Below are 72,089 nucleotides of genomic sequence, written 5' to 3'. Positions count from 1 at the left end.
AGTGACCTCGACTCACTTCCTTGGTGATGGAACTCTTTGAACTTGGGATACAGGAAGCCAGGCACCCAGAGCCAGTCCCAGTCCAACTCCCAGTGGTCAAACTTGTTTGGATTTTCCAAGGACAGAGACAGTCTTTCTTGGTACCTACTGATGTGAGGATGGCCAAATGCCAGGAAGGTCTGAAGAGGGGCCTTTCCTGAGAAAGAAGGTAGTGGCTCACCACTGGCTCCTGACAGCTTCATAGAGTTGGACACGGAGACCAGATCTGAGACAGGACAGCCCATTATGGGCGAATATATTAAGGCCCACCAGTCAAAGGACACTCCGTATTTTCACAGATCTACTTGGGGGTCTGTGTGGGTGTGGGTGTAGGTTTTTGGTTTTGTCTCATGTTCTGAGTATAGGTAGGAAAGTTGTTTGGTTTGGTTTGGTGTGAATTGTTTCTAGTAAGTGTTTTGACAAGGTGAGTGTTTCTATGTCTGTGTATCCCACTGTGTCCGTGGTTGTAGACATTAGAAAGAGAGCGCATCAATACATATGTCCTGTCTAGTAGAAAAATTTCCAGGATTTATCCTGCCCTATTTATGAATGGTCTGCGGCTTGCCTTATGGATTGTCCAATCCTAATATCTACATAAGTTGCTGTTTTCTTTCTGAATTCTGGCCAATCTCCAGAATAGGCTCATGGTTTTGTGTCCAAGATATGTACCACCTCCAAGCTCTGTGACACGGCTATGTACTGGATAGCTGATGGAAATGGTGAGCATCTCAGAAAACTCAGATATCAGTGTGACCAGGAAAGTCTCAGTAGAGAAACTCTGCTTTGGGCCTTTTGCTTACCGATTGTACTGTTGCCCTGAACGACAGGAAGGTCTTTGCTTCAGGCCACCCCTTTGTAAAGACTGAAGAGTTTTCAAATGGAAATGTATGGGCATCAGCTGTGGCTCTTTGCTTAATTGCTTTAGAAAGGGATGTGTCTGAATCAGCTTTTGGCCCTGTGTGAGGTTGTGGCTTAGATTATCAGCAACTGATGGATCTAAAAAAATCCCATGTGTGCATCTAAAACCAAAATAGCCAAAAGAGCAGTCATTGTGGATGAAGTCTCTCGCCTTGCTCTGTAAGGTTCCTGACCTCCATCTTTGAGAATAGGAATCCTTTGGGTCAAATGAGTTATTCAAATCACTTCAGAGGCTAGGCCATAGGATCTTGGGTTTTCTCATGACTCCAATTAACAAAAAGAATCTAAACCCCACAGTCATTAGGCCACAAAATGGAGAATCAGAGCAGTATTAACGGCAGGCCTCTTTGATCACACCTGGTTCACATGTAGAGTGTACCTGCCACACTGACTTTAGGCAAATGGGGGCAAGGGACCTTAATTTGGATACTGTCTTTGTCTGTGGCCCTCATGGAAACCTACAGCCTGAGGTTATGATGAGTGTCTATATGGAAGAAGATGAGGGCCATGTGGAAGTGTTCTGGTTTTTATTGTCGTCATTTTTGTGGCCGTTGGAAGAGATGACTGGGTCCACCTGGGCTTGAACACTGCTGTGATTCCCCTTAGAGACTGAGTTCTGGAACTAACCTCAAAGAAGTATTGCCATGTATTGTGTTGGGATTTTAGGAGGCCACGCATGAGAGTCGCCCTTGGAAACTGAGATCTAGGCCCAGGGTAGCTTTTCACAGAGCACTGGCAATCTCAGGAAGGATAGCACACGATTTTATTCTTAAAGAATTGGCAGCCATAGTTGCAAGTCAAAACACACATGGAACACACATTGTAGACCTCAAACGCCTGGCTTAATGTGACCTTTTAGCCTGTCTTTGAGAAGCCTTGCCTGTTAGAATTCTCCTGAGCTTTCATTGAAATGAGCTTCCTCTCCATTTAATGGTTCCTGAATGAATTGAAACCCACAGTGCCTCAAACTTCATCCTTGAAAAATGGATAGATAAATACCATTGAGTTTTTGAAATTCCCATGACCAGGTGTCACTGGAGAACCTTTGGATGTCCTATAGATAATCATGAGTGTACCAGACAGTGCCTTGATTGACTGGGTTTCATGAAAATGGTGTAGAACAGAGATGCCAGTAATTTGGAGCCTGCTGAGTAGTCGGCCTAGAACAGTGGTGTGCAGGTGTTTGTTAAAACATCTGTGGTATGGTGATGTGGATCTGCCATTGGCTTCCAAATGGTTTGTGACTGACATGGCGCAGCCCCCATACCCTTTGATGTAAAGGCATCTTGTTATATGGAGAGGTTTCAGGGCAATGTTTAGAATCAGACTGCTATAGTCAAGGGGGCAAGCTATGTGGGACAGAAGCCTGGTTGGTGCACTCTCCTGCAGATCCTTAACCACCACACGTGACAGAACTCCCTCCAGGACTCTGTTCCAGTTGACCTCCTCATATTTCATGAAGCAAATACCAAACTCCAAGTGCAGCTGCAAGAAACACCACAAAAAGTAGAGAAAGACCAAATGGCTTCACAGTCCACACTGGGAGACACTTAGCCCCCAAATGGCAACAGTTTACCTGCAAAGAGAGAATTCAGCCCTGCTGCCTCATGTTCATTGGAAAAAAAAAGAATCCATGTGCTCTAGGTCACATAGATGCAAACACAGCTTTGATGGTCTCACTACAAAGGAAGGAAAAGCTCCTAACAACAACATATATTTCAAGTGCCCAACCTCAGAGGCAGTTTCTAAAGAAGTCTTTAGGCCAACAAAGCTACATGTTTGTGGAGTTTTCACCATGTACCTTACTTTTGGAAACACCTCTACCACCTCCAAGGTTGTTAACTCCTGAGCATTTTCCATTCCAGATGTGTATTCAGAGATTTTCTAACTCTTTTCCTGTTATTGTGTCTTACTTGGGGTGAAGGTAATGTCAAGGCATTGTTCTGAATGAGAGTGGGAAGACTTTTGGGTAGCACATATTTGCATACACATTGGATTCATTTTCCAATTTTCCATTCGAAATACTGAATCCCTGACTGTGAGAGGTAGAAGGAATTCTCCTTCAAAGAATAGCCAGACACTTACAAGAAACAGCCACCAGGAGACATCCTGTCTGGGAGACATCCTGTAGCCATCTGTCTCCCTGAGACATCCTGCGGCCATCTGTCTTCCTGAAACTTCCAGAGGTTATCTCACCTTGTGAAGACATCTAGAAATAAGAGAGATTTCCCACATCCAGCATATAAATACCCCTGTGTGAACAATAAAAATTTGCAGCTTGATCAGAACTCCTGTCTTGCTGTTATCTCTCGTGTCTCTTGTCCCTTCATTCCTCCCTATCTAGGTTTACTGCCCACGTTGATGTGTCCTGCCGGCCGGGACATCTGGCGCCGACCGACTGGGTCTCGAGCCTTTGACTGAGGGGGACCCCGACCTCCTGGAAGACTTTGTCAAGCGGAGCTCGGGATCGCAGCACAAGACACCACCGAGATACAGATGCAGGAGGAGGGTGGGGATGACGCACGGTGAGTGACCCACCATGGGACAAGCAGTTTTGTCACATGATTTGTTTTTGTCAGCCCTCAAGGAGTCCTTCAAGACATGGGGGCGTGTGTTAAGAAAAAAGACTTAATTTTTTTCTTTTCACACAAAGGAGAACTGTGTCCATGGTTTCCCCTTGAAAGGATCATTGATGATAAAAGATGGCTTAGAGTAGGAGACTGTTTAAAAGATTATTATGAATCCTTTGCCCAGAAAATATGCCTGTTCCCACCTTTTCTTACTGGAACTTAATTAATGAAATTCTTAAAAGTTCACCCTTTGACAATGGTACCTTAAAACTTTTCAGGATTGGGGAAGAGACTATGCAACTACCTCTCATAATCCCTAGGCATGCTCCTCAGTTAGTATAGACATAGACCCTTCTCAGGCTCCCCAGGACCGTGGGACCCTTCCTGATCCCCCTAAAAATACCACCCTAATGAATAAGGCTCCAATAGTTACCAACTGCCTTTATCCAGTTTTAAATCCCGGAGACACATTGACCCCTGTGGAGGAGGCTACCTGGGAGAAGGAAGCAGCTCGCTACCATTCAGAAGACCCTCCACCTCTCAGGACCCTGCCACTGCCTATAGGACTTACACATCCACCTCCCTCCTATATCTCTACTGCCTTTTGTGCTCTGACCCTTCAGGGTACAAATGCCCCCCCCCCCCAGATATTTTTTTTCCCACTTCCCTTGCCTAACCTGGCTCCCTTGGGAGCATCCTTCCAATATAGAAGGGAACAGATCCAACCATTAAAAGAATTAAGATCCCTTCAATCTGAGCTATGTTCATGAGTCTTAGGTATGGAGTCAGCGCAACTGTCCCACAGCAGTCTAATACAAAGGCGAAGCCACTCCATCGGCCTGTGCTCGCATTCCCAGTCACCACCAGTCAGATAGATAAGCCTGCCCAGGCTGAGGTCAAAAACTTAGACGAGGATCAAGAGGAGGAAGCAAGGAAGTGAATCAAGGAGATCAAGACTCAGAGGATGAGGAGTTCACCCCTAGTCAGGAAGGAACCCAGAGTCTACAAAAAATTAAGCCTGCATTTTCTTGAAAAACTTAAAAAGGCTTGTGCTCACTATGGCCCCACTGCGCGCTACATGTTGCCTTTATTAGAAATCCACAGCACACAATGGCTTACTCTCAATTATTGGAAATTTTTAGACCAAGCTACCCTCTGTGCCGGAGACTTCCTGTTATGGAATGCAGATTTCAAAGAGCACTGTCGGGAAACTGCTCAAAAAATTTTAACTAAGGCCTCTGCTAAATCCGGGACTTATGTTAAGCTAGTGGGCAATGAGCCTTTTGACACTAAAACTAAACAGGCACATTTCCCTGCTGGACTTTTGATGCAGATTCAGATGGCTGCCTTATATGCTTCGAGACACCTCCCTCAAAAGGCCTTGGCAACCACTTCCCTGGCAAAAATTTGACAAGGCCCCGGAGAGCCTTATAGCTACTTTGTTCCCTGGCTTAACCTAGCTGCGGAATGCTTGCTTGGACCAAGCGAAAGCGAAAGCACCTTTGTAAAACATCTTGCCTTTGAAAACTCCAACCCGGCATGTCAGGATGTTTTTTGACCACATAAGGATAAAGGGAAACTTTCTGACTTTATTAGACTCTGTGCAGGGGTGGGTGCAGCCCATGCCATGGATCTTGCCCTAGGTGCCACCTTTACCAAGACCTTTCACAATCCTGGCCCAAATAATTGCTTTACTTGTAAGCAACCTGGCCATTTTGAACGCAAGTGTCTGACAGGCAAACAAAGCCTATGAATAGTGTCTCCTCAAACTGGGGCTAAACCTCCCCAAGCTACCCTTTGCCCTAGATGTGGTAAAGGTCATCACTGGGCCAGTGAGTGTAGATCTAGACAAATGCCCTCATACAGCCTATTTCTTTCCTCTTCTTGGGAAACCCTCTGCGGGGCCAGCCCCTGGCCACAACATCTCCCAGGACAAACCCAGGGGCAATAAAATTTGTTCCCTCCCAAACTCCCAACCTACCTCAAAATCCTTCTCCAAAATTGCCTCCCTCAAACTAGCCACCCCTGGCAGTGCAGGATTGGACTTCTGTGCCACCACCAATACTATATTAGACTCAATGCAAGGGCCCCAGATAATACCCACTGGAATTATGGGTCCCCCTCCATCTCATATGTGTGCCTTTATTCTTGGAAGAGCCTCTACTAACTTACAAGGTGTTCAGGTCTTCCCTGGCATTAATGATAATGATTTCACTGGAGAAATAAAAATACTGGCCACAGCTATTAATGGAGTTGTGGCCATCCCAGCAGGAACAAGACTTGCACAATTAATACTCCTTCCCTTTTATTCAGGAGGCACTTCCACCGCACAAACCTACCGAGGGGGACTGACTCCTTGGGCTCCTCTGATGTATATTTGGTTCAACCCATTTCTCACAATAGACCCACCATTTCCTTACTTATTGAAGGAAAGGAATTCCAAGGAATTCTAGGTACTGGAGCTGTTGCCACAATTATTTCTCCAAAATACTGGCCACCAGCTCGGCCCCTCACCCCATCCTTGACTGACCTTAAAAGGATAGGACAGTCAAAAAATCCTCTTGTCAGCTCTAGGGCTCTTCGCTGGACTGATAAAGAGGGTAATAAAGGAATTGTGACTACTTTTGTTGTTCCTGACCTCCCTGTTAACCTAAGGGGCTGAGATATTTTGAGTCAAATGGAAGTTATTCTTACCAGTCCAAATTCCATAGTGACTCATCAAATGCTTCATATGAATTCTGTCCCTGGTACAGGCCTTGGGAGACTGAGACAAGGACTGGTTGAGCCTATACAACCCATACAAAAAACAAATACATAGGGACTTGGGTATTCGGATTTTTAGTGTCGGTCCCTGACTCTCCTGTACCCCATGGAGATAAAATTATTTGGGAGACTCAGACTCTTGTGTGGGTGGATCAGTGGCCCCTTACCCAAGAAAATTTGGAGGCTGCCTCCATGTTAGTGCAGGAAGAGCTGGCAGCCGGCCATGTAGAGCCCTCAACCTCACCATCAAATACTCCTATTTTTGTTATCAAGTAAAAATTAGGCAAGTGGTGCCTTTTACAATATTTGTGTGCCATTAATAAAGTTATGCACCCGATGGGAGCACTACAGCCAGGCATTCACACACCAGTGGCTATTTCCAAAAACTATTGTAAAATGGTTATTGACTTCAAAAATTGTTTTGTTTTTTTTTACCATTTCTTTACATCCTGAGGATAGACCCTATTTTGCCTTTACTCTCCCTTGCATTAATTTTTAGGGCCCTATGCAGAGATTTCAGTGGAAGGTTCTTCCCCAAGGTATGGCCAACAGCCCTAGTCTTTGCCAAAAATACGTTGCTCAAGCAGTACACCTTGTGAGAGAGCGATGGCCACAAATTTATATTTTACATTATATGGATGATTTGTTAATTGCTGCACCTAATACACATGACCATAATAATTGTTACTTTGACCTTTACTAAATCCTCACTAGATTGGGACTACCGATAGCTCCTGATAAGGTTCAAACACAGGACCGTTATAGCTATTTGGGTCTTAAACGTCAAGATAATCAGATCCAAATTCCTAAGATACAACTACGGTTGGACCATCTTCACATCCTTAATGATTTTCAAAGATTACTGGGGGATATTCAATGGCTAAGAATATATTTAAAATTACCCATTTGTGTACATTTGCCCCTTAATGATATTTTGAGAGGTGATTCCCACCCCTCCTCCCCTCAAAAGCTTACTCCTGAGGCATGGCAGGCATTAAATGAAGTCACAGAAGCCATTGCCCAAAAGTTTGTTAAACAAAATTCTTATAACCTTCCTCTGGTTCTGGTTATTTTACACACTCCTCATACACCCACAGGAATATTTCGGCAGTGAAATACACATTTTAAAAATAAAGGCTACCCCTTGCTTTGGGTCCATTTACCCACCAAATCTTCCAATGTTATTAATGTTTATCTTGCTCAGGTAGCTTCTATTATTTTTAAAGGTCGTTTGCTAACTCGACAATATTTTGGCAAAGACCCTGATAATATTTTAATTCCATTTACTAAGGACCAAAACCAATTTTTACTACAGACAGAGGATGAATGGGGTATTGTCCTATCAGGCTTTTTGGGAACAATTGATAACCACCTCCCCAAAGACCCCCTTTTACATTTTGTCCAGTTACATCCATTGATTTTTCCCAAAATTACTCAAAAGGCTCCCATTCCTCAATCCCTTACTGTCTTTACAGACGGTTTCAGTAATGGCCGAGCAGTCTTTGTTGTCAATAACCAGCCTACCACCTATGATACTGTCTATCATTCAGCACAGTTTGTGGAATTGTTTGCCATAACACAAGTTTTTAAAACATTTTTTGAAAATTCTGTTAATATTTATACATACAGTGCCTGCATTGCTCAGTCTGTGCCCCTGCTGGAGATTTCACCCACCATTAAGCCTTCTTCCAATGTGGGCTTTCTGTTTCACCAGCTTCCGCAGCTAATTCAGGCCAGACAACATCCATTTTTCTTAGGACACATCAGGGAACACTCTGATCTTCCCAGCCCTCTAACAAAAGGTAATGCCAAAGCTGATGCAGCAACTCGTTTCATCTTTCCAATTTTTGATGGCTCCATTCAAAAGGCCACGGAGTTACACAATCTTCACCATCTAAATTCTCAGAGCCTTCAATAACTATGTAAAATTACCAGGCAACAGGCACAAGAAATAGTAAAAGTATGCCCTAGTTGCCCTGTCTTTCTCCCCATTCAACACTTGGGAGTTAACCCCAGAGGATTACTGTCCAATCAGTTTTGGCAAATGGATGTTACTCATTTTTCTGAATTTGGAAAAACCAAATATATACACGTTTCTATAGATACCTTCAGCGGCTTTATTTCTGCATCACCACATTCTGGAGAGGCTATCAAAGATGTCAATTCTCATCTTGTTTCAGCCTTTTCCGTAATGGGTAAAAAAATACATATTAAAAAAAAATAATTGTCTTGCATATACCAGTGCCAAGTTTAAACAGTTTTGTGGTACCTTGCACCTTACCTTAAAGACTTGGCTAACCCGCTTGAAGGCTTCTGCACTTGTATTTACCACTCCAAGGCATCGCCTTAATTATGCATTATTTGCCCTTATTTTTCTTTCCCTAGACAATGAAGGCCATTCGGCCGCAGACTGACACTGGCCTCTCTCGTCCAATTCTTTTCGCCCACCTGTTATGTGGCACAATCCCCTTAGAAATAAATGGAAAGGCCCAGATCCTGTCCTCCTCTGGGGACGAGGCTCAGCTTGTGTTTTGGACCAAGAGCAAGCAGCCCCTAGATGGTTACCAGAACGCCTGGTTAAACAGGATAATGACTTACCTCAACATAGGGACGGAGGTCCTCCCCTTGAGCACAAATTTTCCTCTTTTTAGGATGCAGCCAACAATCTGTGTGAGCATCCTGTTTAAGGCACTTCTGCTGAACAGGTTTGTACACGGAGGCCTTGGCCCTCCACCTTCCAACATCATGGAGTACCTTTTTGGCCCTCCCTGTGAATGCAAGTTAGGATCTTGGACTCAGGCTCCCACTAGTTGGACCCAGACTGCTGACTGCGTGACTAAGGTGGCTTACCTCCGTGCTGAGTTTGACCATAAGCTCGGAGGAGTTCATCAGCCTAAATGGGTATGTGTTAACAATCCAAAGATTATTCCCCCTAGTACAAGTAAAGCTCTCCAAAATTGTTTTGAAACTTGAATGCATACCCAAGGGATGCATGTCTCTTCTTATGCGTCAGCCTCAATTTGTGTTAACAAGCAGGGAGAACAATTTTTGGAAGCCTCCATAACTAAAACTCATGCAGCAGGGGGGACCACTATTCATTATACCCCCGTTCTTTTTGACCGGGGAGGAGATGGCAAATACACCAAGCTACAGTCACCTGGGTGCCAAGGCCCTGTCGGTAAACCCTCCTGCTGCCCCATTAAAGCACCTACAGGGGTCTCTGATTGTGGAGGATTCACTGATGCTGTCAAGCATCCTCAAATAATCAAACTTTGAAACCCCAAATCCCTGAGCTCACATATCATCCCTTAATATAGCCTAAATCCCAGCTCCCAGGTTTAGATACCAACACATTAGATATTTTGGAAACTACCTTCTTCTTCCTTAATAATTCCAAGCCCACCCTTGCTGGTGATTGCTGGCTCTCCATGACAACAGGGGCAATCATGCCTATGGCAGTTCCTATTAATTCTATCATAGACGATGATAATACATGCCAACCCAAATTTCCTTTTAAAGTACAGCCTATAGGCACTTTTACAATATGTCTTTTAGGTGCGATGCAGAATAATACGTATGTTATTGATGTTGGAGTTACTTCTTTTGAAAATTGCTCAACAGTACAAAACTATTCCTCACACACCCCATCTTTGTCCCCCCCCAATGGCACAGTTTTTATGTGTGGAGGAAACTCGGCCTTCCCCAGGCTTCCCGCAAATTGTACCATTGGCTGTGTTCTTGCCTTATTACTCCCTCATTGTCCTAGGAGACAAAACTCTATGCATTACTAGTCTAGACACCTTAGTGAAAAGACACAGGCGGGCAATACAGGCCTTACAACTCCTTGCCAGCCTTGGAATAACAGCTGCTGTGGGCACAGGTACAGCTGGCTTAGTCAGGCTATACACTCTTACCTTGCCTGTCTCAACAACTTATAAATGATGTACAAACTCTATCAGGAACCATTAAAGATTTGCAGGACCTAGTAGACTCCCTGGCAGAAGTGTTTCTTCAAAATAGACGAGGCTTAGATTTGCTGACAGCTAACCAGGGAGGTATTTGCTTGGCCTTAGGAGAACGATACTGCTTTTATGCCAATAAATCAGGCATAGTATGCTCTAAAATTATCAGCTTCTAGAAGATCTAGAAAAGAGACGAAGGAAACTTTTTGAAAATCCCCTCTGGACAGGGTTTAATGGATTTCTACCCTACCTTCTACCCCTATTAGGCCCTTTGTTGGGTTTACTTTTAATGGTGTCCATAGGCCCCTGCATTATAAACAGGCTGGTACACTTTATTAAAGAACAGATTAATATTTTGGCCTCTAAGCCCATACAGGTCCACTCTCATCGTCTGGAGATGGAAGACCATGCTGCCAACATTTAAAAGGATGTTCTACCCTTCTCACAGGCTTATTTCTTAAGTTTACATCCCCACAGATCTCTTTTTCTTACAAAAAACTGTAAGTAACAGCTCTAACCAACCATCTTCTGCCATTGCCACAAGGATTTGTCCTCCATGGGCCCCTCCGCTTGGGGGAGGATGCACCCATGGAGTGAGGATGTTAGGCCCTAATAACAGAGGGTGCAGGATGGACTGCAGGAGGATGGATCCACGATCCCAAAACACAAGACCTCTTAGTGACACGCTCTGGTGCTTGGCGGTCGGCATGCTTCCCCCTCAAAGCCGTCTCCTCCAAAAACATGCCAAGGCCACCAAGAAATCTCCTAGTAAACATGCTCTCTCAGATCAGGAGTTATTCTAAGGCCTCCTTGAGAAACAGAGCCTCTATCACCCCCTAAAACATTGGCCAGAAAGGTATAGTCATATATTTTATATAAAAAAGGGGGAGATGTCAGGGGCTAGAAGGAAGTTCTCCTTCAAAGAATAGCCTGACACTGACAAGAAGCAGCCCCCTGGGAGATATCCTGCCTGGGAGACATCCCGCAGCCATCTATCTCCCTGAGAAATCCTGCGGCCATCTGTCTTCCTGAAACATCCTGAGGTTATCTCACTTTCTGAAGACATCCAACAACTGCCGATAAGAGAGCTTTTCAATCTGCAGCATATGAATTCGAATGTGAGAACAATAAAAGTTTGCAGATGATCAGAACTCCTATCTTGCTGTCATCTCCCGTGTCTCTTGTCCCTTGATTCCTCCCCAACTAGGTTCGTTACCCACGTTGATGTGTCTGGCCGACGGGGACAACTGACACTAACCCATACCCTACTAGACTCTGACTACTAATCCTAATATGGTGGAGAAAAATAACCCAAACAGAATAGAAATACAAGCAGTTCGGAGGAGGCATGGTGTATAGTTGGACTTGCCTTTTGCATGATATAGGGTAGGTGTAATAAATCTAGTTAATTTTTAATTGAAATAGTTCTCCATGTGTTTTTAAAGTTAACAAACATGTGAATTCCTGTCTCCATTTCTTTGTAGCCTATTCAGCACATGTGTTTTTATCTGCACATATCGAATCCTACTTGGAATCAAACGTACATTCTTGTGAGGAGGTTGACTTGGCAGATACAAATTGCGAGAAGAGATCACTCTTCATAAACGCTGTTGGAACTGAAAATTCAACCTTGGGTGAGCTTCCTAGTAGATCAACATTATACATAAATCCATGTTCAGTAGAATAAATATTTTTGCATTTATGGATGATATATATTTCATGATGAATTTTGTTTGGCATATATATTGCTACTTATTTTTTGTCTGTGGGTGTGTTTTGTATATATATATATATATATATATATATATATATATATATATATATATATATATACTCTCCAGATTTTTCAAAATATGAAATATATGTGTCTTATATACACTCCCTAAATTCATTCATGTTCATGTATGTGAATTTATAATCAACTTTTCACAAGATTATTCTCAGAACTATACATCCACCTGAAATACTTATTTGTTTCCTAGTACTGAAAAGTAACTTAAGTGAATGGTGCATACAATCCTAATATTTCTACAGTGACTGACACAGTTTAACATCAATGCAAGAAGATTTCTATCGGACATGATGTGTATTTTGAATTTCATTTTATTCAACACTGGTATATTAAATTTTCTTCAGTTTATTCACATCTTAGGATATATATTTCATCCACAAGTTCACAAATTTTTGGCCATTTGATTCACTTTCAATCATTTCCGGCTTCAGAACACATGTATTCCTCCTGGTTTCCTGAATGGTCTTTTCATGACAGGTCTTTCCAAATACATTCATTTTGATTTCCATAATCATTTTGAAGCAAAACTCACAAATTCTTCATGATATACCATAACTCTAATATTACCATTACATGTGTAACTGGTTGGAATGAATGATTGTATATCAATATAAGATTCCCTGTATATTTTCCAATATCAATTCAATACATTATTTAAAGTTTGAACCACTTATACTATTTATTCACAGTATGGTCTATTCATGCATTATCTCTATATTTATAGACACATGGTACATCTATTTGCATCCCCAATACTAATTTATTCATCTTCAAAATGTAGCTCCCAGAAATGTTGGAAGAAATACTCATGTCACCAGTTCTACATATACATTTTATCACAGTAATATTCTGGACACAAAAAGAAAATGTCACACTTATGATTGTACCAAAGCCTAAATTGAAGTGAGCATGCATTACTAAAAAATCCATGTCCAGGTTGCCTAATGCTCTCAAATGTCAATCCTATTGGTGACTACATATTTGTTTCTTCCTAAGATTATATATTCAAACTCAACCATGTTAAAATGTCTAATCCTATCACTCACTTTATACTTTGCCTGATTTCCTACTGTCTGTATTGATATCTGCTTCCCTACATAGTATCGCTGATCATTATTGTGACTGACTCTTCACATGTGCTGACATTTACTTTCACTCTCTACCCGAAAGCCTATTGCTAAAGAACTTTTGTTCCCACTCCTATACTCACTCTTCTTACTAAACCTATGGACTTACGTCCTAATCCTACTGACTATCCATTTTTGACTGGATGTTCTCTTCGACATTCAATTATCCAAGGTACAAGGTCCTATGCCATTGTATATTGATTCATCTGAGACAACTGTGCAGAATATAATTCAAAACGAAGTATCCCACTCAAGGGCCTAATGCCTTTCTGGGCTTCAAATCTTACCTAGATTTCTGTTTTCAAACTTATATTTCACCTGTATATTCTTGTAAATATCGCAGGTTTCCAATACCATTAATCAACTCGCAGAATGAATCCTAACCCAAATAGAACCTGTTATTAACCCTAACCATACACTGTTCCCTCAATCTCACTTTACAGAAGAGCAGGTACAGAGTTCGTCTTACAATACAGGAATGTAGGGGATCTTCCACCTGCTGAGAACCTGAAAGGTCCATGCAGAAATGATCCCTTGATAAGAAGTAGGCAGCTATTGAGGAACTAAGAGAGCAAAAGTCATCTTCCATGCCATAAACCCTGGTCAGATTGAATGGATGTGTCTGAATCAGCCTCTCTCTTCTTAATGTAAAGATGGACCAAACCAGGCCTGTGTGGAGAGCTGTTCCTGGGTGTCTATGTTTGATATACCATTCTAACTTGTGACAGTGTCACAGGAAGTAGAGGCAGGCTCCATCTCATGGGACTCTTGGAAGCAACTGTTAGGACAAAGTGGTTTTCACGGCAGTGACCTCATTCAGTTGCTGAAGGAATTGACCTACTTAACTTCCTTGTTCATGGAACTCTCTGAACGTGGTTTCCAGGAATCCAGGCACCCAGAGCCAGTCCCAGTCCCAGTCCCAGTGGACTCAATTGTTTGGATTTACCAAGGACATGGTCAGCCTTTCTTGGTACCTACTAATGTGAGGATGGCAAAATGACAAGAGAGCTATGAAGAGGGTTCTTTCCTGGGAAAGTAGGTAGTTGCTCACCACTGACTTCTGGCAACTTCACAGAGTTGGAAAAGGAGACAAGATCTGAGACTGTACAGGCCATTTCAGGGGAACATAGTATGGCTCACCAGGCGGAAGACACTCCATATAGTCACAGACCTACTTGGGGGAAGGAGGTACCTTTTCGAGTGTGGGTGTGAGAATGTGGTTTTGTCACATTTTCAGAGAATAGGTAGAAAAGTCGGTTTGTTTGGTTTGGAGTGTACTGTTTCTTGTTTTTCGTTTGACAAGGTGAGTGTTTCTATGTCTGTGTATTTTACTGTGTCTGTGGTTGTAGACAATAGTAAAGAGGATGCATCAATGGATGTGTTGTGTCTAGTAGAAAGCTCCCAGTATTCATCCTGCCCAATTTATGAATATAGAGTGGCTAGCCTTATTGATGTGCAACACCTATTATCTTTCAAAGTTCCAGTTTTCTTCCTGAATTCTGTCATCTCTCCAGAATAGGCTCATGGTTTTGTGTCCAAGATATGTACCACCTCCAAGTTCTTTGAAATGGCCATCCCTTGGGTCAAATTAGTACTTCAAAGCCCTGCAGTGGTGCTTGGGTTTCCTCATGACTCCAAATCACATGAAGAATCTATACCTGACTGTCAGTAGGCCTCAAATTGGAGAAGCAGAGCAGTATTATGAGCATGCCTATTTGATCACTCCTGGTTCACAGGAAAGGTGTCCCGGCCACAATGACTTTAGGCAAATGAGGGGAAAAGGAGTTTATTTTGGACCCTGTTTTTAGATGTGCCCCTCATGGAAACCTCCAGCCAGAGGTTATGATGAGTGTCTATATGGAAGAATATGAGGGCTATGTGGAAGTGTTTTGGTTTTAATTGTGGTCATTTGTGTGGCAATTGGAAAAGATGACTGCGTCCACCGGGGTTTAGAGTCTGGTGTGATTCCCCTTTTAGACTGCGTTGTGGAACTGACCTCAAAAAAGTATTGCCATGATTTGTGTTGGCATTTTTGGATACCATGCATGAGAGTCGCCCTTGGAAACTGAGATGTAGACCAAGGGTGGCTTTCCACAGAACACAGGGAATCTCAGCCATGATATCATATGATTTTATTCTGAAAGCCTTGGCATTCATAGTTGAGAGTCAAAACACACAAGGACCTCTCATTGTAGACCTCTATGGGCCTGGCTTCATGTAACCTTTTGCCCACTCTTTGGGAAGCCTTGCCTGTGAGATTTCTCCAGAGTTTTCATTGAAATGATCTTCCTCAACATTTAATGTTTCCTGAATGAATTGAAACCCACAGTGCCTCCAACTTCATCCCTGAAAAATGCCTAGATAAATACCATGAAATTTTTGAAATTCCCATGACCAGGTGGCACTGGAAAATCTTGGATGTCCTGTTGCTATTTTGAGTGTACCAGACAGTGCCTTGATTGACTGGGTTTTATGATAATGGTGTAGAAAAGAGATGTCAGTAAGTTGGAGCCTCCTAATTAGTGGTCATAGAGCAGTGTTGTGCAGGTGTGTGATAAAACATCTGTGGTGGGGCCATGTGGATCTGCTATTTACTTCCAAATGGGTTGTGACTGACATGGTGCAGACAGCAGAACCTTGTATGTAAAGGCATATTGTTATATAGAGAAATTTCAGGGCAATGCTCAGAATCAGGTTGCTATGGTCAAGGGGGCAGGCTCTGTGGGATAGAAGCCTGGTTGGTGCATTCTCCTGCAGACTCTGACCCACCACACGTGACAGAACTCCCTCCAGCACTGGGTCCCAGTTGAACTCCTTGTATTTCATGAAGCAAATACCAAAATCCCAGTGCAGCAGCAAGAAACACCACTAAAAGTGGAGGATGACAAAATGTCTTCACAGTCCACACGGGGAGATAATTAGCACCCAGTGGCCACAGTTTACCTACAAAGAGAGAATTTAGCACTGCTGCCTCATGTTCATTGGAATATAAGAAACCATGTCCTCCAGGTCACATAGATGCAGACCCAGCTTTGATGGTCCCACTAGAAAGGATGCTAAAGCTCCTTAAAACAACACATATTTCAAGTGCCCAATCTCAAGGGAAGTGTCTCAAGAAGTCTTTAGGCCAGCAGAGCTGCAAGTTTTTGGAGTGTTTACCTGTTAGATCAGGACACAAGAAAAGTCCACTGACTCCAATAGAAATCAAATTAAATTAAACTTATTATTTCCACTGGCCATGCTGCCTCTCCCTCCCAAAATGGCAGGAACAAGACAGCAACCCCAGCTTTCCAACAGCACAGCTTTATAGCCCAGAAAGTTACACAAAATGGGGTTTAGAGATAACAGAACTCTGACAAGCATCACACTAATGGTAGTTTACATTTTTTTACTGTAAAATGGAGCCTCAGAGAGGGTTGCTGTCTGGCCAGGGAAGGCAAATATTTATGATATGTCACTAAATATTCAGAAAGGGTTGCTATCAGGTCAGAGAGCAAGACATGCGTCAGTTCAAGTCACTGGCAGGCATTCCAAACAGGTTCAGAATTTTCAGTAATTTATGGTAAAGCCAAAATTATCTTTTCATGCTTTGTGGCAAGATGGCTCCCAATTTTAATAAAAGATCAGGTTGGGTCTATCATTTTCCCCTTTTCTCTGTGTCCCTTTCAAATCTTTGATAGATTGGGGGAAGAGCACTGAGGAAATTTTAATCCCTCAGGTAAAAGTCTCCAAATTTTTAGAACTCACCCAAAACCAGTCTCCCTGATTTTACCTGACTTAATTAATTACTTGTATTGATAGTCTATTTATATTTTGCTCCATTGTTGTAATAAGAGAAGCGTCACACATTTTGGATTCTTCTGAGCTGAGAGAGGGTGACGTGAGTAGGCATGGTGTGAGGGACATGAGTTGTCTTTTAGAAGTAGTTGAGGGACATGAGTTGCCTTTTAGAAATCAGTTCGTTTTGAAGTCTGGTTAAGGAAGAACAGCTTGTAAAGTCATCTGGGGATGGGTTATTCTATGAGAGAAACAAAAACCATGAGTACTGAATAAATGTTGCAGCAGCTGGAACATGTCACTGTATAGAATTTCCCTCACCAGTCTTTAATATTCCCAGTTATCAAGACTGTCAACTTAATATTTAACTTTTAGGATTACAGTTGTCCCTCCCCATAAGATACAGTTTAATAATTTAATGTCATCTGATCTTGCAAAATCCTTTTACCAGTATGACCTCTGTGTCTAATAGAGAAACCTTTAATTCTGATACTCATTGCTGGATAATCGTACTAGCAAACACCAAACTTACCGGTGTAGGTTAGGAATATCTTTAGGCCTTAAACTGAAAATTTCTGCCTCTGGCAGCTCTTCTTGATAGTCTCTTTTAATAAGTATCAGGCATTCCTCTCTGAGAATCCTTCTTTGTAGCCTCCAGTCTTACTTATTTTGGGAGGCTAACATAAAGTGCATACCTTAAAATATTATTATTATTATTATTATTATTATTATTATTATTATTATTATTATTATTTAAAATGCCCAGGAATGGCTGTATTTTGGTTTTCATTGTCTTTGCTAAGTGTTTAAGATGAAGCAGTAAAACTGACTTTTGTTTCTATCTATTGTTAACAGTCAGCTGAGCTTTCATGGGAGTCATTCCTAGGGAAACTTGAGAGCACTTTCTCAGTTCTTCTAGAGCCATTTGTGCTAGGTGGGTCCAGGTCGTGCTTGACCATGTGGCTTCCCTGGGAAGCATCAGGGATTTCTCCCGTCTCTGATGACTCTCCTCTTCATAGCAAATGCACTGATTGGCTTTCTGTTCTCCAGTGGTCTCATTAATCTCCCTGATGTGGAGTTTATTTGGCCCAGAGTTGCAAAACTCTTTAGTGAAGTCCCCTGTTCCCTGGATTCAGACTGACTCAGAGGGCAAGAGACAAATATTGGTTTTTTTTGGCCGTTTTCATTTAAATTTAATTTTAAATCCTAATCTTAAACATACACCAAATAAATTTTAACAGCCTTATATTAACAGCACTGGGCTTTAATGTCTATAACTTTATAATTATTTATCTTTTTATTAATTGGGATCTGTATTATTCTGTCTGTCTTGTAGGTGATAACTTACTCTCTGAAATTAACCCATGTTTTGTTCTTAAAGCAACACTTCTGTAAAACACTAACAGAGAATCTAAATCACATATAAGGAAATTACAAAATAAAATTTTTTAACAAGAGTAAAAGTACTTAGTTCGTGTAATAGCTACAGTGAATTTTTTGGCTGAGTTATACATTATATCCCCTGTTTGAGATCCTATATATCTTGACATAAAAAAAGAACTTTTAACATAACTTTAAAGAAATAAATTCTGACCTACTACTTTTGTAGTCATTCTCACATGTAGTAAGATGGGACACACAGCCCTATCTCAGGTAAGGCAGGGCTCTTTATAAATCTTAAGTGTTTTAGTTCTAAAGCTGATCTTTATTTTTTAAATATTATTTTACTAAGTTTACATAAATTGTTTGAGGTCACATGAACATTAGCTAACACCATATAATATCACTTTTAAAACATGAATTAAAGAAATGATGAAAGTTTTTAACCTTTACATAGATTAGGCTCTCATTAACATAAAATACATTTAAATTGTTCCCCAATGTAAAAAGTAACATAAAACTTTGCATATCTTATTGATAACAGGTGAATACATCCCCAATACATTTTTTACCGTACAACTTCAGAACACTACCTTGATATAATCCTCTTTTAAAATTTTTACCTTTCAGACTTGCATACCTGATATGAGCACATTAGTAGCATCACAATTACATTGATGTTTCTACATTAACCAAGTTTAGCTTTTAAAGAAATGGCAATACAGTGCTCTAAATTAACAGTTCTAATTTAATCAGTTGTTTAATTTCTATGGTTGCTTGCTCTAGAAAAAATAAAACTTAATAAACACAATGCTATGGGTAAACTTATGTTTTAAGAAATTTTTGTCTCTTTAACCCATGATTGATTTTTACTATACATTACAGACTTTAGTCAAACTTATACAGACATTAGGAAGTCAATCAGATATCTAACAAAAGTACTCATGAATGAGTAATCCCATATCAAATTTACTTTCCTTATTTATCAAAATATTAGACAAATGTATTGAAGAGTGTAAACCATTTTTATGTTGAAGGAAAAGTCCTAGAACCAAGGCATATTAGACATTTTGTAGATATTAATATTTTATTAGATTTTTGAATACCTAGAAAAACTTGAAAGCTTAAATTTAAAGACATTTATTTTTATCTGTTTATCCAATTTAATTGAACCATTTAAATCACGTGAATTAAAGATCTTTGGATCCACTTTTTAAAATTTGTTTATATGAGCGCTTTTTTTATGAGTGCTCCTTATATATGTTAATTTGTGTATCATATATATGATATACGGACATATGTATATATAGACAAACAACACATAACAAAATTGAGCACACATAATAATAGTAAAGGCCTTTTAGCTTTTCGCAGGTGAAATCTCCATTGCAATGTTTCAAAAATTCCAAAGTTGGTCAAAGATAGTACTGATCAGAAAAACATTAACCTAGGTCTGTATGATCAAAATCATGAGCTCAAAAAAAAAAATAAAGTATCTAAGGAAAAAAATAAGAGTCCTAGAAAAATGACTGGCCAGTAATTAGTAAATACCATACAATTTACCTTTTTTTCCTTAGGCCTCAGATCAGTCTCCTACTAATCTTGCAGGCTTCTTTCATTTGCCTTTCAAAATAAATCATGGCTGAGGTCTGGAAGGAGGAAGAAAAAACTGCTATTCTGAGCAGACACCTCAGGCCTAAGGCATTTTAACCATAATTGTCAGGTTCGGATGTTGAAAATTATGGTACAAGTTTAAGATACAATTCACAAAATTTTATATCTTTACATCTTGTTTTGTCAACAGATATCATACTATGATTTACATCCGTGTCCAGATTAAAGCTCTGTTGCACAAAGTGACATTTTCCCAGGCTACCCAATTCAAAATTGGTGAAAAAAAAAAGACTGAATGATTGGGAAGTTACTTGCCAACTTGGAAGTAGAGTTCTTTAGTTTGCCATCCTTAGTATTTAAGTTCTCTGGCATGAATTATCTGAAATCATAAACTAAACAATTACCTAAACCCGACTTTTAACTGCAAGATTGTGCAATGCTTCAAAAACCCATTCAGATACCAGATTGTTACAATAAAACATCATCATTTAGACACACATTCAGCTAAGATCATTCCCCAAAAACAATTTATAATATCAACACATTATTGCACATGTCTTAAAGGGCCAGAAACAAAGACAAAAGACAGACAGAAAGGAGGTCCAGACTGTGGCTGTCAGACAGAACCCTTTAAACCAGAGCAGATAAGAGAAAAATCTCCTACACCAGTGGCACCATAGATGTCCACAGGGGGGGAACCAGATGTTTTAAAAGAGGGGCAACCTGAAATGTACAATCAAGGGTCTCCATGGTGACTTTAATGCATTTAGTGTCCTCTTTTTCTTTTTCTCTTTTTTAGAAGACAGATGTGGCATAATCCTTACAGTGCAGGGAAGAAAGGAGGGAATTCCCTGAAGCAACAGGGCTTTGGCAGCTGCTGAGAGTCCCTCAGTCCCTCCTTTTACTTACAGGATCAGCTCCTCTGGTTCGGATCCACCCCAAGCATGCTACAATTACTAACATTTAAGTAGTCAGTTCTAAAAAAGTTCCGGGACTAAGGGGGGGGTGGGGACGTAGCAAAATTTGTAACTTAAAGTTCGGCTCCTGACCTTGAAGCCAATTAATGCCAATTTAATAATGAGGACAAGGTTTTTAGAAAAAGAAAAAGGGGGGGGGTTATTGCTTTGGTAACAAAGGAGAAACACAGGGGACTCTGCCCAAATGTTGTGACTCTCTTGATCTGGAGGGACAAGGGGTTTTAATGGAGATTCACTTTTTAACCTGGGAGATACTCAGTTCTCAGGTCCACAGCAGGCATTGCCCTCTTCAGTGGGTGTGCTCCAGGCACCCAGCTAGGGGCTTCTCTCATCCTGCTTAACAAAGGGGGGTAAAGTTCATCGCAGTTCCTTAAAACACAGTCCAAAGAAATGTCAGTTTTACTTGCTTTGTTACCCATTTTCACGTCCAAAATAGTTAAGATTTTGCCACAGAAATCACAGAACAAAACACACAAAACAAACAAGAAAAACACAGAACACAGAACAAAACACAAAAAAACAGAAACCTGGACTCGAAACAGAAAAACAGAGGAGCAATGCAACGTCTTGTTAAAGCTCCGAAGTAGGACCGCATGCATGCCAGTCAGCACCTCTCTACCATTCCAGAGGAATTCCCTACAGAACAGAACAGAGGACAGAACGATTCTCATTACTGTCCCAAAAAGGAGTATATGTGAGCCTCCCCAGGACACCTCTATGTCATCAGAACAGATCTCCCTTTAACGGATATCCGATGTTATAAAAGCACCACTTAATTATTGAGGCCTCCTCCACCATGTGCTTGCTAATAGTTTTAGTGCCGTGGTTCACCGCAGTGCTCCTGGGAGTGAATGCTCACTCAAAGGCCTTGGAAAATCTCAAGATGTGCACCGCTTAGAGTGGCTCTCCAGCCCGGAGCCCTGGAGGGAAGGCCAGATTCAGAATTTCCAGCAGTCTGGTCTTGTGATCTGGTCGGCAGGGTCATCTTGCTGGGGAACTCAAAAAGGTTAGATGAGGAAGCAAAAAAAGAACACTGACTCCAACTAAAATCAAATTTAGGCAAGCTTATTATGTCAACTGGCTGGGCTGCCTCTCCCTCCCAAAACGGCAGGAACAAGACAGCAACCCCGCCTTTCCTACAGCCCAGCTATATGGCCCAGAAAGTTACACAAAAGGGGGGTTACAGATAACAGAACTTTGACAAGCATCACACAAATGGTAGTTTATTTATTTATTGTTGCTGGCCCCAATATCAGAAATTATGAGGACAATTAGAGCCTCAGAGAGGGTCGTTGCTGGCCAGGGAAGGCCAAAATTTATGATGTGTCACTAAAGTTTCTGCGAAAACTGGATGGTGCACTTTCTTGCAGACCCTGACCCACCACACTTGACAGAATTCCCTCCAGCGCTGTGTACCAGTTGAACTGTTGTATTTCAAGTAGCAAATACCAAACTCCCAGTGCAGCAGCAAGAAACACCACAAAAAGTGGAGGATGAACAATTGGCTTCACATTCCACATGGGGAGACACTAAGCCCCAGTGGCCACAGTTAACCTACAAAGAGAGACTTCAGCACTGTTGCCTCGTGTTCATTGGAAAATAAGAAACTATGTCCTCAAGGTCTCAGAGATGCAGACCCAGCTTTGAGGGTCTCACTGCAAAGGAAACTTAACTCCTGACAACAACATATATTTCAAGTGCACAACCTCAGTGGCAGTTTCTCAAAAAGTTTTAGGATGGCAGAGCTCCATGTTTGTGGAGTGTGTACCCTGTCCTTACTTTTAGAAACTCCTCTACCACCTCCAAGTTTGTGCACTCGTGAGCATTTTCCATTCCAGAAATGTAATCACAGATTTTTTCACTCTTCTTCTCTAAATGTGTCTAACTTGGGGTGAAGGTAATGTCAAGGCATTGTTCTGGATGAGAGTGGGAAGATTTTTTGTAGCACATATTTGCATACATATTAGATTAATTTTCCTATTTTCCATTCGAATTTCTGAATACCTGACACTAACCCATATTCTACTATACTCTGACTACTAATCCTAATATGATAGAGAAAAATAAACAAAACAGTATATAAATACACGCAATTCAGAGTTGGAATTGACTTTTGCATGAGAAAGGGTAGGTGTTATAAATCTAGTCAATTTATAATTGAAATAGTTCTCCATGTGTTTTTAAGTTAACAAATATGTGAATTACTGTCTCCCTTTCTCTGGAGCTTATTCAGCACATGTATTTTTATATGCACAAATAGAATCCTACGGGGTATCACACGTACATTCTTGTGAGTTACATGACTTGGCAGATACAAAGTGTGAGAAGACATCACTCTTCCAAAACGATGTTGGAACTGAAAATTCAACCTATGGGTGAGCTTCCCAGTGGAACAACACTATACATAAACCCAGGTTCAGTCAAAAGAATATTTTTGGATCTTTATGATATATATTTCATGATGAATTTCGTTTGGCATATATTTTGCTAGTTTTTAATATCTGGTTGTGTGTTTGTGTTTGTGTGTGTGTGTGTGTGTGTGTGTGTGTGTCTATATATACACACTCTCCAGATTTATCAAAATATGTAATATATGTGTCTTAATATACACTCCCTAAATTCATTCATATTCATATGTGTGGATTTATAATCAAAATTTCACAAGATTATTCTCACAAATATTCATCTACCTGAACTACATATTTCTTTCCTAGTACTGACAACTAACTTCAGTGAATGGTGCATACAAATCTTAATATTTCTACAGTAACTGATCCAGTATAACATCAATGCAAGTAGATTCCTATGGGACATGATGTGCATTTTGACATTCATTTTTATTCAACACTGGTACATTACTATTTCTTCAGTTTATGCACATAATAGGATATGTATTTAATCCACAAGTTCACAAATTCATAGGCATTTTTTTTTTACTTACAATCACTTCCTACTTCAGAACACATGTATTTCTCCATGTTTCTTCACTGGTCTTTTAATGAGACATCTTTCCAAAGTCATTATTTACGTTTTCCATAATCATTTTTGAACCAAAACTCACACACCCTTCATGATAAACCATAACACTAATATTTCCATTAGTTGTATAACTGGTTGGAATGAATGATTGTATATCAATATATGATTTCCTATATAATTTTAGATAATAATTCAATCCATTATTTAAAGTAGATCCAGTTATTTTATTTATTCACAGTATGGACTATTCATGCATTATCTCTGTATTCATAAACACAGGTTACACCTCTTTGTACCCCCAACACTAATTTATACGTCTTCGAATTATTCCTCAAAAAAATGGTGGAAGAAATACTCATGTCACCTGATCTACATATACATTTTATCACAGTAATATTCTGGACAAAAAAAGCAAAGATAACACTTAAGATTCTACCAAAGCCTAAATGGAAACTGAGCAAGGACAACTAAAAGCATCCATCTTCATATTGCCTAATGCTATCAAATGTCAATCCAATTGGTAATTACATATTTGTTTCTTTCTAAGATTATATATTCAACCTCAACCATATTGAAAATGTCTAATCCTATCACTCACTTTATACTTTGCCTGACTTCCTAATGTCTCTGTTGATATCTGCTTTCCGACATATTTTTCCCAGTTCATCATTGTGACTGACTCTTCACATGTGCTCACGTTTACATTCACTCTCTACCCGAAACCCTGTTGCTAAAGAACTTTTGGTCCAAATCCTATACTCACTCGTCTTTCTAAACCTACCGATTATCTTCTTAATCCTACTGACTATGCCTTTTTGACTAGATGTTCTCTTCGACATTCAATCATCCAAGGTACAAGGTCCTATGCCATTGTATATCGATTTATCTGAGACATCTGTGCAGAACATAATTGAATGCTAAGTATCCCAATCAACGGCCCAATGCCCTCTGGGCTTCAAATCTTACCTAGATTTCTGTTTTCATACTTATATTTCACCTATATATTCTTGTGAATATCGCAGGTTCCCAATACCATTATGCATCCCTCAGAATGATTCCTAACCCAAATTGAACCAGGTACTAACGCTAACCATACACAGTTCCCTCAATCTAACTTTATAGAAGAGCAGGGACAGAGCTGGTCTTACAATACAAAATGTAGGGGATCTTCCACCTGCTGAGAACCTCAAAGGTTCATGCAGAAATGATCCCTGGAGAAGATATAGGCAGCTATGAAGGACCTGAGAGAGCAAAAGTCATCTTCTATGGCAAACAACCTGGTCAGGACGAAGGGACGTGTTTGAATCAGCCTCTCTTTTCTTAACGTGGAGAAGATGGACCAAACCAGACCTAGGTGGAGAGCTGATCCAGGGTGCCTATTGTTGATATATGATTCTAACTTGTGAAAGTGTCACAGGAAGTAGGGGGGAAGCTCCGTCTCATGGGACTCTTGGAAGCAACTGTAAGGACAAAGTGGTTGCCAAGGCAGTGACCTCATTCAGTTCCTGAAGGAAGTGACCACACCTCACTTCTTTGGTTATGGAACTGTCTGAACTTGGGATCCAGGAAGCCATGTACCCAGAGCCAGTCCCAGTAACAGTCCCTGTGGTCTCACCTGTTTGGATTTTCCAAGGAAAGAGTCAGTCTTTCTTGGTACCTACTGATGTGAGGATGGCAACATGCCAGGAGAGCTCTGAAGACGACCTTTCCTGAGAAAGCAGGTAGTGGCTCACCACTGTCTCCTGACAACTTCACAGAGTTGGCCAAGGAGTCCAGACTTGAGACAGGACTGATCATTCCGGGGGAACAGTGTATGGCCCACCAATCAGATGACACTCTGGATAGTCACAGACCTACTTGTAGGAAGTAGGTGCCTTTTTGGATGTAGGTGTGAGTTTGTGGTTTTGTCTCAAGTTCTGAGAATAGGTAGAAAAGGCGGTTTGTTTGGTTTGGAGTGAACTATTTCTAGTAAGTCTTTTGACAAGGTGAGTGTTTCTATGTCTGTAACTCACTGTCCGTGGTTGTAGACATTAGAAAAGATAATGCATCAATGGATTTGTACTGTCTATGAGAAAGCTCCCCAGCATTCATCCTACCAAATTTATGAATGGACTGCCGCTTGCCTTATGGATGGCCAACTCCTGCTATGTGTGCATCAAAAACCAAAATGGCTAAAAGAACAGTCATTGTGGATAGAGTCTCTTGACTTCCTCTGTAAGGTTCCTGATCTCAATTAAATGAGAATAGAGATCCTTTGGGTCAAGTGAATTCTTTAAATCCTACAGAGGCTAGCTCATAGTTGCTTGGGTTTTCTCATGACATTAATTCACATAAAGAATCTAAAACGCAGTCAGTAGGCCTCAAATTGGAGAAGCGGAGCAGTATTAATGGCAGGCCTATTTGATCACTCCTGGGTCACCGGAAGCATGTCCAGGCCACCATGACTTTAGGCAAATGAGGGGCATGGGAGCTTATTTTGGAAACTGCCTTGGGCTGCAACCATCATGGAAACCTCTAACCAGAGGTTATGATGAGGGTCTATATATAAGAAGATGAGGGCCATGTGGGAGTTTTTTGGTTTTAATTGTGGTCATTTGTGTGGTGGTAGGAAGAGATGACTGGGTTCACCTGGGCTTGAACTCTGGTGTGATTCCCCATAAAGACTGAGTTCTGGAACTGATCTCAAAGAAGTATTTCCATGAATTGTGTTGGGATATTAGGAGGCCACACATAAGATTGGCCCTTGGAAACTGAGATCTAGGCCCAGAGTGGCTTTCCACAGAGCACTGGGAATCTCAGCCAGGATATCACATTATTTTATTCTGAAAGATTTGGCAGCCATAGTTGAGAGTCAAAACACACATGGACTTCACATTGTAGACCTCAATGGGTCTGGCTTCATGTGACATTTTGGCCACTCTTTGGGAAGCCTTGCCTGTGAGATTCCTCCATAGATTTCATTGAAATTTGCTTCCTCACCATTTAATGGTTATTGAAATAATTGAAACACTCAGTGCCTCCAACTTCATTCTTGAAAAATGGCTCCATATATACCATGAAATTTTTGAAATTCCCATGACCAGGTGGCACTGGAGAACCACTGGATATCCTGTTGCTGATCATGAGTGTGCCAGGCACTGCCTTGATTGACTGGGTTTCATAAAAATGGTGTAGATCAGAAATGCCAGTTAGTTGTAGCCTGCTGAATAGTGGGCTTAGAGCAAAGGTGGGCAGGTGTGAGATAAAACAGCTGTGGTGGTTTCATGTGGATCTACCATTGGCTTCCAAATGGCTTGTGACTGACATTGTGCAGTCAGCAGACCCTTATATGTAAAGGCATCATGTTGTATGGATAGGTTTCAGGGCAATGTTCAGAATCAGGTTGCTTTGGTCAAGGGGGCAAGCTATGTTGGACAGAAGCCTGGTTGGTGCATAATCCTACAGGCCCTGTCCCACCACACGTGACAGAACTCCCTCCAGCACTGTGTCCCAGTTGAACTCCTTGTATTTCGTGAAGCAAATACCGAACTCCCAGTGCAGCAGCAAGAAAAACCACAAAAATTGGAGGATGAGCAAATGGGTTCACAGTCCACACGAGGAGACACTTAGACCCCAGTGGCCACAGTTGACCTACAAACAGAGATTTCAGCACTGCAGCCTCATGTTCATTGGAAAATAAGATACCAGGTCCTCCAGGTCACATAGATGAAGACACATCTTTGATGGTCTTACTACAAAGGAAGCTAAAGCTCCTGACAACAACATATATTTCAAGTGCCCAATCTCAGAGACATTTTCTCCAGAAGTCTTTAGGCCAGTAGAGCTTCATGTTTGTGGAGTGTTTACCATGTCACTTACTTTTGGAAACTCCTCTTCTACCTCCAAGTTTGTGAACTCCTGAACGTATTCAATTACTGATATGTATTCACAGATTTTCTAACTCATCTCCTCTAAATGTCGTATTTGGGGCGAAGGTAATGTCAAGGCATTGTTCTGGATGAGAGTGGGAAGATTTTTGTGTAGCACATATTTGCATACACATTGGATTCATTTTCCAATTTTTCATTTGAAATACTCAATCCTTGACACTATACCATACCCTACTAGACTCTGACTACTATTCCTAACGTGATGGAGAATAATAACCCAAACAGAATAGAAACACAAGCAAATCAGAGGAGGCATGGTGTACATGTGAACTTGCCTTTTCCATTATATAGTGTAGGAGTTATAAATCTAGTCAATTTTTTGTTTAAAGAGTTCTCCATGTGTTTTTAAACTTATCAAATATGTGAATTCCTTTCTACCCCATTTCTCTGTATCCTATTCAGTACATGTATTTTTATATGCACATATAAAATCGTACCTTGTATCACACGTACTTTCTTGTGAGGTGGCTGACATGTCAGATACAAATTGTGAGAAGAGATCCCTCCTCCTAAACGCTGTTGGAACTGAAAATTCAACCTATGGGTGGGCTTCCTAGTTGAACAACTTTATACATAAATCCATGTTCAGTAAAATAAATATTTTTGGATACATGGATGATATATATTTCATGATGAATTTTGATTGGTATATATATTGCTAGTTTTTAATTTCTCTGTGTATGTGTGTGTGTGTGTGTGTGTATGTATATATTTATATATATATACACACTGTCCAGATTTTTAAACATATGAAATATATGTGTCTTTTGGCCACTCTTTGGGAATCCTTACCTGTGAGAGTTCTCTAGAGCTTTCATTGAAATGAGCTTCCTCAACATTTAATGGTTCCTGAATGAATTGAAACCCACAGTGCCACAAACTTTATCCTTGAAACATGGCTTAATAAATACCATGAAATTTTTGAAATTCCCATGACCAGGTGTCACTTGAGAAACTTTGGATGTCTTCTTGCTGATCATGAATGTACCAGACAGTGCCTTGACTGACTCTGTTTCATGGAAATTGTGTAGAACAGAGATGCCAGTAAGTTGGAGCCTGCTGATGCGAAGTGGGCCCAGAGTTGTGGTGTGCAGGTGTATGATAAAACATCTGTGGTGGGGCCATGTGGATCTGCCATTGGCTTCCGAGTGGCTTTTGGCTGACATGGTGCAGCCAGCAGACCCTTATATGTAAAGGCATCTTGTTATATGGAGAGGTTTCAGGGCAATGTTCAGAATCAGTTTGTTATGGACAAGGGGGCAAGCCATGTGGGGTAGAAGCCTGGTTGGTGAATTCTCCTGAAGACCCTGACCCTCCACACATGACAGAACTCCCTCCTGCACTGTGTCCCAGTTGAACTCCTTGTATTTCATGAAGCAAATACAAAAACCCCAGTGCAGAAGCAAGAAACACCACAACAATTGTAGGATGACCAATTGGCTTCACAGTCAAGACAGAGAGACACTTAACCCCCAGTGGCCACAGTTTACCTACAAAGAGAGAATACAGCACTGCTGGCTCATGTTCTTTGGAGAATAAGGAACCAAGTCCTCCAGGTCACATAAATGCAGACCCATCTTTGATGGTATCACTACAAAGGACAGTAAATCTCCTGAGAACAACATGTATTTCAAGTGCCCAACCTCAGAGGCAGTTTCTCAAGAAGTATTTAGGCCAGCAGAGTTGCATGATTGTGGAGTTTTCATCCTGTCCTTTACTTTTGAAAACTCCATTACAACCCCCAAGGTAGTGATCTCCTGAGCATTTTCCATTCCAGATATGTGTTCACAGATTTACTAATTCTTCTCCTCTAATTGTGTCTTACTTGGGGTGAAGGTAATGTCAAGGCATTGTTCTGAATGTAAGTGGGAAGATTTTTTGTAGCACATATTTGCATACACAATGGATTCATTTTCCTATTTTCCATTTGAATTACTGAAACCCTGACACTAACCCACACCCTACTAGACTCTGACTACTAATCCTAATATGATGGAGAAATATAACCCAAACAGAATAGAAATACAAGCAGTTCAGAGGAGGCATGGTGTATAGTTGGACTTGCCTTTTGTATGATAAAGTGTAGGTGTTATAAATCTGGTCAATTATTAATTGAAATAGTTCTTCATGTGTTTTGAATGGTATCAATTATGTGAATTCCTGTCTCCCCTTATCTGTTGCCTATTCAGCACATGTATTTTTATATGCATATATAGAATCCTACCTGGTACCACACGTACATTCTTGTGAGGTGGCTGACGTGGCAGATACAAGTTGTGAGAAGAGATCACTCCTCCTAAACGCTGTTGGAACTGAAAATTTAACCTATGGGTGAGCTTCCTAGTTGAACAACATTATACATAAATCCATATTCAGTAAAATAAATATTTTTGGATCTGTGTATGATATGTATTTCATGATGAATTTCGATTGTCATATATATTGCTACTTTTTTATATCTCTCTATGTGTTTTGTGAATAATCTACACTCTCTAGATTTTTCAAAATATGAAATATATGTCTCTTATTAAACACTCCCTAAATTCCTTCATGTTCATGTATGTGGTTTTATAATCAACTTTTCACAAGATAATTTTCAGATATATTCATCCACCTCAAATACATATTTGTTTTCTAGTACTGAAAACTCACTTCAGTGAACGGTGCATACAAATCTTTATATTTCTACAGTAACTGACCCAGTTTAACATCAATACAAGTAGATTCCTATGGGAAATGTTGTGCATTTTGATGTTCATTTTTATTCAACACTGGTACATTACTATTTCTTCAGTTTATGGACATCTTAGAAAATAGATTTCATCCACATTTCACAAATTTAAATGCATTTGGTACACTTTCAATCACTTCCTGCTTAAGATCACACGTATTCCTCCTTTTTTTTTGACTGTTTTTTCATGATAGTTCTTCCTAACGCATTATTTTTGATTTCCATAATCTTTTTGAAGCAAAACTCACACTCTCTTTATGATAAACCATAACACTTACATTACCATTAGATGTATAATTGGATGGAATGAATGATTGTATATCAATGTAAGATTTCCTGTATATTTTCAGATATCAATTTATTCCAATTTCCAAAGTAGATACCAGTTATATTATTTATTCACAGTATGGACTATTCATGCATTATCTCTATATTCATAGAAACAGGGTACACCTATTTTTATCCCCAATACAAATTAATGAGTTTTCAAAATATAGCTCCCCTTAATGGTAGAAGAAATACTCATGTCACCAGAACTACATATATATTTTATCACAGTAATATTCTGGAAAAAAAATGCAGAGATCACACTTATGTCTGTACCAACTCCTAAATTGAATGTGAGTATGAATTATTAAAAACATCCATGTCCAGGATGCCTAAGGCTCTCAAATGTCAATCCTATTGGTGAGTACATATCTGTTTCATCCTAAGATTATATATTCAACCTCAACCCTGTTGAAAATGTCTAAACCTATCACTCACTTTATACTTTGCCTCATTTCCTAATGTCACTATTGATATTTATTTTCCTACATATTTTTCCCAGTTCATCATAGTGACTGATTCTTCAGATTTGCTGACATTTACATTCACTCTCTAACGAAAACCCTATTACTAAAAAAGTCTTGGTTCAACTCCTAGACTCACTCTTCTTCCTAAACTTACTATCTTCCTAATCTTCCTGACTACCACTTTTTGACTGGATGTTCTCTTTTACATTCAATTATCTGAGGTACAGTGTTTTGTCCTACAGATGTTGCACATCGTAGGATATATATTTTATTCACAAATTCACAAATTTATAGGCATTTGCTTCACTTTTAATCACTTCCTGCGTCAGAACACATGTATTCTTCCAGGTTTCTTCACTGTTTTTTTCATGAGACTTCTTTAAAAATACATTATTTTCGATTTCCAAAAACACTTTTGAAGCAAAACTCACACAATCTTCATGATACACCATAACGCTTATATTACCATTAGATGTATTACTGGATGGAATGAATGATTGTATATCAATATAAGATTTCCTGTATATATTCAGATATCAGTTCAATCCATTACTTAAAGTTGGAACAAGTTTTATTATTTATTCACAGTATGGTCTATTCATGCTTTATCTCTATATTTATAGACACAGGGTACACCTCTTTGTACCCCTAATACTAATTTTATATCTTTAATATATTGCTCCCAGAAATGGAGGAAGAAATACTCATGTCACCTGATCTACATATACATTTTATCACAGAAATATTCTGGAAAAAAATGTAAAGGTCACACTTATGACTGTATCAAAGCCTAAATGGAAAGTGAACATGGATTACTAAAAACATCCATGTCTAGGTTGCCTTTTGCTCTCAAATGTCAATTCAATTGGTGACTACATATTTGTTTCTTCCTAAGATTATGTATTCAAACTCAACCCTGTTGAAAGTGTCTAATCCAGTCACTCACTTTATACTTTGCCTGATTTTGTAATGCCTCTATTGATATCTGCGTTGCTACATATTTTCCCCAGTTCATCATACTGAGTGACTCTTCATATGTAGTGACATTTACATTCACTCTCTAACCGAAACCTTATTGCTAAAGACCTTTTGTTCCAAATCCTATACTCACTCTTCTTCTTAAACCTACGAAATATCTTCCTAATCCTACTGACTATCCCTTTTTGATGGGATGTTCTCTTCTACATTCAATCATCCAAGGTAAAAGGTCCTATGCCATTGTATATCGTGTTATCTGAGACATCTTTGCAGAACATTATTCAAATCTAAGTATCCCAATCAAGGGCCCAATGCCCTTCTGGGCTTCAAATCATACCGATATTTCTGTTTTCATACTTATATTTCACCTCTGTATACTTGTAAATATCGCAGAGAATGATTACTAACCCAAAACGAACCTGTTACTATCCCTAAACATACACTGTTCCCTCAATCTTATTTTACATAAGAGCAGGGACAGAGTGGTTCTTACAATACAGGAAAGTAGTGGACTTTCCACCTGCTGAGAACCTCAAATGTTCATGCAGAAATGATACCTGGAGAAGTTGTAGGTATGTATGTAGGACCTGAGAGAGCAAAATTCATCTTCCATGGCAAACAACCTGGTCTGGATGAGGGATGTGTCTGAATCAGCCTCTCTCTTCTTATTTTAGAGAAAATGGACCCAACCAGGTCTGAGTGGAGAGCTATTCCCGGGTGCTAATGGTTGATATACCATTCTAACTTGTGAAATTGTCACAGGAAGTAGGGGCAGACTCCATCTCATGGGATCCTTGGAAGCAACTGTTAGGACAAAGTGGTTGCCAAGGCATTGACCTCATTCAGTTCCAAAGAAAGTGGCAAACCTCATTTTCTTGGTGATGGAACTCTCTGAACTTGGTATCCAAGAAGCCAGGCACCCAGAGGCAGTCCCAGTTCAAGTCCCAGTGGGCTCACTTGTTAGGATTTACTAAAGACAGAGTGAGTCTTTCTTGGTAACTACTGATGTGAGGATGCCCAAAATCCAGGAAAGCTCTGAAGTGGGACCTTTCCTGAGAAAGCAGGCAGTGGCTCACCACTTTTTGCTGACAACTTCACAGATTTGGCCAAGGAAACCAGATCTGAGAGAGGAGAGGCCATTTCGGGGGATCATAGTATGGCCCACCATTCAGAGGACACTACAGATAGTCACAGACCTACTTGGGGGAAGGAGGTGCCATTGTGGGAGTGGGTGTGGATTTGTGGTTTTGTCTCATGTTCTGAGAATAGGTTGGAAAGGCGGTTTGTTTGGTTTGGAGTGGACAGTTTCTAGTACGTCGTTTGACAAGGTGAGTGTTTCTTTGTCTGTGTATCCCAGTATGTCCGTTGTTATAGACATTAGAAAAGAGAATGCATTAATGGATGTGTCCTGTCTAGTATAAATCTTCCCCTAATTCATTCTGCCCAATTTATGAATGGACTGCAGCTTGTCTTATCGATGGGCAACACCTGCTATCTTCCTAAGTTGCTGTTTTCTTCCTGAATTCTGGCCACTCTCCAGAATAGGCTCATGGTTTTGTGTCCAAGATATGTACCACCTCCAAGCTCTGTGGCATGGCCATGTACTGTAGAGCTGAAGAGAATGGCAAGCATCTCAGAAAACTTGGATATTATGGTGACCAGGAAAATCTCAGTGGAGAAACCCTGCTTTTGGCCTTTTGCTTACTTATTGTTCTGTTGCCCTGAATGTCTGGAAGTTCTTTGCCTCAGGCCACCCCTTTGTGAAGCCTGAAGAAAACAGTTTTCAAATGGAAATGAATGGGCATCAACTGTGGCTCTTCGCTTAATTGCTTTGGAAAGGGATGTGTCTGAATTAGCCTCTTGGCCCTGTGTGTGGCTGTGGCATAGATTCTCAGCACCTGATGGATCTATAGAATGATCTCATGTGTGCATCCACAACCATAATAGCAAAAAGTCAGTCATTGTGGATGAAGTCTCTCCCCTTCCTCTGTGAGGTTCCTGACCTCCATCAAGTGAAAATAGGTGTTCTTTGGGTCAAATGAGTTCTTCAAAGCCCTGCAGAGGTGCTTGGGTTTTCGCATGACTCCAAATCACATAATAAATCTATTCCTGAAATTAGTAGTCCTCAAATGGGAGAAACAGAGCAGTATTAATGGCAGGCTTATTTGATCACTTCTGGTTTACAGGAATGATGTCCAGGCCACCCTGACTACAGGCCAATAAGGGGCAAGCGAGCTTAATTTGGACATTGTCTTAGGCTGCGCCCCATATGGAAAACTCCAGTCAGAGGTGAAGTTAAGTGACTATATGGAAGAAGATGAGGGCCATGTGGGAGTGTTTTGGTTTTAATTTTGGTCATTTGTGTAGCGGTTGGAAGAAATGACTGGGTCCACCTGGGCTTGAACTTTGTTGTGATTCCCTTTAGTGACTGAGTTGTGGAACTCACCTCAGAGAAGTATTGCCATGAAATATGTTGGGATTTTAGGAGGCCACGCATGAGAGTCACCCTTGAAAACTGAGATCTAGGCCCAGGGTGGATTTCCACAGAGCACTGGGAATCTCAGCCAGGATATCACATGATTTTATTCTTAAAGACAAGGCAGCCATTGTTGAGAGTCAAAACACACATGGACCTCACATTATAGACCTCAATGGGCCTGGCTTCCTGTGACATTTTAGCCACTCTTTGGCAAGCCTTGGCTCTGAGATTTCTCCAGAGCTTTCATTGAAATGAGCTTCCTGAACTTTTAATGGTTACTGAATGAATTGAAACCCACAGTGCCTCCAACTTCATCCTTGAAAAATGGCTAGATAAATACCATGATATTTTTGAAATTCCCATGACCAGGTGGCACTGGAGAAACTTTGGATGTCCTGTTGCTGATCATGAGTATAGCAGACAGTGCCTTTATTGACTGAGTTACAAGAAAACGGTGTAGAACAGAGATGGCAGTAAGTTGGAGCCTGCTGACTAGTGGGTCTGCAGCAGTGGTGGGCAGGTGTGTGATAAAACATCAGTGGTAGGGCCATGAGGATCTACCATTGGATTCCCAATGCCTCTTGACTGACATGATGCAGCAAGCAGACCCTTATATGTAAAGACATCTTGTTATATGATGAGGATTCAGGCCAATATTCAGAATCAGGTTGATATGGACAAGGGGGCAATGGGGCAAGCTATGATGGATAGAAGCATGGTTGGTGCATTCTCCTGCAGACCGTGACCCACCACACGTGACAGAACTCCCTCAAGTACTTTGTCCCAGTTGAGCTCCTTGTATTTTGTAAGGCAAATACCAAACTCCCAGTGCAGAAGCAAAAACACCACAAAAAGTGGAGGAGGACCAAATGGCTTCACAGTTCACACGGGGAGACACTTAGTACCCAGTGGACACAGTTTACCTATAAAGAGAGAATTCAGCACAGCTGCCTCATGTTCATTGGAAAATAAGAAACCATGTCCTCCAGGGCACAGGGATGCAGACCGAGCTTTGATGGTCTCACTACAAAGGAAGCCAAATATCCTGACAACAACATATATTTCAAGTACCCAACCTCAGAGGCAGTTTCTCAAAAAGTGAAGGCCAGCATAGGTCCATGTTTGTGGAGTGTTTACCCTGTCCCTTACTTTTGGAAACTCCTCTACCACCTCCAAGGTTGTGAACTCCACAGCATTTTCCATTCCAGATATGCATTCACTAATTTTCTAACTCTTCTCCTTTAATTGTGTCTTACTTGGGGAGAAGGTAATGTGAAGGCATTGTTCTGGATTAGAGTGCTAGATATTTTTGCAGCACATATTTGCATACACATTGGATTCCTTTTCCAATTTTTCTTTCAAAATACTGAATCACTGACACTAACACACACCTACTAGACTCAGAATACTCTTCCTAATATAATGGAGAAAAAAACCCAAACAGAAAATAAATACAAGCAGTTCAGAGGAGGCATGTTGTATAGTTGGACTTGCCTTTTGCATTACATAAGGTAGGAGTTATAAGTCTATTCAATTTTTAATTGAAATAATTTTCCATGTGTTTTTAAAGTTAAGAAATATGTGATTTCTTGTTTTCCTTTCTCTGTAGCCAATTCACACATGTTTATTTATATGCACATATAGAATCCTAACAGGCATCACACGTACATTTTTGTGAGGTGGCTGACTTGGAAGTTAAAAATTGTGAGAAGAGATCACTCCTCTTAAACGCTGTTGGAACTAAAATTCAACATATAGGGGAGCTTCCTATTAGAACAACATTATACATAAACTTATGTTCAGTAAAATAAATATTTTTACATCTGTGAATGATATATATTTAATGATGGATTTAGATTGGCATATATATTGCTACTTTTTAATGTCTCTCTTTGTGCGTGTGTGTCTATATATATATATATATATATATATATATATATATATATATATATATATCTCCACACTCCACAGATTTTTCAAAATATAAAATATATGTGACTTATATACACTCTCTAAATTCATTCATGTTCATGTATGTGGATTTATAATAAAATTTATACAAGATTATTCCCAGAAATATTCATCCACCTGAAATACATATTTGTTTCCTAGTACGGAAAACTAACTTCAGTGACTGGTTCATACAAATACTAATAATTCTACAGTAACTGACCCCGTCTAACATCAATGCAAGTAGATTGCTATGGGACATGATATGTAATTGGACGTTCATTTTTATTCAACACAGGTACCTTATTATTTCTTCAGTTTTTGCACATCATAGGATATGAATTTCATCCACAATTCACAAATTAATAGGCATTTGTTTCAAATTTAATCACTTCCTGCTTCAGAACACATGTATTGTAAGGGTTTCCTGACAGGTCTTTTCATGAGAATTCTTTCCAAACACATTATTTTCAATTTCCATAATCACTTTTGTAGCAAAACTCACAAACTCTTCATGATAAACCAAAACAATAATATTATCATTAGATGTATAACTGGTTGTAATGAATGATTGTATATCAATATAAGTGTGGTCTATTCATGCTTTATCTCCATATTCATAGACACAGGGTACACCTCTTTGTACCCCCAATACGAATTTTACGTCTTCAATATATTGCTCCCAGAAATGGTGGTAGAAATACTCATGTCACCTGATCTACATATACGTTTTATCACAGTAATAATCTGGACAAAAATGTAAAGGTCACACTTATGATTGTACCAAAGCCTAAATGTAATGTGAACATGAATTACTAAAAACATCCATGTCCAGGTTGCCTAATCCTCTCAAATGTCAATCCTATTGGTGACTACATATTTGTTTCTTGCTAGGATTATGTATTCGAACTCAACCCTGTTGAAAATGTCTAATCCTATCACTCACTATATACTTTGCCTGATTTCGTAATGTCACTATTGATATCTGCTTTTCTACATATTTTCCACAGCTCATCATAGTGACTGACTCTTCATATATGCTGACATTTACATTCACTCTCTAACTAAAACCCTATTACTAAAGAACTTTTGGTCCAAATCATATACTCACTCTTCTTCCTAAACCTACCAAATATCTTCCTAATCCTACCTACTATCCCTTTTTGACTAGATGTTCTCTTCTACATTCAGTCATCCAAGGTACAAGGTCCTATGCCATTGTATATCGATTTAACTTAGACAGCTGTGCAGAACATAATTCAAAGCTAACTATCCCAATCAAGGGCCCAATGCCCTTCTGGGCTTCAAATCATACCTAGATTTCTGTTTTCATACTTCTATTTTACCTCTATATTCTTGTAAATATTGTAGGTTCCCAATACCATTATTCATCGCACAGAATGATTCCTAAAAAAATCAAACCAGTTATTAACCCTAAACATACACTGTTCCTTCAATCTCATTTTACAGAAGAGCAGGGACAGAGTGGTTCTTACAATACAGGAAAGTAGGGGACCTTCCACCTGCTGAGAACCTCAAAGGTCCATTAAGAAATGATACCTGGAGAAGTTGTAGCAGGTATGAAGGTCCTGAGAGAGCAAAATTCATCTTCCATGGCGAACAACCTGGTCAGGATGATGGGATGTGTCTGAATCAGCCTCTCTCTTCTTATTGTAGAGAAGACTGACCAAACCAGGCCTGTGTGGAGAGCTGCTTCCGGGTGCCTATGGTTGATATACCATTTTAACTTGTGAAAGTGTCACAGGAAGTAGGGGCAGACTCCATCTCATGGTAGCCTTGGAAGCAACTGTTAGGACAAAGTGGTTGCCAAGGCAGTGACCTCATTCAGTTCCAAGAAAGTGACATACCTCATTTCCTTGGTGATGGAACTCTCTGAACTTGGTATCAAAGAAGCCAGGCAGCCAAAGGTAGTCCCAGTCCCAGTCCCAGTGGGCTCACTTGTTTGCATTTACCAAGGACAGAATCAATCTTTCTTGGTACCTACTGATGTGAGGAAGGCAAATGCCAGGAGAGCTCTGGAGAGGGACTTTTCCTGAGAAAGCAGGTAGTGGCTCACCACTTTTTGCTGACAACTTCACAGAGTTGGCCAAGGAAACCAGATCTGAGAGAGGACAGGCCATTTTGGGGGATCATAGTATGGCCCACCATTCAGATGACACCCCGGATAGTCACAGATCTACTTGGGGAAAGGAGGTGCCTTTGTGGGAGTTGGTGTGTGTTTGTGATTTTGTCTCATGTTCTGAGAATAGGTAGGACAGGTGGTTTGTTTGGTTGGATTGGACTGTTTCTAGTAAGTTTTTGACAAGCCGAGTCTTTCTATGTCTGTGTCCGTTGTTGTTGACATTAGAAAAGAGAATGCATTAATGGATGTGTCCTGTCTAGTATAAATCTTTCCAAAATTTATCCTGCCCAATTTTTGAATGGACTGCAGCTTGTCTTATCGATGGGAAACACCTGCTATCTTCCTAAGTTGCTGTTTTCTTTCTGAATTCTGGCCACTCTCCAGAATAGGCTCATGGTTTTGTGTGCAAGATATGTACCACCTCCAAGCTCTGTGACATGGCCATGTACTGGAGAGCTGAAGAGAATGGTGAGCATCTCAGAAAACTCAGATATCAGGGTGACCAGGAAAGTCTCAGTGGAGTAACCCTGGTTTTTGCCTTTTGCTTACTTATTGTTCTGTTGCACTGAATGTCTGGAAGGTCTTTGCCTCAGGCCACACCTTTGTGAAGCCTGGAGAAAACAGTTTTCAAATGGAAATGAAGGGAATCACCTGTGGCTCTTTTCTTAATTGCTTTGGAAAATGATGTGTCTGAATCAGCCCCTTGGCCCTGTGTGAGGCTGTGGCTTAGATTCTCAGCACCTGATGTATCTAAAGAAAGATCCCATGTGTGCATCCAAAACCAAAATGGCCAAAAGAGCAGTTATTGGAATGAAGCCTCTCGCCTTTCTCTGTAAGGTTCCTGACCTCCATCAAGTGAGAATAGTGATCCTTTGTGTCAAATGAGTTCTTCACAACCTGCAGAGGCTAGCCCATAGGTGCTTGGGTTTTCTCATACTCCAATTCACATAAAGAATCTAACCCCAAAGTCAGTAGGCCTCAAATTGGAGAATTGGAATAGTATTAACAGCAAGCCTATTTGTTCACTCCTGGTTCACAGGAATGGTGTCCAGGCCACCCTGAAGGTATGCAAATGAGGTGCAAGGAAGCTTATTTTGGACACTGTTTTGGGATGTGCCCCTCATGGAAACCTTCAGGCAGAGTTTATGATGAGTGTTTATATGGAAGAAGATGAGGGACGTGTGGAAGTATTTTGGTTTTAATTGTATTCATTTGTGTCATGGAAGAGTTGACTGGGACCATCTGGGCTTGAACTCTGGTGTGATTCCCCTTACAGACTGAGATCTGGAACTGAACTCAGAGAAGTATTTCCATGAATTGTGATGGGATTTTAGGAGGCCAGGCATGAGAGGTGACCTTGGAACCCGAGGTCTAGGCCCAGGTTGGCTTTCCAAAGAACACTGGAAATCTCAGCCAAGATATCACATGATTTAATTCTGAAAGACTTGGCAGCCATAATTGAGATTGAAAACACACATGGACCTCACTTTGTAGACCTCAATGGGCCTGGTTTCATGTTACTTTTTGGGCACTTTTTGGGAAGCCTTGCCTGTGAGAGTGCTCCAGAGTTTCACTGAAATTAGCTTCCTCAGCATTTAATTGTTCCTGAATGAATTGAAACCCACAGTGCCTCCAACTTCATCCGTGAAATATTGCTGGATAATTACCATAAAATTTTTGAAATTCCCATGACCAGCTAAAACTGGAGAACCTTGGGATGTCCTCTTGATGATCATGAGTATACCAGACAGTGCCTTGATTGACTGGGTTTCAAGAAAATGGTGTAGAACAGAGATGCCAGTAAGTTGGAGCCTGGTGAGTAGTGGGAGTAGAGCAGTGTTATGAAAGTGTGTGATAAAACATCTGTGGTGGGGCCATGTGGATCTTCCATTGGCTTCCAAATGCCTTTTGACTGACATGGTGCAGCCAGTAGACCCATATATATAAAGGCATATTTTTATATGGAGAAGTTTCAGGGCAATGTTCAGAATCATGTTGCTATTGTCAAGGGGGCAAGATACATGGGATATAACCCTGGTTGGTGCATTCTCCTGCAGACCCTGCCCTCCACACCTAACAGAACTAGCTCCAGCAATGTGTCCCATTTGAAATCTTTTTTTTTTTTGGGAAAAAAATACCAAACTCCCAGTGCAGCAGCAAGAAACACCACGGAAATTGGAAAATGACCAAATGGCTTCACAGTCCACACGGGGAGAAAAAAAGCCCTCAGTGGCCACAGTTTACCTACAAAGAGAGAATTCAGCACTGCTGCCTCATTTTGATTGGAAAATAAGTAACCATGTCCTCCAGGTCACATAGATGCAGAAACAGCTTTGATGGTCTCACTACAAAGAAAGCTAAAGCTCCTGACAACAACATATATTTCAAGTGCCCAACCTCATAGGCAAGTTCTCAAAAAGTCTTTAGGCCAGCAGAGCTCTATGTTTGTGGAGTGTTTACCCTGTCCCTTGCATTTAGAAACTCATCTACCACCTCCAAAGATGTGAAATCTGGAGCATTTTCCATTCCAGATAGTTATTCACAAATTTTCTAACTCTTCTCCTCTAATTGTGTCTTACTTGGGGCGAAGGTTATGTCAAAGCATCGTTCTGGATGAGAGTTGGAAGATTTTTCTGTAGCATATATTTGCATACACATTGGAATCAATTTCCTATTTTTCATTCGAATACTGAATCCCTGACACTAACCCATACCCTACCAGACTCTGACTCTAAACCTAATATGATGGAGAAAAATAACCCAAACAGAATAGAAATACAAGCAGTTCAGAGGAGGCAAGATGTATAGTTGGACTTGCCATTTGCATGATACAGATTAGGATTTATAAATCTAGTCAATTTTTTGTTGAAATAGTTCTCCATGTATTTTTAAAGTTAGCAAATATGTTAATTCCTATCTTCCTTTCTCTGTAGCCTATTCAGCACATGTGTTCTTATATGCACATATAGAATCCTACCAGGTACCACACGCAAATTCTTGTGAGGTGGCTGACTTGGCAGATACAAATTGGGGGAAGAGATCACTCCTACCAAACCCTGTTGGAACTGATTATTCAACCAAAGGGTGAGATTCCTAGTTGAACAACATTATACCTAAATCCATGTTAAGTAAAATGAATATTTTTAGATCTGTGGATGATATATATTTTATGATAAATTTTCATTGACATATATATTGCTACTTTTTTGTCTGTGTGTTTTTTTTTTGTATATATATATATATATATATATATATATATATATATATATATACACACTCTCCGGATTTTTCAAAATATGAAATATATGTGTCTTATATACACTCCCTAAATTCATTCATGTTCATGTATGTGTATTTATAATCAAACATTCACAAGATTATTCTCAGAAATATTCATCCACCTGAAATTTGCCTAATGCTCTCAAATGTCAATCATATTGGTGATTACATATTTGTTTCTTTCTATGATTATATATTCAACTCAACCCTGTTCAAAATGTCTAATCCTATCACTCACTTTATACTTTGCATGATTTCATAATGTCTATATTGATATCTGCTTTCCTACATATTTTCCCCTCTTCATCATTGTGACTGACTCTTCACCTGTGCTGACATTTACTTTCACTCTCTAACAGAAACCCTTTTGCTAAAGAACTTTTGTTCCAAATCTTATACTCACTCTTCTTCCTAAACATACTGACTATCCTCCAAAACCTACCGACTATCCCTTTTTTACTGGATGTTCTCTTCTACATTCAATCATCCAAGTAAATGTCGGGCGAGCTTCGGAGGAGGAGACCACCAACAGACTATCTCATGAAACAGCAAAGGGTTTAATGGGTGTCCAGCATGCTGGGGCTCAGAGCTCAATTGAATAGAGCAGACAGTTCTGAAAATAGCTTAATTAGAGCTTATATGCATTTCCTGGACAGGGCAGGGAGGGAAGTTTATTGATGTGTCAGGACGAGTGGGCAGTTTGCATGCAACTGGGTGAAGGAGTACATTCTGCAGTTTGGCAGTTGGGGACAGCACATTCTGGGAACAAGATTTGCAAGCATTTCTCAAAATTTCAACAGTGTTTTGTTAAGCATACAGAAAAACAGGAAGTGACAAGTACCTATTTTATTAGCTCTGATGGAGGTTTCTAATATCTCAGTTTTGGTCTATTGCTGCTTCTAATTGGGTCATTTGTTGTGTCCCATGGACAAGGGCAGTGGTTCCTGTGCCCACCCATGCAGCAACTCCTATTCCTAGTAGGATGGCTAAAGTGAGGAATATATGTTCCCAGTGAAACTGGGTTGTATGCCCCCATATTTGATCTCCAAATAATCCTGCTTCATGACAGAGCACGCTGGGAAACATCTGCACCATTACAGAATTAATCACATGTGTTGACCATTTCATGAAAACATAAACAATGTTTATGTATATAGAATTATGCTGTTGTAGGGACGCACAAGGCAAGGAACCTAAGATAGCACTGAAGACAGGGAAACAGTCCTATTTGGTTGCAAGCAGATTCAGAGAACAATGCTTCTGTTGTAATCAATTAATCCCCTGAAACTTGATTTCAGAATTTTGTACCCAACATGTAAGAAAAGGGGCTCAGAAGTTCACAGTCTGCAGAAGTACAAAAAAGCAGATTTTGTTTCTGTTTTTTCCTCTGTTCTTGGCAAGTTAACTTTTGAAGGACACCTGGGAGGGGGAGAGCTTATTCTTCCCTTTCTTATTTTCCCCCTGCCAGCTGTTACCACAGAGCCTAGTTGGTAATTTATTTATCTTAGCAATGTAGCCATCTCTGTGAAGCCCCAGCTCAATATCAGAGGCCTTGTTTACATATTTTGTGAAAAACAAGTAAGGGCGTGTGTAGAATAGAAGTGCTGATATTTTTAGCCAGTGACCAAGTAGAACAGAACAACACGAAAAGTGGAAGTTTATCTACATTGAACTCCTTTATAGGGACTCTTTTGCTGAAAGTCCCAAAGTCAGCCAGGTGAAGACTTCTGGAGAAGGTCAGTTAAGACTATTCTGTGCCTTAGTACAGAGGGAGAAGACGGGGAAGGCGGGGCTGAGAGCAGCTCCATGGATCTGAGAATGAGGAAGGAGAGATGTAAAAGAATAATGGGAAAGGGGTTTGGGATGTTTCTAGCAACAAAAACTTGAGCAGTAGAACTGGTAGAGCAGAGGGGAAGACGGGAGTGAGTATCCCAAAACGCATGTGAGGGACTTTAAATTATTAGTAAGCTGTTTTCAGTGATGACAAAGCAACTTTAAAGGCCATTTTCATTCCATCTTGGATAGGGGTCTGAAGGCTCTCCTCAGCTGGTTTGAGCTTTGGGTTAGCTGGAAAGAGGACCTGGTGGGACCCGGAGCGGGCACTGACAGGAGAAGAGAGGAGAGAGTGGGTGGAGGGGTACCTCTGAACCTGTTACCTCAGCAAGGGGGCAATGGTCTGAGAACCAGCGAAGGTTTGGGTTTTTTATCTAATAATTGGAGGGGAGAAATCAGGTTTCTGAGGTGGGAGTGACAGCAGAGACTCTGGAGCAAAAGTCTGAACGTGAGGATCTATTGGATAAGCATAGTTCAGGATGTGAGCAAAGGAGGAAAAAGGCCTCCACATAGGGGAATCTCCTTTCACCCTTTTGAGCACTTGCAGAAGTTAAAAAGGTCAAACAGAATTTGAGGATCTAGAGACCCCTCTCGGTTCCATTGGTTTTGGTTATCTAATTGGTAATATGGCCAATGCTGTGTACAAAATTTGATGAGGAGTTTGGGTTCCATCAGGCAGCCCCTGTATGCTCACATCCCCATGACTTACAGAATAAGTCGACTTTTCCCCCACAGAGCCATGACTGTTTGTGGCTTTGATAGTCTGCCGGGCAAACATAGTAATCTAGGCTAGCCAACCTGCATCTGGCTCGTGTGTCCCTACATCCATAATGTTTGTTTCCATTATCTATGTTACGGAAGGGATTTAATGGAATTTTAGTGGGATCGTCTTCATCAGGGATATCCCAATAGTAAAGACTTATAGCCAGCTGACAAATGTCCTGGTGGAGAGATGGCCACCAGGTCCCTAAGGGGGCTGTATGCGAGATAGTTTATACTTCTTTTTTTCAGTAGGATTTGTGATCAGCCATCACTGCTGAATGGGCTAATGAGGGTTAGGACTATTTGTGGCCAAGGGAAGAGTCTATAGCCTTATCCACACAGCGAATATGCAATTTGAAAGTGTTATCATTCTTTTCCAGTTTCCAGTCAGAGTGTGGACAGGGCGCAGGCTTGAGATGAGAGGCATGAATCCAGGAAGTGATTCTGTCTACCTTTACCACTGTAGGTGTTATAACTAGCACCTGATATGGTCCTTTCCAACGGGGTTCCAGGGATGACACCTGATGTCGTCTTACGTAGATGAAGTCTCTTACTTGATATCAATGTGGAGTCCCCACCTCCCCAGTTTGGTAGGTAGTGGCCAGCTGTTTTCACAGGTATTGTAGTGTTCCTTCAAGAGCTTAAAGTCTGTCAAGGAAGGGGGTGTGGAGGGGATCATTAAGTCTTAGAATTGGGCTTAGGTCCCTTACTGGAGGCTGGGCACCATAGAGAATTTTAGAGGGCGTGAGGTTACTCAAAGAAACAGAGGGAGTAGTTCTTGCATGAAACATTGCATAAGGCAGGATCATAGTCCAATCTTTTATGCTGGTTTCTAAGCCAAATTTCGTGAAGGTCTCTTTAATGGTTCTATTCATTCGTTCTACCTGTCCTGAACTCTGCGGTCAATAAGCACAATATAACTTCCAATTAATCCCCAGGTTTCTGGGTAACCTCTGACTTATCTGGGCCACTAACGCTGGTACATTATCAGACCCTATTACCTTTGGCAGGCCGTATCTTGGAAAAATATCTTCCAGGATCTTCTTGACCATCATTTGTGCTATTTCTTTTTTTTTTCTTCTTTTTCTTTTAGTGGGGAAGGCTTCAATCCATCCTGAAAATGTATCTACAAAGACTAGGAGATATTTATGTCCATACCTTGCTGGCTTAATTTCAGTAAAGTCAACTTCCCATAATTGTCCTTGACTGGTTCCTCATAGGTGCTTTAATGCAGGAAACATGGAAGGGTAAGCATTAACCAATTGATGGACTCGTCAGGCTTTTTTACCCATTCAGTTATTTCATTTTGCTGTGAGTCAGTTAGTGGAAAACTCTGCTCTTGATACTTCAGAAATACCTGCAGTTTCTTTGAACCAAGTTGAGTGAGTTTATGTGCATTTTCTACTGACATAGTTAGAGCTGTGATTATAGGAGTTTTCACTGAAGAATTTAGAAATTCCACTTGGGGGCCTTCAGGGTTAAAAGTTATTTTGGCCTGGAGCTTGGTGAGCAGATCTCTGCCCATCAATGGGGCCAGGCATTACTAGGAAGGAGTGATGGATTTTTCCTTTCCCCAGTCCTCTTAGTTGTCCAGGCCTGATATTTACTGTCGTTAGCCCCTTGAACTAGAGACCTTTTATTTGATAGAGGGCCCAATGGAGCCTTATGGGCTCAGTATATTGCTCGTGTATCCACTTCAAAGTTTACTGGGGTCCCCTTCACTTCAAAAGTTACCCTGAACTCAGGGAGGGGATCTGAGCCCCAACTTTTGTAGTCATCCTCCAGAGTCAGAATGGCTGGCTGGCGTGGCTGTCTCTTTCTAGGTCACTCGTGGGCCCAGTTTCCTTTTTCTTTAGAGTAGGCACATTGATTTGAATCCAGGGATGGCCTCGGGCATGGGACCAGGTATCCCTTCCTGTCTCCTTTTTTCTTAATTTCTGGCCCTTTTGGTGTTTTGACCAGGACCTTAGTCAACGCCTTAGTCTCTCTTTTGTTTCTTTTATCCTCCCTTTGCTCCCTTCTCTTCCTCAGTTTCTCTCTTATAGTATACTTTCTCAGCTTCTCTGACTAAATCTCCCAAAATCATATCTTGTAATCCATCTAAGTATTGTAGCTTTCTTTTAATATTTAGGGCAGCTTCCCCAATAAAGGCCATTGTGAGAGATGCTTTATGATCCTCTGCCTGGGGATTGAAAGGTGTATATCTTCTATATGCCTCCATAATTCTCTCTAGAAACATAGAGGGAGATTCATTAGGCCCTTGAATAATCTCTCTTACCTTGGCCAAATTATTTGGAACCCATCGAAAAGTGGACAGATGCTTTCTTACCTTCAAATGTGTTGGGGATCCAGTTGGGTCGCTTCAAGGGAAAGCTGGCTTTGATTATGTTGGAAAGATGTGTCGGTCTCCCATCTGGTCCGAGGATATTTTTTCTAGCTTCCAGGAGGATTCTCTTTTGTTCCTCTGTCATGAAGAGAGTCCCTAAGAGTTGTTGACAGTCATCCCGAGCAGGCAGGTATGAAAACATCAATGACTGAACTGAATGAGTTCACTGCCTTGGCAACCACTTTGTACTAAGAGATGCTTCCAAGGGTCCCATGAGATGGATGCTGTCCCTGCTTCCTGTGACACTTTCACAAGTTAGAATGGTATATCAACCATAGGCACCTGGGAACAGCTCTCCACACAGGTCTCATTTGGTCCATCTTCTCTACATTAACAATAGAAAGGCTGATTCAGACACAACCCTTCATCCTGGCCAGATTGTTTGCCATGGAAGATGAATTTTGCTGTCTCAGGTTTTTCAGAGGTGCCTATATCTTCTTCAGTGATTATTTCTGCATGGAGCTTTGAGGTTCTCTGCAGGTGGAAGATCCCCAGCATTCCTGTATTGTAAGACCAACTCTGTCCCTCCTCTTTTGTAAAGTTAGATTGAGGTAACAGTGTATGGTTAGGGTTAATAACAGGTTTGATTTGGGTTAGGAATCATTCTGCTGAATAAATAATGGTATTGGGATCCTGTGATGTGTATAAAAATACATAGGTGAAATATATGTATGAAAACAGAAATCTAAGTAACATTTGAAGCCCAGAAGGGCATTGGGCCCTTGATTTGGATACTTAGCTTTGAATAAATTTATATACAATGGCATAGGACCTTGTACCTTGGAAAATTGAATGTAGAAGAGAACATCCAGACCAAAAGGATAGTCGGTAGTGAAAGGTTAATGAAATAGTTAATTGTCACTTCCTGATTTTCTGTATGCTTAACAAAACACTGTTGAAATCTTGAGAACTGTTTGCTAATCTTTTTCCCAGAATGAGCTTTCCCCAACAACCAAACTGTAGAATGTACTCCTTCACCTGATTGCACGCAAACAGCCGACTCACCCTTAACCATCAGTAAATTTCCCTCCTTGCCCTCTCCAAGGAAAGTACATTAGCTCTGCTTAAACTATTCTCAGAGATCTCTGCTCTATTCAAGTGAGCTCTAAGCCCTAGCATGCTGGACCCCCAATAAACTCTTTGCTGTTGCATGAGACAGTCTCTTGTTGGTCTCTTCATTCGATGCTCACCCGACCTTACATATAAAGGTTCCACCGAGTTCTGGCAGCGGCGGACAAGAGACCCTAACAGGCTCCTCTCGGGGTAAGTAAGGCGCCTCTTTCTGGTTTCAGTTTTAAGGTTAGGGTTTGGCAAAATGGCTGTTAATATAGAGCGTGAGCTCTCTCCGATGGTGGCTGACAGATGTATCACAGAGCCACAGGGCACTTCCCTGGAGGACGCCCCAGAAGACTCGGGAAATCCAGAAACAATAGTCTCCTCGACTCAGTGATAGTTTGTTTCAGATTCGGTATTGCCAGCCCATAGGGTTTTGCCGGCTACTCAGTCCTGGTCTCACTTTTGGACGTCCATTGCCTGTCTTTATTGTCTTGTCTGTGTCGTGTGTTGTTGCATTCACTGTTTGTGTATGTTTCATTAAGGGACAGAGCACTCCAATGCCTCTGTCCCTGACCCTTAATCACTGGACCAAAGTTCGCTTAAGAGCTCAGAATCTTTCTTTTTCAGTAAAACTCCGGACCAGCCAGACTCTCTGAGCCTCAGAATGTCTCACCTTTTGAGTCGGATGGCCCCTAGAAAAATCTTTCTACTTCCCACTAATTTAAAAAGTCAGAGATATTGTCTTTCAGCTGGGCCCACATAGCCATCCAGATCAACAGCCATATACCTTAAATTGGTAGGACCTCTGCAAATCTCCTCCTCCATGGGTGAAGCCTTTCCTTGCCCCTTCCCCTACTCCTATTCCTTCCCCCATGATCTCTCAAACCCTCTGCTCATCCTCCTCCTCCACCCTCTGTTCTCCCTGAGTCACAAGATTTGACTCTACTGGACTCTCCTTCCCCTCCTTATCTCCTCTCCTCTTCCCCCAACCACCAACACACTCTTAGTTATTCCTTTGCAGCTGACTCAGCCTCTTCGCCATTGGAGGAAGCTAAGCTGGCCCAGGGCCCTCCAGATAACTTCCCCGTGGCACACACAGACCTCCTCCCCTGGAGGAAGATGGCCCGGATAAAGGAACTCGCTGGTTGCGAATCATTGAAAACCCTGTAACTCCCGTGATGCTCCCCCTATGTCCCTACGGGCCAATGATTGACGACAACAATGGGTGAAAATTGCAAGCCTACCAGTATTGGCCTTTCTCCTTTTCAGACCTATATAACTGAAAAAATAACAATCCCCCTTTTTCCGAGGACCCTACCCAGCTCACAGGTCTGGTTGAGTCATTCAGTTCCTCATGGAAGTAACCTCATCTCACTTCCTTGGGGAAGAAACTCTCTGATCTTGGGATCCAAAAAGCCAGCCAAACAGTGCCAGTCCTTGTCCCAGTCCCAGTGGTCTCAATTTCTGGATTTCTAGATAACAGAGTCAGTCTTTCTTGGTACCTACTTTGGACCATCCTGTTTGGATGGCCAAATGGAATGAAAGCTCTGAAGAGGGGCCTTTCCTGAGAAAGAAGGTAGTGACTCACCACTGGCTCCTGAAAACTTCAGAGAGTTGGTTAAGGACACCAGATCTGAGACAGGACAGGCCATTTCGGGGCAACCTAGAATGGCCCACAGTCAGAGGACACTCCAGATATTCACAGACCTACTTGGGGGAAGAAGGGGCCTTTGTTGGTGTGGGTGTGGGTTTGTGGTTTTGTCTCATGTTCTGAGAATAGGTAGGAAATGCGGTTTGTTTTGTTTGGAGTGAACTGTTTCTAGTAAGTAGTTTGACAATGCGAGTGTTTCTGTGTCTGTGTACCCCACTGTGTCCGTGGTTGTAGATATTAGAAAAGAGAATGCATCAATGGATGTGTCCTGACTAGTAGAAAGCTTCCCAACATTCATCCTGCCCAATTTATAAATAGAATGCAGCTTGACTTATTGATGGGCAACACCTGCTATCTTCCTAAGTTCCTGTTTTCTTCCTGAAATCTGGCCACTATCCAGAAGAGGCTCATGGTTTTGTATCCAAGATATGTACCACCTCCAAGCTCTGTGACATGGCCATGTAGTTGATAGCTGAAGGGTATGGCGAGCATCTCAGAATACTCAGATATCAGTGTGACTACTAATGTCTCAGTGGAGAAACCCTGTTTGGGCCTTTTGCTTAACAATTGTTCTGTTGCCCTGAATGTCAGGAAGGTCTTTCCCTCATGCCACCCCTTTGTGAAACCTGAAGAAAACAGTTTTCAAATGCAAATGAATGGGCATCACCTGTGGCTCATTGCTTAATTGCTTTGGAAAGGGATGTGTCTGAATCAGCCTTTTGGCCCTGTGTGAGGCTGTTGCTTAGATTCTTACATGGATGGATCTAAAGAAAGATCCCATGTGTGCATCCAAAACCAAAATGGCTAAAAGAGCAGTCATTGCAGATGAAGTCTTTCCCCTTCCTCTGTAAGGTTTCTGACCTCTATCAAGTGAGAATAAGAAAGACACACCAAGCCAATTGATGGCTACTTTTGGAAAAATTGTACCACTGCTGATAGCATCAGCATATATACCCCAACACTACCACAAGTGGCTTCACCAAGAGAGAGTTCACAATGCATACAAGTGAGTTCACAATGCATAAAAGTGATACATAGTCCTGGCAAGTTCTGCAAGAAGTTCAGTGATGCCTATTGCAGAAGCTGTAGATCGGTTTTATCTTTGACTTCACCAGCACTGGTATGAAGATAGGAATTCTGGAAACAATGGCTAAAGGAAAATTATTTAACATTCCAAAAGGCACTAAAAGAAAATAATTTTCTTAAAAATTTACATTATTTTGAAGAGTATTATTAAATATAATGAAAAGAAAAGGTGAAGTAAACAAACAGGTCTGTTAACTTCCTTTATTGTTCACATATAAAAACAATGCTCAACAGTTGTTTACCCAATTTAAATTAAACCATTTTAATCACGTGAATAAAAAAAATATTTGCATCCATTTTTTCATGAGCGCTCATCATATATGATGTATGGACATACGTGCATTCAAACATATAACACAAAACACAAGTGTGCACACATAATATAATACATACAACACATAACATAATAGTAAAGGCCTTATAACTTTTTACAGGTGAAATCACCATTGCAATGTTTAAAAACTCTATAGTCAAAATATAGAACTGATCAACAAAACATTAACCTAGGTCTCAATGAGCTTAAAAAAACAAACAAAAAAAAATTCATGATGTGGGAAAGGGCAATAATAAAATAGATATTGAAAAAAGCATCCCTGTTCTGTCACAGATGTAAGGATAGTGAAACTGGAGTATTGGATATCAGCTGTTATGGATTTGAGCCAAATCATCTTATTTTGGTCTATAGTAATCCCATTAGTTAATCTCTCTGAAGTCCAAATCGGCTGTTGTTCTTCCTGTGGAAACACACAAACAGACCCCCGATTCCAGACAATCACTGGGTCAGGACTTCAGTTAATCACTCCAGAATCCAAATCGGCTGCTGTTCTCCCTGTGGAAACACACAAACAGACCCCTGACTCCAGACAATCACTGGGTCAGTACTTTAGTTAATCTCTCTGGAATCCAATTTGGCTGCTGTTCTCCCTGTGGAAACACATAAACAGACTCCCGACTCCAGGCAATCTCTGGGTCAGGACCTTCGTTAATCTCTCTGTTATTAAAATCGGCTGCTGTTCTCCCTGTAGAAACACAGAAAAAGACCCCCAAGTCCAGACAATTATTGGGTCAGGACCTTTCTGTTGTCCTGTTAGAATATCATTCCAAAGTACCTTGAACTTATGCACATTTTTTGGACACATATGCCTTTCCGCAGCACTAAGTCCTGATGAATCCAAATTTAAAAAGTTTAGAGTAAAAAGGGTTATTTTAAGTTTATCTTTGGGGAATTCATACCCCTTCCCAATTCCGTCTTTTTGCTTTAATAAGTACATTTTAATAGTTTCATGTGCTCTTTCACTATGCATTGTCCCTGTGGATTGTATGGGATTCCTGTTATATGAGTAATGCCAAATCATGAGCAAAATTGTTTAAAAGCGGTAGGAGTATAATCAGGGGCATTATCTGTTTTTAACTGTTTTGGAATGTCCAAAGTGGCAAAATTTTGTAAGTAATGAGCTATAACATCTTTAGTTTTTTCCCCCGCATGAAGGGAGCCCATCAAAAATCCAGAAGAAGTATCAACTGTAACATGCAAATATTTTAATTTTCCAAATTCTGGCAAGTGTGTGACATTCATCTGCCAAATATGGTTAGGTGTCAATCCTCTAGGATTGACTCCAAGATTAACTTGTGGTAAAAAGGTCACACAATTTTGACATTGTTTTATTATTTTTCTATCTTTTTCCTCAGTTATTTTAAAACACTTTTGTAAAGTATTAGCATTGACATGAAACTTTTTATGAAAATTTGTAGCTTCTTCTAGTGGAGTAATTTCCACTCTTACCTCTGATAAGGAGCTTCATGATTCAGTGCAGGGATAGTAAATGCAAAACGTGGACTATCCTCAGGATGAATTGGAAATGAAAAAAAAAAAACAATCTTTGATATGTATAACTAAAACATACCAAGTTCTTGGCAAAGCAGACAATTGAGGAATCCCTGATTGAGCAGGTCCCGTAATAACCATCTCATTATTAATGGTTCTTAAATCTTGCAATAATCTCCATTTACCAGATTTCTTTTTGGTGACAAAAATGGGAGTATTATGGGGAGATACAGAAGGTTGTATATGTCCTTCCGCTAATTGTTGTTTGATCAGGTAATGGGCTGCTTGTATCTTTTCTTTAGTCAGGGGCCACTGAGGAACCCATACTGGTCTTTCTGATTTCCAAGTAATTTTTATTGTCTCAGTGGCCCTTTCTGAAAATCCAACAAATTCCATCTGTTCCTTGATCTATTTGTGTTGGTGCTCCTATACCTTCTTCTTGTTTTTCTAATATTTTTCATTTCCTAAAACCTTGTCTAGCCATAGTAGTGGGTGCATTTTGGTTGATCTTATTTGTTAATGTCAAACCTAATTGATCAAGGACATCTCATCCCCATTAATTAACGGGAAGATGATCCAATACATATGGCTGTATAGTTCCTTCACATCCTTCAGGATCCTTCCAATCTAATACAATTGCGCCTTTATGGGTATCAGTCGCCACTCCTAGGCCTCAAAGCATTTGAGTGGCTTGTTGTAATGGCCAATGTTTTGGCCATTCTTGACGAGAGATGATGCTAGGGTTTGCACCTGTATCCAGTAGCCCATTAAATTCATGTCTTGAATATTTAGTTTTAGCATGGGGCGAGAATCTAAATTTAAAGAAAGCATAGCCCAATCTACACCTGTGGAGTCTAATCCCGTGGAACCTCTTTCTACAGCATGACTAGAAAATTTATTATGTAGGCTGAGTATTATTAGTAACTGTGCTATTCTATCTCCTGGTGAAATCACTGATAAATCCTTTGGAGAACTGGCTACAATTTTTATTTCACCTTTATAATCGGGAACAATTACCCAAGGAATTATCCTGAGTTCTTTTAGAGTAGAAGAGCTGCGTCCCAATAATAAGCCTACTGTTCCTTTGGGAAGAGGTACTTTCAGCCCTGTGGAAATTACTTGAACCCTCATCTCTGGAGTTAGTACTGATCTGGCGGAGGCGCTGGTGTCCAACCCTGTGCTCCCTCTGGTTTGTCTGACGAGGGATCTTATTAAAAATGTGTCCTGTGCACTATCCTGATGGGGTTGCTGGGTTCCTCCAGTGCTCCGTATATTTGTGGTTTTGGGACCTAGAGCATTGGGCTTACCTCTGCATTTTTTGGCAGTGGAGCCCGATGCCTTTCTCCATAATATTGTGGATAAACACCTGGTCTTTGTTCGTTTTTTGATAATGAAGTACTCTCTATGTTGATTTGAGAATGGCATTCATTAGCCCAGTGTCTTCCTCTATGGCATCGTGGGCAAATACACGGTATTCTACTCCTTTGATTCCTAGTTTTGTTAAACCCTCCTCCTATGGGGCAATTCCTTTTATAATGTCCTGTTTCTTCACAATTCCTGCATGTTCTTGTCCTGGCATCTAAAGCCTATTTTACTGTAGCTGCCACGACTTGCTCTTATTCATTAATGTCTCTAAATAATTTAATATATGTGTTTAAATCTTCATGTTTCCATGGTCTAATGATATCTCTGCACCAACAATTCCCTTGGTCATAAACCAGTTGTTTTATTAATGGCATTGCTTGTTCTGTATTCCCAAAAACGCTGGTAGCTGTTTTAATAAGGCTATCTACAAATTCAGCATAAGATTCATTAGCTCCTTGTATTACCTTAGATAATTGACCTTGTAATTCTCCAAGTCCTTGTGAAGTCTTCCATGCCCTAACTGCTTCCACAGCAATTAATGCGTATATACCATGATCATATGCAATTTGTTGCTGCTGATCCTCATAAGGTCCCTTTCCTAACAACATATCTAGATTTCTCTGAGGATAACCAGCTTCTGCATTTCGCCTAGCCGTCTCCTTGCAAAATTTCTCATTGGCAACCTTCCATAACAGGTATTGTCCTCCCTTTAGCACAGCTTTACACATATTAGCCCAATCGACTGGCATCACATTCAAGTTGTTAATAGATTGGACCAAGCTTACAATGAAGGGTGCTTGAGGACCATAGGTTGTTACAGCCTCTTTTAGCTGCTTCACTATATTAAAATTAAAAGCAAGGTGAATTTTCTGCCCTCCTACCTAAAATACCGGGCATGTAAATACTTGAGATCCTTTCTCAGGAACCGAACTATCAACTGCGGGGGTTGGGGGCCTCCCAGAATATGGAGGTGGCCTTGTTAGTTGGACATTTACATCCTCTGGTGGTAGAAAGGTGTTAGTAACAGTTTCCTGTAGAGGTGGCGCTGTTGTTGGACACTTATGCCCTCTGGTGATAGAAAGATGTTAGTAGCAGTCTCCTTTTGTACCTTTGCCCCTGATGGCTTTTTCTGCTCTAAGCTTTGTTCCTCTATCTGTGTCTGAACTGAAGGCTTTGGACTAAGCAAAGCAGATATGAACGTCCACAATGGCAATGTGCCAACTGGCAGAGTCCCTGGGCTGTTCTTTTCTACTCTTTTGAAATCTTCACCATGATGGTTCCATTATGATATACTTAACAACTCCTCCTTAAAAGGCCATGGGGTACATTTTTGTATCGTATCACTGTGTGCCCTGACTGTTCTTGATTTTACTGAGACACCTCCTTCCTCTAACAATTTACTTAACACTCTTTCAGTTTGTTTTTTACTAACTTCTGATCCCGTATTTCTACTATAATAAAACCCAACATGATGACTCCAAACAAAACAGAGACAGACTGAAATAAAAAGGGAACAACAAAAAGTCATTATAGCCTTTCTTTCCTCCTGACATGTGCATCTGTCCTTTCTTCCTATCTGTTCCTCAGACGTGAATAGTTTTTCCTCATATGTGAGCGGTTTTCTTCCGTCTCACTCATCTCCATGGACAGGCAGCTTAAAACAAAAGTGAAGCAAAACTGAAGAGGAATCTTAAAATGGCTACCCATCCTCTTGCCCTGCCCTCAGGGGCGAGCATTTTACCTTATCACTTACCCTCAGTCGCTCCCTGTGCAAGCGAGGAAATGCTGCAGTCTGGCTGGGAAAGAGTTAGGAGCCACTTGTCAAAAGAAATGAACTTTATTTTTAGAAAAACACACGCCATACAAAAGAGCTCCTCAGGAAAAACCCTCAGAGCCCAACTGCCACCACTGGCTTCCTTGTAAAGTCTCTGTCACACCCCACAAGCCTCTCCACCTTCCTCAATTCTCCTGCTCTTGAGGCCGATTGGCTGGGTTGCATGGGTGGAGCCAAAAAAGTCCCCCAATGAGCAGCTCCGTGGTCTGAAAGGGCAGGGAAACAGCCCAATGGGCATCACCACAGAGGAGCCAATCAGCTAGATGTTGCTGGGGCCACTGTGAGCCAATCATCAGCTTGCAGTCTGAAAGGGCGGGGAAACAGTTCAATGAGCATCTCCAATGAGCTAGATGTTGCTGGGGCCACTGTTAGCCAATAATCATCTGGCAGCTGGAAATTTGCTGGCAGGATCCAATCAGCAAGATGTTTCTGGGGTCACTGTGAGGCAATAATCATCCAACAGCTGGAAATTTGCTGCCAGCTGGAAGTTTGCTGGGGCCCCTTCAGCTGTGGCTCTCACCAAATTCCTGTCTCCTTTCTCTGTAGCCTATTAAACAAATGTATTTTTATATGCACATATAGAATCCTACCTGTTATCACACGTACGTTTTAGTGAGGTTTGTGACTTGGCCGATAGAAGTTATGAGAAGAGATCACTCTTCCTAAACGCTGTTGGAACTGAAAATTCAACCTATGAGTGAGCTTCCTAGTAGAACACCATTATACATAAAACCATTTTTAGTGAAATAATTATTTTTGCATCTGTGGATGGTATATATTTTATGATGAATTTCGATTGGCATATATATTGCTAGATTTTAATGTCTCTGTGTGTGTGTCTGTGTGTGTGTGTGTATATATATATATATATATATATATATATATATATATATATATACATATGTGTGTGTGTGTGTGTGTATACACACACTCTCCAAATTTTTCTAATTATCAAATATATGAGTCTTATTATACATTCATTAAAATCACTCATATTCATGTATGTGGATTTATGATCAACTATTCACAAGATTATTCTCAGAAATATGCATCCAACTGAAATACATATTTGTTTCCTAGTACTGAAAACTAACTTGAGAGAATGGTGCATACAAATCCTAATATTTCTACAGTAATACCCAGTTTAACATCAATGCATGCAGTTTCCTATGGGACATGATGTGTATTTTGCAGTTCATTTTTATTAAACAGTGGTATATTAATATTCCTTCAGATTATGCACATCATAGCATATATATTTCTTCCACAAGTTCACAAATTTATAGACATTTGTTTCAATTTCAATCACCTCCTGGTTCAGAACTCATATATTCCTCCAGGTTTCTTGACTGGTCTTTTCATGAGACTTCTTTCAAAACACATTATTTTCGATTTCCATAATCATTTTTGAAGCAAAACTCACACACTCTTCATGATAAACCATAACTCTCATACTACTGTTAGATGTATTACTGGTTGTAATGAATGTATGTATATCAATTAAAGATTTTCTGTATATTTTCAGATATCAAATCAATCCATTATTTAATGTTGGAACCATTTTCATTATTTATTCACAGTATGGTAGATTCATGAATTATTTCTATATTCATTGACACAGGGTACACCGCTTTGTTCCCCCAATACAAATTTATATGCCTTCAAAATATTGCTCCAAGTAATCATGGAAGAAATACTCATGTCACCTGATCTACATATACATTATACCACAGTAATATTCTGGACACAGAAAGCAAAGGTCACTCTTATGTTTGTACCAAACCCTTAATGAAAAGTGACCATGGATTACTGAAAATATCCATGTCCAGGTTGCCAAATTGTCTCAAATGTAAATCCTATTGGTGGCTATATATTTGTTTCTTCCTAAGATTATTTATTCAACCTCAAGCCTGTTGAAAATGTCTAATCCTATCCCTCACTTTATACTTTGCCTGATTTTTAATGTCTCTATTGATATCTGATAACCTACATGTTTTCCCCAGTTCATCATTGTAACTGACTCTTCACATGTCCTGACGTTTACTTTCACTCTCTTATTGAAAAGCTATTGCTAAAGAACTTTTGGTCCAAATTCTATACTCATTGTTGTTTCTAAACCTAGCAACTATCTTCCTAATTCTACTGACTTTCCTTTTTTGACTGGATGTTCTCTTCGACATTCAGTCATCCAAGGTACAAGATATTATGCCATTGTGTATCGATTTATCTGAGACATCTGTGAAGAACATAATTCAAAGCTAAGTAACCCACTAAAGGGCCAAATGTCCTTCTGGGCTTCAAATCTTATGTAGATTTCTGTTTTCATACTGATATTTCATCTATATATTCTTGTAAATATTGCAGGTTTCTGATACCATTATTCATCCTGCAGAATGATTCCTAAGCCAAATTGAACGTGCTATTAATTCTAACCATACAATGTTCCCTCAATCTAACTTTACAGAAGAGCAGGGACAGTGTGACCAGGAAAGTCTCCGTGGAGAAACCCTGCTTTGGACCTTTTGCTTACCTATTGTTCTGTTGTCCTGAATGTCAGGAAGGTCTTTGCCTCAGGCCACCCCTTTGTGAAGACTGAACAAAACAGTTTTCAAATGGAAATGAATGAGCATCACTTGTGGCTCTTTGCTTAATTGCTTTGAAACAGGATGTGTCTGAATCAGCCTCTTGGCCCTGTGTGACTTAGATTCTCAGCACCTGATGGATCTAAAGAAAGATTCCATGTGTGCATCAAAAACCAAAATGGCAAAATTTCAGTAATTGTGGATGAAGTCTCTTTCCTTCCTCTGTTAGATTCCTGACCTCCATCATGAGAGAATAGGGATCCTTTGGGTCAAATGAGTTCTTCAAACCCTGAAGAGGTGCTTGGGTTTTCTCATGACTCCAAATCACATAAAGAATCTATACCTATCAGTCAGTAGTAGTCAGTCAATATTGCTCCCAGAAATGGTGGAAGAAATACTCATGTCACCAGATCTACATATACATTTAATCACAGAAATACTCTGGACACAAAATTCAAAGTTCACATTTTTGATTGTACCTAAGCCTAAATGGATATTGAACATAGATTACTAAAAACATCCATGTCCAAGTTGCCTAATGCTCTCAAATGTCAAACCTATTGGTGACTACATATTTGTTTATTCCTAAGATTATATATTCAAACTCAACCCAGTTGAAAATATCTAAGCCTATCTCTCACTTTATACTTTGCTTGATTTCATAATGTCTCTATTGATATCTGCTTACCTAAATATTTTCCCCAGTTCATCATTGGGATTGACTCTTCACATGTACTGACATTTAAATTCATTCTGTTACTATTGCTAAATAACATGTGTTCCAAATCCTACACTCACTCTTCTTCCTAAACCTACCTACTATCTTCCTAATCCTACCGACTATCCCTTTTTGACTGGATGTTCTCTTCGACATTCAGTCATCAAATGTACAAGGTCCTATTCCATTGTATATGAATTTATCTGAGACATCTGCGCAGAACGTAATTCAATGGGAAGTAACCCAATCAAGTGCCCAGTACCCTTCTGGGCTTCAAATCTTACTTAGACTTTTGTTTTCATAAGTACATTTCACCTCTATATTCTTATCAATATTGCAGGTTCCTAATACCATTATTCATTCAGCAAAATGATTCCTAACCCAAATCGAACCTGTTATTAATCCTAATCATACAGTGTTCCCTCAATCTTACTTTACAGAAGAGCAGGGACAGAGTTGGTCTTATAAGACTGGAATGTAGGCGATCTTCAACCTGCTGAGAACCTCAAAGTTCCAAGATGTAGGCAGCTATGAAGGACCTGAGAGACCAAAAGTCATCTTCCATGGCAAACAACCTGGTCAGGATGAAGTGTTGTGTCTGAATCAGCCTCTCTCTTCTTAATGTAGAGAAGATGGACCAAAGGAGGCCTGTGTGGAGAGCTGTTTCCGGTTGCCTATGGTTGATATACCATTCTAACTTGTGAAAGTGTCACAGGAAGTAGGGGAAGCCTCCATCTCATGGGACCCTTTGAAGCAACTGTGAGGACAAAGTGGTTGCCAAGGCAGTGACTTCATTCAGTTCCTGAAGGAAGTGACCTGACCTAACTTCCTTGGTGATGGAATGTGGGATCCAGGAAGCCAGGCACACAGAGCCAGTCCCAGTTCCACTCCCAGTGGTCTCACTTGTTTGGATTTACCAAGGACAGAGTCAGGCTATCTTGGTACCTAGAGATGTGAGGATGGCAAAATGGTAGGAAAGCTCTGAAGAGGGGCATTTCCTGAGAAAGCAGGTACTGGCACACCACTGGATTTTGACAAGTCTCAGTGAAGAAACCCTGGTTTGTGCCTTCTAATTACCTATTGTTCTGTTGCCCTGAATGTCAGTAAGGTCTTTCCCTCAAGCCAACTCTTTATGAAGGCTGATGGAAAAGTTTCCAAATGAAAATTAATGGGCATCATCTGTGGCTCTTTGCTTAATTGCTTTGGAAAAGGATGTGTCTGAATAAGCCTCTTGGCCCTGTGTGAGGCTGTGGCTTAGATTCTCAGCACCTGATGGATGTAAAGAAAGATCCCATGTGCGCATCCAAAACCAAAATGGCCAAAAGAGCAGTCACTGTGGATGAAGTATCTTGCATTTCTCTGTAAGTTTCCTGACTTCCATCAAGTGAGAATAGGGATCTTTCGGTCAAATGAGTTCTTCCAAGCCCTGCAGAGGCTAGCCCATAGCTGCTAGGGTTTTCTCATGACACCAATTCACATAAAGAATCTAATCCCCACGGTAGGTAGTCCTCAATTTGGAGAAGCAGAGCAGTATTAACGGCAGGCCTATTTGATCATTCCTGGTTCAGAGGAAGGGTGTCCAGGCCACCTAGACTTTAGGCAAATGAGGGGCTGGGGAGTTTATTTTGGATACTGACTTGGGCTGCGTCCCTCATGGAAACCTCCAGCCAGAGTTTATGATGAGTGTCTATATGGCAGAACATGAGGGCCATGTGGGAGTGTTTTGATTTTATTTGTGGTCATTTGTGTGGCAGTTGGAAGAGATGACTGGGTCCACCTGGGCTTGAACTTGCTGCGATTCACCTTAGAGACCTAGTTCTGGAACTGACCTCAGAGAAGTATTGCCATGAATTGTGTTGGGATTTAAGAGGCCACGCACGAGAGTCGCCCTTGGAAACTGAGATCTAGTTCGGGGGTAGCTTTCCACAGGACACTGGTAATCTCAGCCAGGATATTATATGATTTTATTCTTAAAGACTTGGCAGCCTTAAACACACCCCAAAACACACATGGACCTCACATAGTAGACCTCAATGGGCCTGGCTTCATGTGACCTTTCGGAAGTCTTTGGGAAGCCTTGCCTGTGAGAGTTCTCCAGAGATTTCATTGAAATGAACTTCCTTACCATTTAATGGTTCCTGAATGAATTGAAACCCACAGTGCCTCCAACTTCATCCTTGAAAAATGATTATTTAAATACCTTGAAATTTTTGAAATTCCCATACCCCGGTGGCACTGGAGAAACTTTGGATGTCCTGTTTCTGATCATGAGTATACCAGACAGTGCCTAGATTGACTGGGTTTCATGAAAATGGTGAAGAACAGAGATGTCAGTAACTTGGAGCCTGTTGACTAGTGGGCCTAGAGAATTGGTGGGCAGGAGTGTGATAAAACATCTGTTGTGGGGCCATGTGGTTCTGCCATTGGCTTCCAAATGACTTTTGACTTACATGGTGCAGCTAGCAAACCCTTCTATGCAAAGGCATCTTGTTATATGGAGAGTTTTCAGGGCAATGTTCAGAATCAGGTTGCTATGTTCAAGGTGGTTCAGGTTGCTATTTGAGATAGAAGCCTGGTTTGTGCTTTCTCCTGCATACCCTGATCCACCACAAGTGACAGAACTCCCTCCAGCACTGTGTGCCAGTTGAACTCCGTGTATTTCATGAAGAAAATACTTAACTCCCAGTGCAGCAGCAAGAAAAACCAGGAAAAGTGGAGGATGACCAAATGGCTTCGTAGTCCACACGGGGAAACACTTAGCCCCCACTGGCCACAAAGAGAGAATTCAGCACAGCTGCCTCAGGTTCATTGGAAAATAACATACCATGTCCTCCAGGTCACATAGATGCAGACCCAGCTTTGTTGGTCTCACTACAAAGGAAGCTAAAGCTCCTGACAACAACATATATTTCAAGTACCCACCCTCAGATGCAGTTTTTCTAGAAGACTTTAGGCCAGTAGCACTCCATGTTTGTGGAGTGTTTACCCTGTCCCTTACTTTTCGAGACTCCTCTACCACCTCCAAGGTTGTGAAATCCTCAGCATTTTCCATTCCATAAATATATTCACAGATTTTCTAACTTTTCTCTAATTGTGTCTTACTTGGGATCAATGGTAATATCAAGGCGTTGTTCTGGATGAGAGTGGAAAGATTTTTGGTAGCACATATTAACATACACGTTGGATTCATTTTCCAATTTTCCTTTAGAAATACTGAAACCCTGACACAAACCCACTACCTAATAGACTCTGACTACTAATTCTAATATGATGGAGAAAATTAACCAAAACAGAATAGAAATGCAAGCAGTTCAGAGGAGGCATGTTGTATTTTTGCACTTGCCTTTTGTGTTATATAGTGTCGAAGTTATAAATCTCGTCAATTATTTGTTGAAATAGTTCACCATGTGTATTTAAAGTTAAAAATATGTGAATTCCTGTCTCCATTTCTCTGTAGCCTGTTCAGCACACGCAATTTTATATGCACATATAGAATCCTACCTTGTATCACATGTACATTCTTTTCAGCTGGCTGACTTTGCAGGTACAAATTGTGAGAAGAGATCACTCCTCCTAAATGCTGTTTGAACTGAAAATTCAAACTATGGGTGAGCTTCCTGGTTTAACAACATTATACATAAATCCATGTTCAGCAAAATGAATATTTTTGGATCTGTGGATGATATATATTTCATGGTGATTGTCCATTGGAATATATATTGCTATTTTTAATGTCTCTGTGTGTGTGTATATATATATATATATATATATATATATATATATATATATATATATATATATATACTCTCCAAATTTTTCAAATTATGAAAAATGGGTCTTATTATACACTCCCTAAATTCATTCATATTCTTGTATGTGGATTTATAATCAACTTTTCACAAAATTTTTCTCTGAAATATTCATCCACCTGAAATACATATTTGTTTCCTATTACTGAAAACTAATTTCAGTGAATGGTGCATACAAATCCTAATATTTCTACAGTAACTGAAAAAGTTTAACTTCAATGCAAGTAGATTCCGATGGGACATGATTTGTAGTTTAGCATTCATTTTTATTCAACACTGGTACATTACTATTTCTTCAGTTCATACATATCATAGGATATATATATTTCATGCACAAGTTAGCAAATTTATAGGCAATTTTTTTTTACTTTCAATCACTTCCTGCTTCAGAACACATGTATTCCTCCATGCTTCTTGGTTTGTCTTTTCATGAGACTTCTTTCCACACATATTATTTTTGATTTCCATAATCACTTTTGTAGCAAAACCCACACATTTTTCATGATAAACCATAACCCTAATATTACCATTATTTGTGTAACAGGTTGGAATGAATGATTGTACATCAAGATAAGATTTCTTATAAGTTTTCAGATATCAATTTAAATCATTATTTAAAGTGGAACCAGTTACATTATATATTCACAGTAATGTCTACTCATGCATTATCTCTATATTCATAGAAACAGGGTACACCTCTTTGTTTCCCCAATATGAATTTATACGTCTTCAAATATTGCTCCCAGATATGGTGGAAGAAATACTCATGTCACCTGATCTACATATACATTTAATCACAGTAATATTCTGGACACAAAATGCAAATGTCATGCTTATGATTGTACCAAAGCCAAAATGTAAAGTGAACATGTATTACTAAAAACTTCCATGTCTAGGTTGCCTAATGCTCTCAAATGTCACTCCTATTGGTGACTACATATTTGTTTCTTCCCAAGAATATATATTCAAACTCAACCCTCTTGAAAATCTCTAATCCTGTCAATCACTTTATACTTTGCCTGATTTTGTAATGTTTCCATTGATATCTGCTTTCCTACATATTTTGTCCAGTTCGTCATTGTGACTGACTCTTCACATGTGCTGACATTTTACTTCACTCTCTAACTGAAACCCTATTGCTAAAGAACTTTTGTTCCAAATCCTACACTCACGCTTCTTCCTAAACCTACCAACTATCTTCCTAATCCTACAAACTATCCCTTTTTGACTGGATGTTATCTTCTACATTCAATCATCCAATAAATGTCGGGTGAGCGTCAGAGGAAGAGACCACAAAGAGACTGTCTCATGCAACAGCTAAGGGTTTATTGGGGGTCCAGCATGCTGGGGCTCAGTGCTCACTTGAATAGAGCAGAGAGCCCTGAGAACAGCTTAAGCAAATCTTATATACTTTCCTTGGAGAGGGCAGGGAGGAAAGTTTACTGATGGGTCAGGGCGAGTGGGCAGTTTTCATGCAACTGTTGAGGGAGTACATTCTACAATTTGGCAGTTGGGGAGAGCACATTCTGGGAACAAGATTAGCAAACAGTTGTCAATATTTCAACAGTGTTTTGTTAAGCATACAGAAAAACAGGAAGTGACAAGTATTAATTTTATTAACCTCTCATTCTCCACTTCTTCTTCTGGCTACTTTTAGTCATAAAAGTGATCATTTTTGGGTGTACATTCTATGTCTGCTAGTGGGGTATTGCCATTAGTTTAACTTGTCCAATTTGAGCCTGGAGAAAAGAAATTACACGGTTGAGCAAACATGGTTTTATAGTTAGCAACAATATGAAGAGTATTATTGGACCGGCCAGGGTTGATAAAAGCATAGTTAACCATGAAGACTGTGTGAACCAAGACTCAAACAACAATTTTTGGGCCTCTATCTCTGGTTGTTTCTCTTCAAGTTGTCTTTTTAATTTACTCATAGATTTTCTTACAACTCCAGTATTGTCGGCATAAAAACAACATTCTTCCCTCAATGCAGCACAAAGGCCTCCTTCTCTCATGAAGTGCAGGTCCAACCCTTGACTGTTCTGTAAAATAAGTTCAGAGAGAGAGGTAAAAGATTCCTGCAAAGCTCTGATGGAGGTTTCTAATATCTTAGTTTTGGTCTATTGCTGCTTCTAATTGGGTCATTTGTTGTGTCCCATGGACCAGGGTAGTGGTTCCTGTGCCCACCCCTGAAGCAACTCCTATTCCTAATAGGATGGCTAAAGTGAGGGTATATGTTCTCAGCGGAACCAGGTTCTATGCCCCCCTATTTGATTTCAAATGAACCTGTGTTATGATAGTGCACTCTAGGAAACATCTGCACCATTACATAATTAATCATATCTGTTGACCATTTTATGAAAACATAAACAATATTTAAGTATATAGAATAATACTGTTGTAGGGACGGAGGAGGCAAGGCACCTAAGATAGCATCAAAAACAGGGAAACAGTCCTAATTGGGTGCAACCGGATTCAGAGGGCATTGCTTCTGTTGTAATCAATTAATCCTCTGAACCCCAAGTTTAGATAGTTTCAGAATGTTGTACCCAACATGTAAGGGAAGGGGCTCAGAAGTTCACGGTTTGCAGAAGTTAACAAAAAGCAAATTTTGTTTCTGTTTTTTTCTCTATTCTGTGCAAGTTAACTTTTCAAGTATGCCTGGGAGGGGGAGAGCTTTTTCTTCCCTTTCTTTTTCCCCCCTGCCAGCTGTTACCAAGGAGCCCAGTTGGTAACTTCTTAATCTTAGAAATGTAGGCATCTCTGTGAAGTGCCAGCTCAAGACCAGAGGCATTGTTCACATATTTTGGGAAAAACTAGTAAGGGGTTGTCTGGCTTAGAAGTGCTGAGTTTTTTAGCCAGTGGCCAAGTAGAACAGGGCAATATGAAAAGTGAAAGTTTATCTACATTGAACTCTTTTATATGGAGCCTTTTGCTGAAAGTTCTAAAGTCAGCCATGGTGAAGACTTCTGGAGAATGTCAGTTAATAGTTTTCTGTGGGCCTGGTACAGAGGGGAAACACGGGGAAGGTGGGGCTGAGAGCAGCTCTGAGGATCTGAGAATGAGGAAGGAGAGATGTAAAAGAATAATGGGAAAGGGGTTTGGGATTTCTTAGCAACAACAACAAAAAAAACATGAGCAGTAGAACAGGTAGAGTAGAGGGGAAGATGGGAGTGAGTATCCAAAAATCCTGTGAGGGACTTCAAATACTTAGTAAACTGTTTTCAGTGATGACAAAGCAACTTTAAACGCCATTTTCATTACATCTTACATAGGGGTCTGAGGGCTCTCCTCAGCTGGTTTGAGCTTTGGGTTAGCTGGTAAGAGGTCCTGGTGGGACCCGGAGTGGGCATTGACAGGAGAAGAGAGGAGTGAGTGGGTAGAGGGGTACCTCAGTACCTGCTACCTCAGCAGGTGGGCAATGGTCTGAGAACCGGCGAAGTTAGGGGGTTTTGATCTAGTAATTCGAGGGGAGAAATCAGGTTTCTGAAGTGGGAGTGACAGCAGAGAGTCTGGAGCAGAAGGCTGAGGGTGAGGATCTATTGGAGAAGCATAGTTCAGGATGTGAGTGAAGGAGGGAAAAGGCTTCCACATAGGGGAATCTCCTTTCACACTTTTGAGCACTTGCAGAAGTTAAAATGGTCACCCAGAATTTGAGGATCTAGACACCCCTCTGGGGGCCATTGGTTTTGGTTATCTAATTGGTAATATGGCCATTGCTGTGTACTGAGTTTGATGAGGAGTTGGGGTTCCATCAGGCAGCACCTGTATGCTCACATCCCGATGACATACAGAAGAAGTCGGCTTTTTCCCCACCCTTCCGTGACTTTTTGTGTTTTTGATAGTCTGCCAGGCAACCATAGTAATCTAGCCTAGCCAACCTGCATCTGGTTCACGTGTCCCTACATCCATAATGTTTGTTTCCATTATCTATGATACAGAAGGGATTTAATGGAATTTTATTGGGATCCTCTTAATCAGGGTTATCTCAATAGGAATGACATATAGCCAGCTGACAAATGTCTGGGTGGGGAGATGGCTACCAGGCCCCTAAGGGGACTGTATGTGAGATTGATTATACTTCTTTTCCAGTAGAATTTGTGATCATCCATCGCTGCTGAATGGGCTGATGAGGGTTAAGACTACTTGTGGCCAAGGGGAGAGTCTATAACCTTATCCACATGGCGAACATGTAATTTGAAAGTATTACCAGTCTTTTCCAGTTTCCAGGCAGAGTCTGGACAGGGTGCAGGCTTGAGATGAGAGGCATGGATCCAGGAAGTGATTCTGTCTACCTTTACCACTGTAGGTGTTATAAGTAGCACCTGGTATGGTCCTTTCCAGCGGGGTTCCAGGGATGACACCTGATGTCGTCTTAAGTAGATGAACTCTCTTACTTGATATCGATGTGGAGTCCCCTCATTTCCAGTTTGGTAGGCAGTGGCCAGCTTTTTTCACAGGTATCACTGAGTTCTTTTAAGAGCTTTAAGTCTGTCAAGCAAGGGGGTATAGAAGTGATGGTTAGGTCTTAGAGTTGGCATTAGGTCCCTTATTGGAGGAGGGCCACCATTGAGAATTTCACAGGGGGTAAGGTTACTCAAAGAAAGACAGGGAGTATTTCTTGCATGAAACATTGCATAAGGCAAGAGCATAATACAATCTTTTATGTTGGTATCTATGCTTAATTTTGTTAAAGTCTCTTTAATGGTTCTATTCATTCTTTCTACCTGTCCTGAACTCTGGGGTCTATAAGCACAATATAACTTTCAATTAATCCACTGGTTCTTGGCTAACCCCTGACTTACCTGAGCCATGAACACCGGTTCATTATCAGACCCTATTACCCGCTTAGCTTCCTCCAATGGTAGAGAGGCTGAGTCAGCAGCACGGGAATCACTTAGAAGGTAGTTGTGGGTTAGGGGATGAGTGCAGCGGATAAAGAGGGGGAGAAGAGTCCAGTAGAGTCAAATCTTGTGACTCAGGAAGAATAGAGTGTGGAGGAGGAGGAGGAGGAGAGGGTTTGAGAGATCATGGGGGAAGGAGTAGGAGTGGAGGCAAGGGCAAAAAAAGGCTTCACCCATGGAGGAGGAGATTTGCAGAGGTCCTGAAAAGTTAAGATATATGGCTGTTGATCTGGATGACTATGTGGCCCCTGCTGAAAGACAATATCTCTGACTTTTTAAATTAGTGGTAAGTAGAAAGATCCTTCTAGGGGCCATACGACTCTAAAGGTGGGCCATTCTGAGGCACAAAGTGTCTGCCAGATCTAGCGTTTTACTAAAAAAAGAAAGATTCTGAGCCCTTAAGCAAATTTTGGTCCAGTGATCAAGGGTCAGGGACAGAGGCATTGAAGAGCTCTGTCCCATAATGAAAGATACACAAACTAAATGCAACGACACACGACACAGATATGACAAGACCATAAAGACAGGCAATGGACGTCCATCACTGAGACCAGGAATCAGTAGACGGCAAAACCCGATGGGATGACAATATCGAATCCGAAACAAAATATCACTGAATCGAGGAGACAATTGTTCCTTGATTTCCTGAGTCCTCTGCGGCGTCCCCCAAGGAGGTGCCCTGTGTCTCTGTGAGACGTCTCTCAGCCAAAGTCGGAGAGAACTCAGGCTCTTCATCCCAAGCGATATTGCCAAGCCCTAACATGAATCCTGAAACCAGAAAGAGGCGCCTTACTTGCTCCGAGAGGAGCCCTTTGGGGTCTCTCGTCTGCCAGTGATGGAACTCGGTGGAATGTCAATATGTAAAGGTCCGGCGAGTGTCAGAGGAAGAGACCACCAAGAGAGTGTCTCATGCAACAGCAAAGGGTTTATTTGGGGTCTAGCATGCTGGGGCTCAGAGCTCACTTGAATAGAGCAGAGAGCCCTGGGAACAGTTTAAGCAGGGATTATTACTTTCCTTGAGAGGGCAGGGAGAAAGTTTACTGATGGGTAAGAGCGAGTGGGCGGTTTGCATGCAACCTGGTGAGGGAGTATATTCTACAGTTTGGCAGTTGGGGATAGTACATTCTGGGAACAAGATTAGCAAACAGTTCTCAAGATTTCAACAGTGTTTTGTTAAGCATACAGAAAAACAGGAAGTGACAATTAACTATTTTATTAACCTTTCACTACCGACTATCCTTTTTGACTGGATGTTCTCTTCTACATTCAATTATCCAAGGTACAAGGTTCTATGCCATTGTATATCAATTTATTCAAAGCTAAGTATCCCAATCAAGGGCCCAATGTTTTTCTGGGCTTCAAATGTTACTTAGATTTCTGTTTTCATACATATATTTCCCCTATATATTCTTATACGTATTGCAGGTTTCCAATACCATTATTCATTCAGCAGAATGATTCCTAACCCAAATCGAATATGTTATCAACCCTAACCATAAACTGTTACCTCAATCTAACTTTACAGAAGAGCAGGGACTGAGTTGGTCTTACAATACAGGGATGTAGGGGATCTTCCACCTGCTGAGAACCTCAAAGGTATATGCAGTAATGATCCCTGAAGAAGATGTAGGCACCTCTGAAGGACCGGATTGAGAAAAAGTCATCTTCCATGGTGAACAACCTGGTCAGGATGAAGGGTTGTGTCTGAATCAGCCTCTCTATTCTTAATGTAGAAAAGATGGACCAAATGAGACCTGTGTGGAGAGCTGTTCCCGGGTGCCTATGGTTGATATACCATTCTAACTTGTGAATGTGTCACAGTAAGCAGGGGCAGCCTCCATCTAATGGGACCCTTGGAAGCAACTGTTAGGACAAAATGGTTGCCAAGGCAGTGACCTCATTCAGTTCCTGAAGGAAGTGACCAGACCTCACTTCCTTGGTGATGGAATGTGGGATCCAGGAAGCCAGGCACACAGAGCCAGTCCCAGTTCCACTCCAATTGGTCTCACTTGTTGTATTTACCAAGGACAGAGTCAGGCTATCTTGGTACCTACAGATGTGAGGATGGCCAAATTCCAGGGATGCTCTGAAGAGGGGCCTTTCTTGATAAGCAGGTAGTGGCACACCAATTTATTTTACATTTCTCAGTGAAAAAACCCTGGTTTGTGCCTTCTAATTACCTATTGTTCTGTTGCCCTGAATGTCAGTAAGGTCTTTGTCTCAGGCCAACCCTTTAGAAAGCCTGAAGAAAGAGTTTTCAAATGGAAATGAATGGGCAACATCTGTGGCTCTTTGCTTAATTGCTTTGGAAAGGGATGTGTCTGAATCAGCCTCTTGGCCCTGTGTGAGGCTGTGGCTTAGATTCTCAGCACCTGATGGATCTAAAGAAAGACCCCATGTGCGCATCCAAAACCAAAATGGCCAAAAGAGCAGTCACTGTGGATGAAGTATCTCGCATTCCTCTGTAAGGTTCCTGACTTCCATCAAGTGAGAATAGGAATCTTTGGGTCAATGAGTTCTTCCAAGCCCTGCAGAGGCTAGCCCATAGCTGCTAGGGCTTTCTCATGACACCAATTGACATAAAGAATCTAATCCCCACGGTGGGAAGTCCTCAGTTTGGAGAAGCAGAGCAGTATTAACGGCAGGCATATTTGATCATTCCTGGTTCACAAGAAGGGTGTCCATGCCACCCAGACTTTAGGCAAATGAGGGCCTGGGGAGCTTATTTTGGATACTGACTTGGGCTGTGCCCCTCATGGAAACCTCCAGCCAGAGTTTATGATGAGTGTCTATATGGCAGAACATGAGGGCCATGTGGGAGTGTTTTGATTTTATTTGTGGTCATTTGTGTGGCAGTTAAAAGAGATGACTGGGTCCACCTGGGCTTGAACTTGCTGTGATTCCCCTTAGAGACTGAGTTCTGGAACTGACCTAAGAGAAGTATTGCCATGAATTGTGTTGGGATTTAAGAGGCCACGCATGAGAGTCGCCCTTGGAAACTGAGATCTAGTTCGAGGGTGGCTTTCCACAGAACACTGGTAATCTCAGCCAGGATATTATATGATTTTATTCTTAAAGACTTGGCAGCCATAATTAAGATTCAAAACACACATGGCCTCCATATCATGGGATTCTTTGAAGCAACTGTTAGGACAAAATGGTTGCCAAGGCAGTGAATTGATTCTGTTCCTGAAGGGAGTGACCTCACCTCACTTCCTTGGTGATGGAACTCTCTGAACTTGGGATCCAGGAAGCCAGTTAAACAGTGCCAGTCCTAGTCCCAGTCCCAGTGTTTTCACTTTTTGGATTTCCCGAGGACAGAGTCATTCTTTCCTGCTAACTACTGATGTTAGGATGGCCAAATATCAGGAAAGCTCTGAAGAGGGGCCTTTCCAGAGAAAGAAGGTAGTGCCTCACTGCTAGCTCCTGACAACTTCAGAGAGTTGGCCAAAGACAGAAGATCTGAGACACACAGGCCATTTTGGGGGAACATTGTATGGCCCTCCAGTCACAGGACACTCCGGATAGTCACAGACCTACTTGTGGGAAGAAGGTGTCTTTGTGGGTGTCGGTGTGAGTTTGTGGTTTTGTCTCATGTTCTGAGAATAGGTAGGAAAGGCGGTTTGTTTGGTTTGGAGTGGACGGGTTCTAGTAAGTCTTTTGACAAGGTGAGTGTTTCTATGTCTGTATCCCACTGTCCATGGTTGTAGACATTAGAAAAGATAATGCATCAATGGATGTGTCCTGTCTATTAGAATGCTTCCCAGCATTCATCCTACCAAATTTATGAATGGACTGCGGCTTGCCTTATGAATGGCCAACTCCTGCTATGTGTGCATCCAAAACCAAAATGGCTAAAAGAACAGTCATTGTGATAGAGTCTCTCGACTTCCTCTGTAAGGTTCCTGATCCTCATTAAGTGAGAATAGAGATCTTTGGGTCAAGTGAATTCTTTAAATCCTGCAGAGACTCGCCCATAGTTGCTTGGGTTTTCTCATGACTCCAATTCACATAAGGAATCTAAAACGCACAGTCAGTAGGCCTCAAATTGGAGAAGCGGAGCAGTATTAATGGCAGGCCTATTTGATCACTCCTGG

This window comes from Callospermophilus lateralis, chromosome 12 (assembly GCF_048772815.1).
Source record: "Callospermophilus lateralis isolate mCalLat2 chromosome 12, mCalLat2.hap1, whole genome shotgun sequence".
NCBI lineage: Eukaryota > Metazoa > Chordata > Mammalia > Rodentia > Sciuridae > Callospermophilus > Callospermophilus lateralis.
This window is presented reverse-complemented; position numbering follows the sequence as displayed.